Source organism: Panthera onca, chromosome D3 (genome assembly GCF_046562875.1).
Source record: "Panthera onca isolate mPanOnc1 chromosome D3, mPanOnc1 haplotype 2, whole genome shotgun sequence".
Taxonomy (NCBI): domain Eukaryota; kingdom Metazoa; phylum Chordata; class Mammalia; order Carnivora; family Felidae; genus Panthera; species Panthera onca.
Window position 1 is genome coordinate 84825136 of NC_138350.1, and position 72089 is coordinate 84897224.

Genomic DNA, 72089 nt, shown 5'->3' on the forward strand with positions numbered 1-72089 from the left:
GTATACAGACTCACTTACGTGAATATCTTAATAAATTTTGAGTAAAAATGTGAAAAGGTGTAGGTAGTGACGAAAACTATCTTCAAGTATGGTGATTTTGGTAAAAGGGAAGTACAGCCATCATTTTCTGGAAGCCCAGATCAATACTCCTCACCTGTCGCACTATTTCTGGCCGATTTTGGGGGTGCGGACTCACACATCGGTTTGTCTGAAAGAACCTGCAGCTAGGGGGTCAGAGGGTCGAAATATAGGACTGCATTGAGCCTTTATTTAGGCCCTACAAGCACATTTCCGATTCCTAAAATTAAAAGGCTAGGAGGTGCCTAATTAATGTCATTAGGTCTAGTTCTTGGAGCTGTTAAAACAAAAGCTACTTGTGTGTTTGTAAAGAGAACAAATTATGTTCTGCTATGAACTGAATTATGAACTGAAAAAGGTAACAGTAATTTTTTTTAAAGGTTGAGAGAGTCTTAAAGAAAATCACTTGTTTCAAACAGACACCTAAATACCAACTGTACTTCAAAAGGCAGGGGGAGCCCCAAAGGTACATTCCTTGTCCAGTCTGAAAAGAGTTGTAATCGGGGGGGTGGTGGTGGGAAAAATGGGTGATGGGCATTGAGGAGGGCACCTGTTGGGATGAGCAGTGGGTGTTGTATGTAAGCGATGAACCACGGGAATCTACCCTCAAAACCAAGAGCACACTGTATACACTATATGTTAGCTAACTTGACATAAATTATATTAAATAAGTAAAAAATAAAAATGAAAATAGTTGTAACCAAGGGGATTCCAATGCATAGTATTATCATTTAAAAAACTTTTTTCGCTAATGAAATGAATTTGGCTCCTGCTTTTCTGTCAGATGCTGTGTTCCGTGTTTTCCTGACAACTCCATTTATAAGGCTGAATATGAATAAAGAGCCCCAATATTCAAAACCTATGGAAACAGTCCTGACATCTGACTACAGATTAAAACAAACTTTGGTGAAAACACTTTGGAAAAAGACTCGATAATGGAATGTACCATGTAAGGACTGAAACGACAAAGCTTCTCTTTTTTCTTTTTCAAAATAGATTTTTTTTCTGCAACTATTGGCATATCATAGAAGGCTTTGATTATTCTTTACGTGAAAGTGGTTTTTGTTTTTACTCTGAGAACTCCTCTCTCAGTTGTTTCACTGACTTTTACCATTAAGTTGAAATTTCCGAGGTTCTTCTAGAAGAGCTGAAACTATTTTTAGTTCAGAAAAGAGACAATGAAAGATAATTATACCTTACTCTGAAAATGGCTAATGCAGGCAAGGTAGTTTTCATGGGTAGATTTCTATTCCTAGGGTGGAACACATGTAGGATGAGCCTGAGCACAAGTTTATAAAAATGTGAGTTACAGAGACATATGGGGGGCCCACACTCCCTATCATGGTGGCATTTCTCTATTTAGAGGCATGATATCAGATGAAAAGGAATACCATTCCCTCAATGACAACAAACTTCTGCATCACATTTAATCTAAACATGATCATTAGTTATAAAGAAAAAAAGTGATCTTCTTTCATATATAAGAATTTCATCTGCACATGTCATCAGACTTAGTCATTTTTAATGAGAAATGGAAATAAATACATTTTACACACTTTTAACTAGTTTTTGGTGTACGTTTGTGCACCCCTATACATTATTCATGGTAGAAGTGCTTTCCCCCAGGTTTTATCCGAGGATCGAACTGACCGGATAGACAAGCAGCTTCTTTAATCTCTAATCAGAAGCAATGCCAAGATGAAGAGTTTTCATGGGCCTCATGATGCCCTCCCCAAGTGTGGAAGAAAACAAAATAAAACAAGGGCAGAGATGCAGCCTCAGTAGAAAGGCATAGGGGCTCTCTGCAAACTAGCCACTGCTCTTCAGCACCAAAGATCTCCCTGTGACAGACCGTGTCTGTCAGGAGAAAAGTGAGACAGGAGGGGAATAACTACCCAGAGCCAACAGCGTCAGTAACAAATAATGGCAGAAAGGAGCGGAGAGATGTGATTAGAGAAGGAAATTATTTTACGTCTAAAATACTAAGCAAACCAAACAACAGAGTCAGAAAGCAACTCATCTCAGTGCCAAAAAAAAAAAAAAAAAGAGAGAGAGAGAGAAAAAAGTGTGCTATGCATACGCCTATAGAAATTGACAGGTACATTAAAGCCATACATTTGAAATTACATTACAGTTAGGATTTGAAAAGGTGGTGCTAGCAGGTGGGGAGGCAAGGGACATGAAAAGGTACCCATGCATCCTGTTTATCAATTATTTAACAATCCCATAGGTAGTCCTTACGATGTACCAAGGACTACTTTAAGTGCCCTGCAAATATGAACTCATTTTAATGTACACGGCAAAATCTGTGAGCAAACTACTATTTTTTAAAAAAAATTTTTTAATGTTTATTTATTTTTGAGACAGAGACAGAGCACCAGCAGGGGAGGGGCAGAGTGAGGGAGGCACAGAATCTGAAACAGGCTCCAGGCTCTGAGCTGTCAACACAGAGCCCGATGCGGGGCCCGAACCCACGAACTATGAGATCATGACCTGAGCCGAAGTCAGACGCTTAACCGACCGAGCCACCCAGGCGCCCCAGCAAGCTACTATTATCTTGCATGCTTTGCAAGTAAGCAAACTGAGGCATATAGATATATATAATAAGCACCACGAGACCACAAGCTAGTAAGCAGCACAGATAAGGTTTGAAATTAGACGCTGGTGAGACTGTCCATGGTCTTATCTCCTGCCAGGCTACTTCTACCCAGTCACTTGATAAAATGTGCCAGGTTATAGCTTTACTTGCTCTTTTAAGAATGAACAAATAAAAAAGAAAAGCTGATGGGGAATTTTAACTATGTTTTCTTACTTCGTTATCAGAAGACACCCATACCTACAATAGGCTAGTATGTTAATGTCAGAAGTTTACAGAGCTAGAAAATAGCAAATCTAAGATTTATATTTAGTGAGTTAGGTTGCTTTTTTCTCCCCTTTTTTACAATGTAGACTTAACTGATTTCATTGCCTTAAAAACAAAAATATTCCACGTGGGAAAATAAGTTACTTTCTTAAAATATAAAAGAAAAGCTCTCTGGAGCAAAGAATTTTAAATAGAACATTTAAATAAATCTGAGCGAAAGCAATGCCATACACAAACACACAGAAAAGTATTGACGAATTTCAAAATAACAGATGCAAATCTACTAAACATTAGGAAATTGTATCTAGCTATACACTGAAATAATGTGGCTTGGACATAGAGGGCTTATTCAAGGAACACATGCATAATTCAATTAAAAAGTACCAGACTACACTGAGGGGCACCTGGGTGGCTCAGTAGGGTCAGCATCTGATTCTCGGTTTGGCTCAAGTCATGATCTCATGGTTTCGTGAGTCTGAGCCCAGATCCTGCTTGGGATTCTCTCTTTCCCTCTCTCTTCGCCCTTCCCCCACTAGTGCTATCTCTGTCTCTCTCAAATAAATAAGAAATAAAGATATAACTTTAAAAAATACCAGACTACATTGAGAATGAAGGAGAAAAACATAACCAACTCAACAGATGCTCTAGCCACACAAAATTGGTAAAGTTCATGTTTTCGGAAGGGAGGGCACTTAACAATGTAGGGATAGGCCAGAATTATCAAGGACAGACAAAGGTGTAGGTCTGTCAAGGGATTTTCCCGAAACATAAATGTTTTCTACCAAATCAACTAAAAATAGACAAACCTGTACAACTTCAGACAAAAACATGAAAAGGCTTTTTACAGGTGAAAAAAACGGAAATGGCGCACTTACGTAAAAAACAAATGTCCAACCCCACTAGCAACTAAAGGAAATACAAACCAAAACAGCAAGTAAATGCCGTAACTCATTTACCAGCTGACAAAATTTTTAAAACTGGATAATATAAAATTTCAGAGGAAATGTAAAACAGAAACACTCACCCACTGCAGCTGGAGACGGAAAATGGAACATAACCGCCGTGAAAAACATTTTTGGCATCACGTAGTGTAGTTGAATAAACTTTCAGCACAGTGGGTCTCAAAGTGGTGCAAGTTGGAGTCACCTGGCGATATTTAAAGCGAAGGCCTGGCTCCACCCCCAGCCAGTCTAATTTAATTGATACCGAGTGAGAGCTGGGTGTTGGGAGTTTTAGGAGCTCCCCAGGTGATTCTATAGTGCACTTATGGGGGCGCCTGGGTGGCTTCAGCTCAGGTCATGATCTCGCGGTTTGTGAGTTCAAGCCCCACGTGGGGCTCTGTGCCGACAGCTCAGAGCCTGGAGCCTGTTTCAGATTATGCATCTCTGTCTCTCTGTCTCTCTGTCTCTCTGTCTCTCTCTCTCCCCCTCCCCCACTTGCGCTTTCTCTCTCTCTCGCTCAAAAAATGAATGAACATTAAAAAAATTTTAAGTATCAACCTCCACTGATTTCATAATTTTAACTTATTGCCCTAAACTCAGTTTTCCTCTTTGTATACAGACTGATCTCTTAGTGAAAATAATTTGTGTAGCTTATCCAAAAGCTGTCTACCATTTTATTCATAGAATGAGCATGAATTCCTTTGTGTAATATTTTGTATTATTCATTCATGATATTAGAGCTCACTTCTGTACAAACAATGAATCGTGGATTGCAATTTTGAAACAATATTAATCATTAATGGGATCTAAATCTGTCTACTTTATGGGCATGCACAGATTTCTACAAGATAAAAATGTCACATGCAGCAAAAATAAGCCAAATAAATCTATTTCAGAAACATAAAATGTGTTCTTTATTCTTTAGAAATTATATCAGATTTTAATTATGATTACTTTCATAATCAGTGTTATTAACAACTGCATAGAAGCTTATATATTTATTTATTTCCTAAATAATAGAGCCCCATCTCTTTCCTAAGAACATTCAAAGCCCTTTCCCAACTTAGCCTGAATTCTCTTTCATAGTATTCTCTTCTATTCCCCTTCTCCATTTATTTTGTGCTCTGGATATGTTGGCCTCATCTGGAGTCCTTAAGGATTAACGTATTTTTAGGCCTTTGTTTTTTTTGTGGCAGTGATCTCTACCGTGAACCACCTAATATTGAAATTCCTCCTTCTTTCTCCACCTCAATACCATTTTTGTCTACCAGACAAATTGTCATATTTATTCTCCCACGTCCGGCTCAGAAATGCAGTCTTTCTTAAAGACCTTCTTCAAACTTCCGTGGCCCACGCTTCCGCTTGAATTAAATACTCCTTACTCAGTACTTCTAAATAAAGAGATGCAAAGACATTCAAACTCAGTCATCAGGTAAGTTAAATTAATAATGTAATACCCCTATGCAACCAGAGGAATGACTAAATTAAAAAGACTGAATATCTATGTCATCTAAGGCAAGGAGCGACTGGAAATTTTACGCACTGCTGTTGAAATGTAAATTGCACTACTCATGTTCAGAAGGTGTTAGCAATATCTACTAAATCTGAACTAACATATACCCTGGGACCCAGCAATTGTGCTCCTGGTTATATATGCACAGAAGTATACAGTAGATGTACCAAAAGACATGCATGAATGAGGAGATTATAAAGTAAGAACTAAGAGTACAATAGACAACCAAGGTCTAACAAGGTAGAATGGGTGGCTACATTTTGGTGTTCTTCATACAACAAAATAACTACAATAAAAATGGAATTAAAAGCTTCTGCTATGAGCTACAACATGATGTCTCAAGTCGCATTCTGTTTAGGACGGTGGATAGGAGAAAGATGCATATATGACATATACACAAAATTAAAAAATCAGCAAATTCCATCTCTGACGTTGGAAATCAGAGAGTAGGTAGCTTTGTGGAGACAGAAAAAGAGAAAAATGAAGCCTGGGTGAAGTTCTGGGGGATGGTCTATGGTGCTGAAAATATTCTATTCCTTGATCCAGATGGTGTTTCTGTGGTTAAAATTCTTGAGCTATACAGCTACGACGTCGGCTCTGTCTATATATATCACACTTCCAAAAAAAGACTATTAAAATATGAAGCTATAAAATGCTTGGCATTCTGTATCTCAGAGGAATATAGAATTGGTCTCCAGGATTTATATACGAGCTCTTTTAAAATTCTTTTAAATCAAGTATCTGGAAAAGACAATCACACTAATGGTATCGATAAGTCAAACTATTATTTATTTCAAAGTTGTAGAAGTCAGTTTGAAACTTCAAACAATACAGTTGTTACAGTTGTAGGTGGTCCTCTTTTGGTATACTTTACTAAATTTCCATAGAGTTAGTCTCAGTTATAATGAAGTGAGCTATTATTAGATGGAATTTGATTGTTTAGAGTGTTAGTTTTTTTATATCAAGGATAGACTTGACCTGTCAACCCCTCATCTATGTTTACCTTTCTTTGAGGGGGCAAAGCCCACAACTTCAGTATGTGTATTTTTCACATGTATTTTCTCTGTGTTTGAGAAATGATCATATTACTACGAACTCATAAAACTACCATAAAACAGAATGGAAATTCATGGATCAAGTGTTAACAGAGCCAGCATGTACAAGCACATTAGGTTGAACCCTACTGTGACTCACCACAGTTTGCGTTACCAGGGACTAATAATCATGAAGGAATAATTGTCCATATTTTATTTCCCTTGAACAGTGAGGTCACCAATTTATAATGTAATTTAATATGGGGAAGTCCTGAAAACAAATTGTCATTAAACTTCCTATCATCTCTAGGATTTGATAAATGAAGTGTGCACTAATATTCCCTTTTTTAACCTTCAGAGAATTACTTCTACTTTGATAGCCTGTCTTGTAGAGTGCGTAAACGGCAGTGCAGCTTTTGCCCCGAGGTGGGGATTGCCCCTCAATTTCACATGCTTGAAAACTCTGACAAAAGGGATGATGTGAGTTTTACATGATGAGACAAGCGGAACATTGAAAAATCTAGCCTCAATTACAGGTGAGTCTTTTGTCTGCATGCGTTGTTCTCGAATAGAAAACAAAAGCACCCTGTGCATATTGGCAATGCTTTTCTCTTCACATTAACATTTACAGTAATCCTTACATATTTGGGGTTTTTAATCAGCAACTTCAGAAATGTCTGTTTCTGGAAATCCTTCTACTGATGTGTCACGTGTAGTCCTCAAAACCGACAGTTTCACAGTAAGACATGCTCGGGATGAGAGGCTTTCTATTGAGCCCTTACAAACTTGTTGCAAAGAAGAGGAGAACGAGGTTGATCTAGCTGCTTGACGCTTGATTTCAGTTTGTTACTGAGTCAGTCCTTCGTCTTCCTGAGTCTCACCTGGTCTGTAGGCACAGCAAAGGGAGGAAGACCTACTACCCACTGATGCACAGAACAACTGTGTTATTTTCTATTGCTGCCATAAAGAATCACCATGTAACAAATGGCCACAAACTTAGCATCTTAACACAAAAATTTATCTCATCGTTCTGGAGGGTAGAAGTTCGATGGGTCCTACTGGACTTCGTTCAAGGTTTTTGGCAAGGCTGCTTTCTTTCCTGGAGCCTCTAGGGAGAATCCTTTTTCTTGCTTTTTTTTTTTGACTTCTAGAGACTGCCTCCCATTCCTTGGCTTGTGGCTACCTCTCTCTGTCTTCCCAGCCAGTAAGTCTGCTTTCGTCATCACCACTGCTCTCTGACTACAGCTGGTTCCCTGCTTTAGGAGGATTGATCGGATTAGATTGGACCCATCCAAACAATCCAAGGCTGTCTCCCCATATCCACATTCTTAACGTTAATCCCATCTATAAAATCCCTTTTGCAGATAAAGTAAAATAGCCACTGGTTACAGAGATTAGGGCCATTCTATTAGCATATTCTTCCTACTACAGCAATAAAGCATTTTAACGTGTTGTTTTAGGTTGAGTTTTTTTTTTTAAATGTTTATTTATTTTTGAGAAAGAGAAAGACGGAGTGTGAGCAGGGGAAGGGCAGAGAGAGGGAGACACAGAATCGGAAGCAAGGTCCAGGCTCTGAGCTGTCAGCCCAGAGCCAGAGGTGAGGCTCGAACTCACGAACTGTGAGAGCTGAAGTCGGACGCTTAGCCAACTGAGCCATCCAGGAGCCCCTTAGGTTGAGTTTTTTGAAGATGAATGAGCAAAACCATTATGCAGAGATTTTTAACAAAAACGGTATCTAAGAAATCATATTGTGAAGTGTCATGAACAATGACCAGTCCCCTCTTAACTTGGTGTATAATAGACAGGACAACACATGGTTCATGTTATCATTTGCTAGAGAACAAAGACGCTAAGGTTTTCTAGTGTTTGGTATATGCTCACTGGTTGTGATTTGTTTTGTTTGTCTCCCATGATCTAAGTTTCTTTCATACATGTGGGTGTTTGACATCAGGCAGACTATTGAATGAAGGGTTTTCCACTTACCATTATGGACTGTAACTTCCTCTCTCTACCCTGACAGCCAGCCTAGGCCCATATAATCTACCCTCTGCCAGTCAGATGCACTTATGCCCAGTTCCCATGGACTGTGTTTAACCAGCAGTGTGACTGGGTCCACGAGCCAGCATTAATGCCTTCAGATGTTACCTGAAGCATGAGTTCAGTGTGGTTTCTGTAGTCCAGTGGTCTTTGTTTGCTTGCTTTCTCCCCCTTTTCTGAACTTTTTCAGCTTTATGTTCATTCCGTCAGCATCCTGATATCCTTAACATAAATTCCATCTCTGCTCACAGTAGCCAAAATAGGGATCTGATATTTACAACCAAGAATGCATAGCTGAGTCTGTTTATTACCTCAAAATCCAAAGAAATAAATAATCTATCGGGGGGGGCGGGGAGAGACTTGGATCTACTAACATGTTTTAGCCAATCTTGAATATATATTCTATGATGTAAATAGCCAAAAATCTGGTAAGGAAATTTTCTCTAATACAGAATGGGAACTGAAAAAAAAAAAAAAAAAAAACCAAAAACTGGGATTTTTGAGGTCATGTAAGCATGATTTTTAAAAAGACAAAATCATAAGTCTATATATTAAAACACTTTGTATCACGGTGAATTTAATTAAAGGAAAGCATGTGTGCTGGTTTCACTTTCATATATATTAATGAACTAACTACATCTGAAAGTCAGATTGCTATATTTTAGGCGGCCAGAAGAATGGAGTCACTGGTAATACTGATTTTCTGAGCACCGTGTAGCATAGAAATCCTCTTGGTGAGGGATTACATTCGCACAATAGAATTTTAAATATTCTAGAAAGACATCATAGAAGGGTGCTCTTTTTATTCACTTGCGCTAAGAAAGGTTTTTTTTTTTTACCACCCCCCAAATTGTGCCTCTTAAATGCTTCCCCACAGCTGACTGTCTGAACCCACCCTCACCATCACCTCATCTAGGGGCTGTGATTCCCTGTTGCAGCAGGCCTCTTACTCTAAAAACAAAGGGGGGGGGGATTTTTTTCACAAAATGGTGAGAAAGGGGACAGGGGTGTAGGAGAACAACACGTTTGGAACTATAAAATATGACAAGTGTGGCAAAGGAAAGCTTTATTTTTGTGTTTACGTTTTTTATGCACATGAGAACCACATCTCCAGTGAGAGCCCCCAGTAGTGGTCATACCAATGCAAGGCGAGTTTCTTCTTCAGGCTTAGTTAGATGTGCAGCCAAATGGTTGAAGCCAAAAGCCAGAATAACAGACTGTGAATCAAAATGTGGTTCTGCTGCGTGGGTATGCCAACAAATGAAGTGCCGGAAGGGAATGGACGTGCAAGGGTGGAGAGGAGTCAAACTAGGAAGATGAAGAGGGTTGTCTGTCCAACAGGGCGGTGCACAGGAGCTCTGGCAGGGAGAGGTACCCATGTGAGAGTAGAGTGCACAAGGGGGTTGGCTTAAAAATATAGAGGAATTAATATCTAAAACACTGATGGAATGGGCAATAATCAGGAAGTCTCTAATTTTAGAGGTAAACGTTAAAAGAAGCCTTCTATTTAAAAGGTGGGAAGGAGGCAATTGACCATTGAGTGGTCAATAGTACAAATAGAAGTTGGCTTGTTTTCAATGAGTTTTCCCATTATGTTTGATCATTAACCCATTTAAAAGTGGGTCATTTTCTGCATCACAGTACAATGACTCTCCAGCTGTCACCAGCCACTTAATGGAAAGCAAGTTTCATTAGGCCAGACATCCAACCAGACAGTTGAGACAGCATCAATTGAAATACAGAATGAGAAGGGTAATCTGACTTTTAAAGAATAGATTTGTCTATATAGTTTTATGAGTTTAATGACACCACAGTATCCCTCAGAGACATCATCTCTGTGAAGTCTCCAAAAACTTAGAATGCCCCAAGTTTCTTCTTGAAAAACCAACAAAAACAGGTCAATTTGGTGCCTAGTCCCTATACCTAATGAAGACCATTATTTGTCTTTTTAATATGAAGAACAAGGATATTTTAGAATGCTTGCACACATAAGTAGTACTTCAAATAGTTATTGATTACTAGCATTTCATCAGGACTAGCCTTAGTTGCCTTTCTTTTTAAAGATATTGCTCAAATGCTCTTAGTCCTGAAAGGTTCCATCAGTGAATTTCATTCCAATATTGCTAGGTTATCATGACTATGATATGTCGTAGAACTGTTCTTGACCACACATAAGTTGAGATATTGATGGAAATCTGATCAGATCCAGTAACTTCCTCTGCTTATGGGTTGGACTATACCTAACAGACCCATGCTCCTTAAGACCAGTTCTGAAAAGTGCATCCAGGCTTCTTCTCCACTTCATTTTGCCCCAAAATTCGTGAGGTGGCATTTGATAGTGTAGTCATCGTTTCTCAAAATAAGTCAAGACAATGGACTCTGTTGGAGTCCAGCTTACTTTAAAGTGAATCCAAGGTATACTTTGCAAAGGTGATGCTTGACTCTGGCCTTCCAATGCTTGTGGACTTCCAGCTAGTGTAGGTTTGCTTTTCTTAGATCGAGTTCATCTTAGTGGAGGGGCGCTCATTCCTTCAGAAACTACATAATTCAATATTGAAGTACCTAATGACTAGGAACTCATCAAAAATAGCCTATGATCCACATACAAGCTTATATGTCACTTACCACCTTGATATTCCCACTTACAAGTGTCTGTAAAGTGCCTTTAGTCCCAACCAAGCCATTCAGCTACATTATTTAGACTTCTTGCATTACCAAGGGCCTTTCATTACTATTCGTTGTTTATACCAGAATTCGGATTTTTTATTATGTCACCATTCTTTGAATGTTTTTACTAGATACTGATGAGCTGAAAGGTTCTTGTACACTTTTGTTTTTAACCATTGTTCTCCATTTCGTTTTTAGCTCCATATGCCCTACATCAAAGGACTCTAAAACACTGACACTACATGTCGTTGCTGTTTTTCTATCCTCATGTCTAACTCATTCCCAGTTTATGAAATCTCTACTTAGGCAAACTAAGATGAATGTAAAGATCCTTGGGTTTGATTTTGTCATTAGGAAAAAAAAATAGATCTGCAATTTTCAGTGGATATGCATAGGGGTATATCATTAAGTAAGGTACCTGAAATAGTGAGATAATACGTTGCTAAATAGGCATGCAATTTCCTTGTCAGAAAAACCATATTTTAGTAAAAGATCCAAGATTTTATTTATAATAAAATAGCATGCCGTTGCCCACGCTGAGGAGAGAGAGAGAGGCAATCTCACAGCAAGGAAAACTGTCGGCATTTTTGAGTTCTAATTAAGAAAGGAAGCATGGAGCTGGAGAGATAGCTAAGCCAGGCGGGAGGGTGAGTGGCGCCAGGCCCACGCAGCACATTTCTATGCAAAGAATATGGCAACTGTTGTCTGTCTTGTTCCAATTACCGTGTATCAAATAAAGGGCTTGACTCTGTGGTGAGATGCAGAAGAATGTAAAGAAGTCCTGCTTACCTTTTTCAAAACACAACTACATTTGTCCAAATGTGAGCCTGACCTGCAATTCAGTGGGGTTTTCTAATTAAAAAAAAAAAATTATTTTTTCCCACCAAGTCAGTCCATCTCAGAAGTGCCAAACCCAATGGTGATTCCAAGCCCACAGTCACAAACAGGGCAGGCATTGCCAACGAAACAGATGCTATCCTTGGAAGTCCTTTCTCCTTCTGTCGGGTAGCATCTGAGCCTTCTTCACTACCAAATGATGGCAGACAAAAGACAATAGTATTTGTAGTTCCATGAATATTAAATCGGGAAGGTACGCACAAGAAAAACGTGCATGGCAACACACACCTGTACTCGAGGCCTGCACGCACATTATAAAAATATGAGGTACATTGGTTTTTCTTATATTTCCCCGTAGGCATACTCATTTCCTTGACTGGCTAGCCAGACTAGCATCATTACATCATCTTTACGTCCTGTTCTTAGAGACCGTGCCTCTTCAAATCTTATTGGGTGGCGTATAGACATGAAGTTTGATATTTATTCAGTTAAGTCAGACCCAGGACTGTGTATCCTAAAACACATTACGAGTCATAGTTAATGTCTATGCAAGAGCTTGTGTTCTGTAACACAAGCTTGGACATATCTTGTCTAATGTCAATTTTGAATGTTCCCTCTATGAGGGATTTAGAAGGATCCTTCTAAAGGTCTACATCCTTCTAAAGGTCTCATTGACCTCTTATACAAAGTTGATAGAGAGAAAAGAAAATGTTTAGTTTCCCCAAATATTTCTATGTGTATATGTACCAATGCACATGTTGACGTGAGAAAAAAGTACAAGAGGTCTGCTTGCTCATACCCAGAAATTCAGAGAAGCATCTACAAAATAAATGGAATAGTGTGTGTTTAGAATTTTTCATAATATTAAATTTAAGTAATTGAATTTATTAATTTAATAAAATAACTAATTAATTGAATTTAATAAAAATATCAATGACAGCAAATTACTGGGGAGAAATGTACTAATTATCAGATGAAAAAGCTAAGGAATTAAAGTAGTTGTTTCTGGAAAGTGAGAACTCGAAGTTGGGAGACTGACATAGGGAAGAGGTTCTAAATATGAAAACATGAATTAAAATAAAATTTGAAATTCAGTTAAAGAATAAAAGTAAATACCACCAAATGGAAATAGGTAAATAAATGAATATACAACCGTAAAATGCAAAGCCATTGAAATGAATGAATTAGATCTAGGTTCTGCATTTGAAGATGTTCCAGATACATTAATTCAAAAAGCTGTAATTCAGGCCAAGCATATCCTAAGCAGTGAGGCAATGAACAGACCCAATCTGGATTCTCCCACCTAAATGTTGTGAGGGATGACATAAAATACACACACATAAATATAATATTTCAAATGTTCATCCTTTCTATAAAGAGAGAAAAACAAAACAAAACAAAACAAACTGAGGGGTATAAGGTGTGTGTGATGGTGTGAGGGGAAGCAGTGGGTGTTTTGTGTCCTAAGTCTTTTCTGATAATATTACATATAGGCAGAGATTCACAGGAAGGGAGGGAGCACATCATATGAATTTGTGCTGTTATGGAACCGTATATATCAGCAGCATTGTGGACCTTGGGGGAAAAAAACCTGAGAGAGAGGTTGGGGACATAACGTATTTGACAACTATTATTCTCATGGAATTTCCATTAGTGGGGGAACAGTATATAAAAATAAGAATTATACAAGTATTACTCCTAATTCTATTGCTAATATGAATACTGTTAATAGGAATAATGGGTAATAGCACTCAAATTAACATGTGTCAATAGTTGTGCTTAGAGTATCTTATCTTAGGCTGCCATAACAGAATACCATAGACTGGGTGGCTTGGACAGCAGGAATTTATTCTGTCATGGTTTGGGAGTCTGGAAATCTGAGAACAGGTATCCAGTGTAGTTGGGTTCTGCTGAGAGCTCTTTTCCTGCCTTGGGATGGCCACCTTCTTGTTTTTCACTCTCATGGCTTGGGGGTGGGGATGGTGTTGGGTCAGGGAAGAAAAGAGAGAGAGAGAGAAGATCTTTCTAGTTTCTCTTCTCATAAGAGCGCTAATCCCATCTCTCATGAAAGCCCCACTCTCATGAGTTAATTTAAACCTAATATTCTCCTAAAGGTCCCATCTCTAAATACCATCACACTGGGGGTTTAGGCTCCAACATATAAGTTTTGAGGGGACTGCAATTCAGTCTATAGCATAGAATTTACATGGATTAACTTAATTTACTGGTTTATATCATCAATAAATTAGTCAACTAAGTTACATCATCAGGTTAGTCAGTCATCCTCATTAGTCAAAATTTAATACAGAATAAGAATTTTCCAAATTCCTTCTTGTGTCTTCTGAGATATAAAAATATACCTGGTGCTGGTGTCCGTGACGAATCAACAGATGCTATTTCTTTAAGCAGAATTAAAAGACTGTCTACGTAGCATTTCAGTTTTATTATTTTCAAGTACGTATGATAACAGAAACCATGCTAAGGAGCATAGCTTAGACCTTTGGGATGATCTCACACATATTTAGTACAGACATAGTGAAAATGTTTAAAGTAAAGGTATATAAACAATGTATTCAATTATATATATAAACACGCATATAATTGTTTAACATACTTATAAAGAAAACACATTCTTTATATTAATAATTTAAAAGCTAATTATCTCTGACGATCTGGGCTTTCACTCATTCATTCAATCATGAATCTATGTATTCATGTTGTGGTGAACCTTAAATCTTACACCGAGGTTATTATTGAACACTGATGTGTAAGAGTTGCCTCAAAATCTAGCATCTTAAAGAAACCAAACATTGATTATTTGACTCAGTTTATGAGACTGAGACATGGAGTTGGAGATGGACATAATGTGAGTGACTGACTCAAGAATTCCCATGAGATTGTAGTCAAACAGTGGGTCTGAGCCCCAGGCTCAACACTTCAGAGTTCTGCTAAGGAGGTTCTGCCTCCAAGCTCAATTATGTGGTTGCCAGCCAGATGCTTCAACTCCTTGTCTGCAGATCCTGGGGCCCCCGCCCATGTGGATCTCTCCTGCAGATCCTGGGGCCCCCGCCCATGTGGATCTCTCCTGCAGATCCCGGGGCCCCCGCCCATTGGATCTCTCCTGCAGATCATGGGGCCCCCTCTGAGTTGTGACTGGGAGAGGAGAGAGAGTACACTCAAGATGAAAGCTTGCATCTATTCATGTCCTGATCTCAGAAGTAGCATACTGTCATTTCTGCCATTTCCACTTGATAAAAGTAAGTCACTAAGTATCTATAGTGACTTAAGGATATTTAAGGATAGAGAAATTAAGCTCCAGCCCTGGGAGGGAAAAGTAGAAAACATTTGCCTTCCAAGCCATCTCCAAGAATACTTCATCTTCAACACACTTTTTACTTTAAGTACCAATAATAAATAGCGCGTATTAGTGCATATAATGTGTTCTGTTTCCATAATTGTTACAATTTATAAAAATACCTGTACTATTTAAACTGAGGATGATACAGTGGAAAATGCACAGCCTTTATTAGAATAGTTAAGAATACATGGAATCAAATACCAACTCTTCCACTTATTAAATGTAACCATGGACAAATTGCCTATTTTATTTTTTTACTTGTGCGAATCCAAGATAGTAGCGACACTCACGAAAATTGGTATGTTTATATATTTCAAGAAATTAAAGTGGTGACTAACACTTAGAACAAGTTCGATAAAGATTAGCTGTTATGACTATTTTTAAAGCTTTTTGAAATTTATGAATCTTTATATTCACATCCTTAAAGTAATTTTACTCTGTTGATCAGTAATGAAATAAGCAATAAAGGATTCAATACAATAAGCAATAAAGGATTCATACTGAGGGTTTACTGAAACAACAAATCCATATTTGTACCTTCACAAGTGGCAGTAAAACTGCATTGGTGGGTGATTTTAGCTGACAAGAATGTGGAGATGCACAGTTAGGCAGGAAATGTGCCATATACACCTGGACGCCGTGTGGCTGCCCCTTAATCACACTCCTAATGTCCTCCTAGTACCTGGGTATTGGAAGACGTATGCCCTTTTGCCTCCTTAGTGGTGCTTCTCCATCCTAGACTTGGTTGGCAGTTATTTCCTATTAATCTTCTGCCAGCTGTAAATATGAAGATGTAAACATAAAACCCTTCTCTACGGTAGGACTCATTCCTGGGCAGTTTACAAGCTCTTGCTCGATCGGCATCGACTTGGGTCAGGAATTCTACAGCTGCGCTTTGTATTCCCCTTCTAATTAAACATATAATCTTGTGGTCTGCAAGCAATTAAAAAAAAAAAAAAAAAGAGGGCTATCTAGTTCCTTAGTTTCTGTCCATGTTACGTTATAATAAACAGCTCTCTCTCCAATCTTTGGCTTCCGAGATGTAAAACGGTAAAAGAAGTTCTCAAGTAGAACTAAACTGAATGAACATCCTTTGACAAATTTCCCAGAATCCATATATTAATGGGACTCAGAACGCCGCTGTCCTCTTATTTGAAAAAGAATCCCGAGGAAGTTCCAGACGAGGTCAGACTCTGCTTGAACCTCAGGCTTCACCTCATCAGAAGCAGACCGTGAGCAGGAAGGGGAAGGAGAAACGGCATGTTGCTTATGTGGTCACAGGATTAACAAGTGACAAATGCTGTCATCTTTCTTAATGTACTGCTTGGGAAAAACCTGCCATTTCCACCATTTAGTTTGGGAGTATACTGCCAATGGGATTAGACAAATAAACAAACAAAACACTGGTTCTCAGAATTGCTTCTGGGCGTAAGACCAGCAAGAGGTCCTATTTCCCACCAGGTACAAATATGAACAAGGGAGACTCTGAGAAACTTAAAGGGGGACCTTCCAGGTGGAGATTTAGATGCCCGAATGTCCTCCATTGGGAGGTGCTGTGGCTGCTGTAAGAACATACCAGCCACTGTTGGGATATTGAAGCAATGGCTGTGTCTACCCCCAGAGCAGCCCAATGCCACAGGGACCCTGAGAGACCCCACCACTCAACAACCCTTCCACCAGCAAGGGATAAAGCAAAAACAAAACAAAGCAGGAAGAAGATAAAGCCTTTCCTTCCTCCTCCCGCTCTGCGTTTCCCCAGAGGAACCCCTCCAGGCTGACATTTACAAGGAGCCTGCAGGCGCAGGAAAAATAAAGTTTGCAAAACCCAGGTCTTGTATCACAAAGTGGGACCAAGAAGGGGGTATTTAGAGCTGAGAAGTGACAAATAACCGGCAAGTCAAGTATGTCCAGAAATGAGACGCTCTACTTGGCCATAATGTACTTTGCTGTCACATTCTCATCTTTGGCATCTGTGACTGTTAACACTATTTCGTTGTTCCTTATTCCGTTTCATTTTATCAGTGTAGTACTTTATAATCCATTAAGCCTTTACTACCCATTTCTTTATATATCAAATTTTATTGAATGGAATACTTAAAAATCCCATGCTCCTGACGCAAAGCCGGCTACACTCCACGGCCATAATCATCAATGACAGAGAGCCACCCCATCACGTTAATAAAATGTAAGGCATTTCCCAGAACAATCGGCCACTTAGGGAACAGATTTTAGAAGGTAGAAAGAGCCTTACTTATCTGCCTGATCCTGTCTTAGATGCTGGGAAGTGGTGGATGAAAAAGGTCAAGCAGGTCCATGCCCTCAAGAGCCTCATCCTAGTAAATAAAATAATTTCTGATGGTGTGAAATACTATAAAGAAGTTGAGATAGATAACAAGTTAGAAAGGAGAGGAGTCAGAGAACAAGTAGGTTCATGAGACTTGGAAAGATGTTAAACATCAGGAAAATAAAATTCGGAGGTCAGGCTATGCATAAAAGAAAGAAGTCAAAAAAAAAATTTAAACACGGGCGTATTAAGAAAAAATAATTTTAGAAAGACTAATCACGTGTACAGCTACAGCCTGGCCCAGAATGATGGCATGAGGAAAGGGGCCTGGTATCCAGAAGCATTTTGTTTAGGCATTTCAACAAAACAAAAGAGAAGTCGTGACTTCTGTCCCTCCCACAGCCCTGCTCACCAGATTGTGAACTCCACAAAAGCAGAGAACATGTCTGTTTTTGCTGAGCGACCAACCATAGGCATCAATGGCTGAGGGTCAGCATTCAGTAAATATGTTCTGAATGACTGAATAAGTAAATGAATCATGTATACGCAAGTATATGCATGTATATATGTCAACATCTCTCTGGAAGACATGTGGATGTTTCATGAAGAACATTTATTTAAGATAATGGCCCTGTTTCGTATTGTTAAAAGGGACACAAAACTGACTCTTGCATCTTTAATTTATTATATTAGGAACTCTTTCCCACCCCCAAGAGAAAAAAGAATGGATCGCTCTGAGAACTCTTTTCAAATATAATTCCTAATTTTTATTTATTTGTTTTCATATAACTAAGTTTAAAAGTTTAGTTAGCTAGAACTGCTATACATTTAAAGAATTTCAAGGATCATTGTTTTCAAAATGCAACATATGCCATTTTCATAAGTTTAAGAGTACCATACTGATAATTGACTAAGATTGATTTCTGTCTCTATTAATCAGACACTAAATATATTTTTATCTCCCCTCTGGTCTCCGCCCCCATCCAAGAGAGGGCCCATTAACTACCATAACTGAGAATTTAAAACAAAGCCATAACTCATGTTTAAAATGCTGCATGTTACCATTAAATTAGAATTGCTACAGAGAGAGAAAGAGAGGAAACATGGCAATTATTGTAAAATACGTGGGTGATATACACTTCAAAAAGAACATTGGTCAGGATTTGGGGTATATCATTTTAAGCAGGGTTTCCACTTGGCTGGTTTCCTTTTAACCCCTTAATTTTCTGCATCTCTTGAGACACACAGGGAAAGGATGATGGCTGCTGTGTTTTGGGGGGTTGTTGCCTTAAGGGGTGAGCTCTGATGCCTTGAAATAAATTTTCATACCAGCACCTGCAATTGATTTGTACCAGTTAAAATATTAATAGAATGCAAATTAAAGCATTCATAAAGTTCTCTAGGACACTATTTGATAACTTTGCTAGATGTTTTAATTAAACACTATTAATTATGATTTGTATTGAATTATAGAAAACACGAAGTCCAGTCTTTTAGGGACAGGTAAGTGTATAGTTTACTCTGAAAATCAGCTCTACTCATTTTTTAAAATGTATTACAATAAAACATTGAAATTCTAATAAATCTAGAAGATTTTTCGGGCAACAGTGCATCTATCTTTAAAATTCAAAGAGATATATATATTTTAATTATTAACCAAATGAAGTTATTCATTCTTGTCCTATACATTTTCTGGGCAACTATTACATAGTTTAGTCATTGACTAAATGTTGGGCAACAAAAGCACATGCTGTGGGATAGCTCACAGCCTAGAAGGAAAGATAACTTTACAGAGAGTAGGTACATATCTTTAGCCTACACGCATGCACACATACGCATACACAATGACAATGCAGAAGTGAGGGGTTCTCAAAGGACAAGTTTGGAGACAATATAGTTTGTGGCTTAACATGTCTACACTGGCATGACAGAAAAAACATGGCTGCATTTTAGAATTCATTCACATCCCATGAGAAAACCATTCAGTGGCTAATGGAGCACCAAGACCACAATTCTGAATGCATATTTGTTTGATGACTGAACGAAACCAACAATGACCTCAACAAAAAATGGGTTGAACCTATTGTCCCTGTGTGTGCTTGACTCTGCTTGCTTTTCATGGACAATTTGGGAGTTGGTCGGGTTCCTGTGTTGATAGGGAACACTTCCACAGACTAAAACGTTGGTCTTTCCCATGGCGATCTGAGAAACCTTACCCAAGAGTTGTAAGGGTAGAACATTCCTTGAAAAGCATACAGAGTTCAAGCCATTTGGCAAAAAATGAGGAGTTGGTTATACAATAATTCTGGAGAATTTAAACACTTTAAACCACAAAACTGTCTTATGAGTTTAATAGGATTATCTTTGGTGATCTGCCAGTTCCAGGACATGATTATGGTGAGGGAAGTGTGTAAGCCGGGGGTGATACAAAAATGACCGCCAATCAGCCTGTATAAGCTGAATCCATGCACTATTTTTGATTGTGCAGACATACAGACAGTAACTGAAACCTTCTCAGCAGGAAGAAGCTTTCCAAAGGTCAAATAATCCAATCATATACATGGCTGGAAACATTTACCTGAAACATAATTCTCATTCAAAGAGTATGTACTTCTTTAAGTGCAAAGTGTTCTTAACTATTTGGATTACTTTAGAGCTTTTTGGTTTATTCTAGTTTCAGGTATTTAGTCTGTTAATCACACTTTCCATCCTTCTTTCAGGCTACAAAGGCTACAAAGATCTTTTTGAAGCTAAGTACCAAAAACACTTAGTGAAGATCTCCACAAAAGCAAATAATGAAGAGGAAGAGTAATATCAAATCAGTCCATAGGACATCTGTGGAAGTGTGTGTGTGTGTGTGTGTGTGTGTAGTGGTTTTTGAAGAGAAACCCACACAAGTATCTGAGAAGTACAACACACAATTAATGAAGTCCACCCACAGTCAGGCTGAGAAATTCACAAGGCATTTTTATAGTTAGTTGTATATGAAAACTTGAATTTGATCAAAGTGTGAAATACAGTCCATGTGACTATTATTTTCTTAAACAATTAAACTTAGCACCTTCTTTTATTTCCTCAAAAAAAAAGCTGTAGAAATTAAATGTGTTATTTAGGAGGCAACTAACTGAGCTTTCTAACCTGTGCCTTAGTAAAACAACACTTCAGTGTGCTTTTAACCTTCTTCAAAGTGTTCATGTGACACACATCTGACTCTAAAAGCATCTGCATTTTGACTCTAAAAGGACATCCTAATGTCACAGTGGTGGGTGAATAGAAATATCCTCCAAATTTTCTCAGTCATTAAAATGAAATAAACTTTTAGGTTATCCTAAAAATGAATGCAAACAATACAAAATGTGGTTAAAAGTGAAATTTTGGGACGGTGAAGCATACGAAAGATTTTATGATAGTACAGACAAGAAATCACCCTACAATTGGCTTATGCTGATATTGGCATCATTTTTTTTTTCCTTTCCAATCCAACATATAGATTTTCCTAGTTGCCTACACTCATGATTATAATCATTTGAAAACTCAAGATTAACTGTCCTGTTTGCCACTGAATGCGTGTGGTCTATTTTTTACTAACTAATATGCCTGCTACATAATATTGAAGAGATAAATATTCACAGAGCTCATTCCTTGGCAAAAAAAATTTATTAAATCAACAGCTTTTGCAAGCACAGGATTTTTTTAAAGCATAGCTGCACTTACAAGACTTTAAGGCTAATTACATTTTCTTCTCTTATTGAGTTTGATTAAGTGCTATCTCTAGTCATTCAGCAAAAATCTAGTGAATACCTATTCTTCACGAAGGGCTGTGGCCTCTAGCAGGCCAGCAAATAGCATTCCCCCTCCTTTGTTCCAAACAAATTAAGAAATAAAAAAGTGCATCACGTCATGGCGAAGACATCAGCTCTATAACTTATAAAGGCTCTGTTGGAGATCGGGGTTTAGTGGGATGGCAGAAAGGCTGCCAACAGAACGCTCACATGAGGAGCTTACCCACTAAGTGGCAGAGGAGGACCCCCCCACAGAGGTGGAATGTCCAAGTCCTGGGAACCCCTTGCTCCCCAGAGGAAAATGATGCAAGCATTTCTTGGAGAATTCCTGTTTGGTCTATTCCTCCAATGGCCACTGCATAAAGGAGGAAAATGCGGGCAGATTTTATACTGGAGCTCCCGCCAGGACTGGGGGCAAAATCTCCCCTCTAACACTAGGTTTCATGCAACAAAGGTGAGTAAGGATCTTAGCCTTTGTGCTAGAAGCTCGGAGCCTACACGGAATGTGGACTGAAAGAAAGGAGACCACTACTGCTGGGGAGAGCGGGCTGGAGTCGCCTGGGCTACTGGTATTGCAATAGTGTATTGCCTGGATCTACATTTAGTCAGAAAGATGAGGGAACCTGACTAGAGAGAGACTATTTTAGGTCAAAGACTATTCTCAAGTAATCACAATACAGGTTAAGTAAGTCTCGACGCATGAAGACGCTACCCTTAATCATCAACACCCTCCTATTCCTTCGGTCTGAATGGGGCACCATGCAATATATTTGTAAGATTAGTAGTGGACACTTATTGAATGCTATGTGCTAAGCATTTTGCCTAAGTAATATACATGATCTCATTTACCCTTCCCAACAACTCCCTGATTACACTGAGGTTTATATAGGCTAATTAGCTCGCATGAGATTACACAGATATTAAATGTTAAACATCAGGAAAAAAAAAAAAAAAACCTTTATCACCAAGAGGATGAACATAAAAATATTTCACAAAGCCCTGGAGACCAAACACGATTACATCTCTGCCTACATTTTTAGCTTTGCCTCTCTGTGGTCCGGTCTCGCTGGCTTTCTCTCAGTCATTCAAATGTGTGTGATCTTTCCCATAAGTGCTGATGCAGGCAAGCCGGGTTCGAGAACCCACAGGGCATCCCGAAGGACCAGCTTCACCTGACAGAAATCAAATGGGAGCCAGGAGGAAATAAGAGGGGAGTTTACTGAGTCAGGTAAGTGCCAGACTACAGCAGGCACTGGGAGACTTGGAAAAGGAGAAGTGAGCCTCCTCATGCTTGGGGTCAGAGGTTTATGTTGAAAGGAGTTCAGTGTATGTGTTCCTTCAGGCATCCAGGGTAGGGTCTGATCAAAGGTAAGTGTCAGGTGAACAAGAGGTGTTATTCCAGAAATCACTGAAGGGAAGGGTATTGGCACCAGCGTTGACAGAGATTTGCTCTTAGATGTTATCAGGTGTATGGGGACCAAGGATGTTTTCCCATCAGAGAATGATTAACTTTCTTGTCTCCCCGTTGGAGTAGGAACATAGCTTCTTTAGTTTACTCAGATGCAAGGTGAAATACAGAACATGAGGAAATGGGACCGGCGGAGACATAGCCAAGATGGAGCGTTTCCAAAATGGACTCCCTTCAGTTCCCCTACGTCAATGCCTTGAAGGTATGTGCTGAAAGGAAAATATCTGCAGTTATTTATGCGTTACTTAAAATAAAAGTTCTTTTTTAAATTTTTTGATAGATTTAGGGGTGCCTGGGTAGCTCAGTTGGTTAAGTGCCAGACGCTTGGTAACATCTCAGGTTGTGATCTCGTGGTGGTGAGATTGAGCCCCACCTCGGGCTCTGTGCTGACAGCATGGATGGAGCTTGTTTGGGATTCTCTCTCTCTCCCCCTCTTTCTGTCCCTCCCCTGCTCACCCTCCCTCTTGCTCAAAAAGAACAAAATTTAAATTTTTTTATTTAATTTTATATCTTCAATTTAAATGTATATCTTCAAAATAAAAATCTAGAACACTATTTTATCTTAAAAATCATCAAGTATTTATGAACAACACAATTCTTTTCTAAAATGAAGTCAGATTTCTCTTATATTTTTCAAAAATAAAAATATTCTCAGTTTAACTTAAAAAAATTTAAAAATAAACATATTCTTAGTTTAATTTTAATTTGGTACATGACATATTTAATCTCCATTTTCCAACAAGGTAATCTCTAATTATAATATTATAGGCTGTTGTATAGAGCAGTCATGTATTTAGTATTGTGATCCTATGGTTAAGACATATATTTCTCAGAGTTTACTCAAGAAAATCTTCATATAAACAAATTCAGAAGCGAGCCTGTGCCTAACAATTGGACCAAACCCGAGGACTCTTTATTCTTTTTTTTTTTTAATTTCATACCCTTTATTTTCCACAAATATTACTAGTAAATATTATATTTGAGTCACTGTGTTACATTCTAGGATTACAAAATGATAAATGAAGAAAAAAACATGAAAGCATCCAGACAGTAAGAAACAGAAGTTCAGAGAAAGGTCTAAGGCCATTAGGAAAAGGTAAGTGAAAAAGGCAGGATATACCCTGGATTTTGAGTAAACAACAGAGAAGGCAAAGCAAAAGAGGAAAGTCATCCTGGGCAAGTTAAAATTCAGAGACAGGAGTTTAAATCATCCAGTTCTGTGAGAGCAGACGGATGGATGAAATCCTTCCCTGAAGGCTGCATGAGACATTGATGTTTCAGGAGGACAAGGCAGTGACATTTTCCAAAGACTCCTGCAATCAACACGACATTTCTTAGAACCAGAGCTGATGGAAACGCTAGCTCCGTTTATCTCTTTTCCAATATGTAGCGTCTTTTTGCCATTTAGGAACCTATTTTCAGTCTTTTCTGCCTCTTCTTAGAGAACGATATGCAAGGTTTCTCCTCAATACAGGAGGGGTTTGGGGGATGTGGGGGACTAGGGCAGGAGTGGACAGAAACAGAAACCAGCCTGCATTTCCTGTACTCCAGACACTATCAGATTTCCTGGACTATGAAACTACTTTGAAAAAGAAATTCTCAGTCTGAGAAATAAGTTCCTGGGCTCAGAATATCACCCTCTTCAGTTTACCCTCATTAGAACTGCCAGAATCAGCTTTCTTTTCTCTTTTCTTTTCTTTTCTTTTCTTTTCTTTTTTTTCTTTTCTTTTTCTCTACTTTTTTTAATGTTTATTTATTCTTGAGAGACAGAGAGACAGTGCCTGAGCTGGGGAGGGGCAGAGAGGGAGGGAGACACAGCATCCAAAGCAAGCTCCAGGCTCTGAGCCATCAGCACAGAGCCCGATGCGGGGCTCGAACTCACAGACTGTGAGATCGTGACCTGAGCCGAAATTGGAGGCTCAACCAACTGAGCCGCCCAGGTGCTCCCAGAATCAGCTTTCCGAAACCCAAACCTGATCGAGTAACTGCCCAACTCAGAATCCTTCCACCCCTTTCCAGTTTTCACAGCCTCAACTCCCATCTTTAATATGGCAGCAGCATTTGAAAGGTGTGAGAGGACGCTTGCCGCCGTCTTCCTACCATGTGCCCAGTGTGGGGACATGCACCGTGCTCTTGGAGAACACAGCTGAGGGGACAACGGCCCTGCCAGCTGCCAGCCTTGCCTCCCATTGTCTGTCCCCCTCCTGTGCTGCGTCCCTCACCCCCCTGCTGCTCCTCACCTGCTCGAGTCTCTCCTGCCTTTCTGGCCTCTCTCTTCCTCTGACCCTCCTGTTTTCCATCTTTATCTTCTAACCTACCCTCTGCATCAGTGGTCTCACACTTTGCTAACTGGACCCACCTTTCAAAACTCCTGGAAGGTGGTTTACTCCATGAAGTTTCCTTTGATCTCTACTTGTAGTAAGATGTCCCATAGCCATTTCTACAAACTTTCCTCACTGCTCTTACTGTACTTGGACGTAGCATTGTCTCCCACAAAGGCCGTTAACAGCCTTCAAAGCAGGGAACGTGTTACTCATCGTTGTATTCCCCGCGACTAGCAAGATTCTCGGCATTGAACTACTTTTTTCTACATAAAAGCTTTTAGAAATTGTTAGTAAACCCAACTAAAGGACAATCTTTTCAGAACTCTCCCTGTTGTTTCTGATGGCCAAAGTCCTTTTTCGATCCTCTTCTACGATGATAATTTGACACGAAAACTTCATTTTCTTATTATGTAACAACTACTGTCATTAATAACATAGTTACTGTTCGTTTTTTTAATGGCGCTTTATAGCTGGTTCACTCCATTGACTTGCTTCTTTTTGACATTTTTTAAGGAGAAAAACCGTTCAGGTGGCACCGAATGAACACAAACCTGAGAGTTTTCTGCTCTGGGTGCCCCTTCCAACAGCTGTGACAATGGACGTCTTCGGACCTCAGTTTCCTCAACTACAAATCAAAGACACGGACAGATGGTATCTAAATCTAGTATTCTAGTCTGAAAATTAAAGGAGAGTACATTATAAATATTTTATAGAGGCTATTTGTGATTATGAACTCATGCATAATTTCCTAGAGCTTTTTGACTGAATATTCTAGGACTATAAAAGTATTCTGGAGAAATGTGCCAAAGCAGCTGGAAAAAATTCAATTATTAGTTTAGCGTCAATTTTTCTCCCTCCATTTCTACATTATATTATTCTCATCCAGTGAAGCATTTTGTTGACACAGAAAACACAAATACGTTGTGATTATTAAGTTAACTTTCATTAATAGAGTACTTACGTTAATAGCATTTCCAAGTAATTTTTCTTGTCTACAAACAAAATGCCTTATTTTTTTCCCCAATGATTGCACCTTTTTGATGATAACTTGAGGCTTGCCTACTCTATATGCTAGTGTCAAACAAAAAACCAGCTTTGGGTATGCGTGAACGATTTCACTGCATGTTCTAAATATCTTCTGAAAATGGCACTTTTTTTTTATTATGAGCAGCAGAATTATGCCTCACCATGTGGCCTTATTTGAGATTATATTATTAAATGTGGCGTGAGAGCTGAAATACGAAGTGAAACTTGTATGATTTCTAACTGCCTTTCCAATAAAAGCAGCAGGGTGCTATTAAGAAATCCCATTTTGAAAATATATATTTGCAGAAGAAATAAGGCTTCAGTTCTCATTCTCTATAGGCAACTCTACATAGGCAAGCTGCAAGGTTTCTTCCATGTCATTACCATTGGTTTTTTCTTCCGATTTATAGAATTTCACTATCTCCTAGGGACGCACCAGGCTCTAAATAGCTCTGCTTCATTAGAAACTCTTTCTTTGGACTCTTCTTCTCAAGATTAGAAACAGCCCTTTTTTATAGTTCTGTGAATGGTACCGTTTGAAACATACAATGTTCTTGTTCTTGTGTTTTCTTCTGGAAGCCTATACCTTCCACTATAGTGTTTTTGAAATAACATTACAGCTTTCTAATATATGTGTGACTATTTGAGTTTTAAATGGGGACAAACATTGGATTAAATATTAACTTGCGCCTGAATGTACTATGGAATCGTGGACGCACGCTGACCACAAATTTGTCATTACTATTCAGTGTAGCACATTCACTTTGTGCCATAAAGTATACCAGTTAGACTTTAGGATTTTTGAAGGATCTTATTTACTCTGTAGCATTCATAGCTCTTCTCTTTAGAAAGCTTAAGGAGTCGTGGCAGATAACAAAATGCCTATTTTTCAGGGAGGAAGGCAGAGTTGATTTGAGATAAAATAGAGCTCCCTGATGCTGATTTGCTTTGTGAAAGATGCAATTGGATGCAAATATCTCTAATGAGCAGCTATGTTGTCTCTGCTTATTTCAACCTAATATCACATTTTTTGTTGTTTTCTTAACTGTGATTTTCTATAAAGATAAAAACATATAGATATTAATAGAGCAGAGATCTGTGTAATCATCACCCAGATTTAATTAGTACAATTAGTATTATATTAGTATTCCATCTATTATATTAGTATTATATTAGTATTTCCATCTATTACAAAAAAGCTTTATACATATACTGCAGAAAATCTATTCCCACCCCCATCACATTCCCTCCTATCTGTTGCCAGAGATGCTGAGTGAATGGGTGTCTCTCCATTTATGGTTTTATTTATTTTTTTAATCTTGACTTATTTTTGAGAGAGAGACAGACAGAGTGTGATCAGGGGAAGTGCAGAGAGAGAAGGAGACACAGAATCCAAAGCAGGCTCCAGGCTCCGAGCTGTCAGCACAGAGCCCAAGGCAGGGCTCGAACTCATGGACCGTGAGATCGTGACCTGAGCTGAAGTCAGACGCTCAACCGACTGAGCCACCCAGACACCCCAGCCATTTATGGTTTTATATATAACATATATATAATATGTATTGTCACTATAAACATATTGTCACTAATACAGGAGGAACATAACACTGTCAGGTCACTTTGCAACATGCTTTTTATTCACTTAAAATTATGTATTTTGGGGTGCCTGCGTGGCTCAGTCGCTTGAACACCTGATTCTTTTCAGCTCGGGTCAGGTTCAGATCTCATGGTTGGTGAGATCGAGCCCTGTGTCGAGCTCTGCACTGACAATGCAGAGCCTGCTTGGGATTCTCTCTCTCCCTCTCTCTTTCTGCCCTTCCCTCAGTCTCTTTCTCTCTCTCTCTCTCAAAATAAATACACGTAAAAATATGTATTTGAAGTTTACTGATTTTAATAAATGTACCCTTTACTCATTTTTGTTTAATCCATTGTGTGACCATACTCAATTTATCTACCCATTCTTCAGTAATGAATGTTTTCATTGCTTCCAGAATTTTACTACTAAAAATAATACTGACTGGAGGTTTTTATGTGGCTCTCCTAAAATGGGTAAACCTGATTTCCTCTAGTGTGTATTTTCTCCATTTGAGGAACTCCGGGGTCAGTGGGTCATTACTTTCTGCTTCTAAAGCTTATAAATGCGTGTGATAAACAAAAAGGGGCATGCACAGTTTTGCCTTAACAACATATCGTCTTCTGCGTCATTGCCGAATCAATCAATAAATGAATAATTAATTTTGAATAACTTACTAGTAGGGAGATAGTAAACTTTTCTGAGGCGAATTGTAAAGCATTCCTCTCTGTGGTTGCAATTAAGGTTCTTTCTTTTTGAATAATGTCCTTTCGTCTTGCTTCATAAATGAATAAAAAAGAGTGAGGTTTTGAAGCATCATGGACCTAGCCTGCACTCCAGCTAATGAAAATGTGTTCACTGCTTTAAAAGTTTTTTTTTAATGTTTATTTATTTTTGAGAGAGACAGAGACAGAACATGAGTGGGGGAGGGGCAGAGAAAGAGAGAGACACAGAATCCGAAGCAGGCTCCAGGCTCTGAGCTGTCAGCACAGAGCCCGACGTAGGGCTTGAACTCACTAACCACGAGATCATGACCTGAGCCGAAGTCGGACGCCCAACCGACTGAGCCACCCAGGTGCCCCTCTTCACTGCTTTTTAGAATCACATAGTTCCTAATGCCTCTTCCTAACACATGACTCTTACAAGCAGTTGCCTCATTGTACTTACCTTACATGTGTAGAGGATAAAAAACATGCAGAGAGGAGGAAAAGGACATAGCTTTTTCTAAGGTTAGCATCCTCCCTAACAAGAAACTGTTTAGGACGTTCAGCCTGGACATAAGAAAGGTGGATACCTGAGGAGCCCCTGGGTGGCTCAGTTGATTAAGCATCAGACTCTTGATTTCAGTTCAGGTCATGATCTCACCGTTTGGGAGGTTTGTGAGTTCGAGCCCCCACATCAGGCTCTGTGCTGACAGTGTGGAGCCAGCTTGGGATTCTCTCTCTCTCTCTCTCTCTCTCTCTCTCTCTCTCCCTCCCTCTCTCTCTCTCTCTCTAAAAATAAATTAATAAACTTAAAAAAAAAAAAAAAAAGAAAATTTGTTACCTGAGAGCAAGTACTATCTCTTAGTTTTCTATCAATAAATACTATCCTGATAAACAATACCAGAACAGTGTCTATTAACAGGCAGTTATTCATTTACCCATTCCATTGGTGCATATTGCTTATATTTATATTTAAAAATAAAAGGACAACCATTCGTGATGACTAATTTTATGTGTCAACTTAGCTAGGCCATGGGGCCAGCTGTCTGGTCAAACATATTCTTAATGTTGTTGTGAAGGTATTTTTTAGATGCGATTAACATTTAAGTCCCTAGATTTTGAGCAAAGCCAGCTACCCTCCAAAATGTGGATGGCCTCATCCAATCAGTTAAAGGACTTTGGAGCAAATGTAGGTTCCTGGACCAGAAGCCATTCTGTCACTCTAGAGTAGCATAGAAACCCTGCCTCAAATTTCCCAGTTTCCAGTCCAGAGATTTCTGACACAAGACTGTGACATCAACTCTTTTCTGAATTTCCAACCTGTCTGCCTGCTTGCTCTACAGAGATTGGACTTGACGACCCCCACCCCCCCAACATATGAGATAATGCCTTAAAATAAATCTCTCTCTCCCTCTTTATCTCTCTTTTCTCTCTTTCTATCGTTTCCTTTTCACCTCTGAGTTTTACTCTATTTCCATACTTTATTTATATTTTTCTTTACACACTTTTGCATAATAAATCCCTCTCTCTCTCTCTCTCTTTTCTCTCTATAGTTTCCTTTTCACATCTAAGTTTTCCTTTATTTCCATACTATATTTATATTTATATTTACATGCTCTTGCATAGTTATATATCTGTTGTGAAAACCCATCTGGTAGTTCCAACATCTGGGTCGTCTCATGGGTGGTCATCTCCATCGATTGCCTGTTCTCTTGAGTACGAATCATCGATTCCTAGTCCTCACATAAATAGTGATTTTGGATAATGCGATGCCTCATTTTGTATGGCAGTTTGGGTTAAAGGTAAAACACTATTTCTGGATGTGACTCTGAAGGTGTTTAGGGATGGGATTAGCATTTGAGTCAATAATCTGGATAAAGAAGGTCTACCCTCACCTACGTGGGCAGGCATCATCCAGTCAGTGGAAGGCCCAAATAGAACAGAAAGGAAGAAAGGGGATGCATTCTTTATCTTTTTTCTTGAGCTGGGACATTCATTTTCTCCCACCCTTGGGCATTGGAGCTCCTGGTTCTCAAGCCACTGGACTAGGATCTTACTTACACCAGTGGACCCCTTCTCATGCCTTCCATCTTGAACTGGGAGTTACACTCAGCTCACCTGGTTCTCGGGCCCTTTGGGATGCAGACTGAATTACACCACTGGTTTTCCCAGTTCTCCTGTTTGCAAATGGCCCCGTCATAGAACTTCTCAGCCTCCATAATTGACTGAGTCAATGTCCATAATAAATGTCCCCTTTTTTATCTATACATATCCTATGGGTTTGTATCTCTGGAGAACGCTAATACAGATTGTACCACTGACATTATGAATCATATATTAAAGAGACGCTAGACAGGGTACTTTCTTCTAAAGGAAACATTTTTCAGACCATTTTAAAAATATTAGCCTGCAGTTAACTTTTAACATTTTCTTTGATTTTATTAAAATGTCCATTATCTTCAATGTTAAAATTCTTGATATTTTGATATATCTAGATTTCTTGCATTGATTTTTTTATGCAGGAAAATATGATTTGTCTTGATTGCTGGAGTTATCAACCCTCCTTGAAAGTTTGTGCCAACCTGCGTATTTCATTTGCCTCTCCATTAGTCTCATGGGTTCTCAGGAAGAAAGAGGCGCCTGTCTCCAGCCTGGTTGCTGTCGCCGTGTGCCGCTGTGGCCGCACATTAATGTCCTGCGCAATTGGTCCTGTTGATGCTAAATGACCTCAATATCATGACCCCAGAGGATGAATGTTCCAAATATGGGCTGCATCTCTGTCGGCTTATTATTTCTGCAGCTGCCACTTCCTCTGCTTCTATTATAGGCACAGACACACATAAAAATAAAGTCATAAAGATGCTATCGCTTTTCTCCATACACTAAGAAACAGCTAGATAGCTCATGCATTCTGGTACTCGAGGTACCTGAATTATCGGATTTCTCTCCTTGCCAGTGAACACACTTTGCACTCTTCTTATCCTTACAGAAAAGAACTAATCCCTCCATTCTCATTTCTTTCCTCCAAATAACAAATTTAAAAGGTGGGAAGTCGTATTTTGCATTGACATCATGAAAACGTTCTACTCTAAATAGATAGGCATATTTTCTATGTTCTCAACAAAGAAACCAATAAGCCATAAGGTTATTTACAGTCATATTTTTTTTATTTAAAAATCTTAATTCTTTAGAAAGTATTAAGCTGAGAGACTTTCTCCAAATGAGAGTGAGAGAAATTATATTCTGCCTGTCTCCCTCCCCCCGCCAAAATTACAACTTCATCATTTTTTCCAGGAATGGTTATGTTTTATTTACAAAGAGAGAATTGCTTTTTAAATGGATTTAGTGGAAATTCTTTTTTTTGTAATCTTAGGGAGATATAATTAATTATAACATCGTGCGGGTGTCAAGTGTCCAACATCGTGATTCGAGTCAACATTGCTATATGTAAACCTCAAAGTTGCTAAGAGACTAGGTCTTGATCGTTCCTAGCACAACAAAGAAATGATAATCATGTGACATGACAGAGGTGTTAGCTAATGTTAAGGTGGTGATCCTATTGCAATATATAAATACGTTGAGTCAGGGGCACCTGGGCGGCTCAGTCGGTTAAATGTCCGACTTCGGCCTAGGTCACGATCTCATGGTTTGTGAATCCGAGCCCTGCTGTAGGTTCTGTACTAACAGCTCAGAGCCTGGAGCCTACCTGGGATTCTGTGTCTCCGTCTCTCTGCTCCTTCCCCTCTCTCTCTCCCTCTCTCAAAGATAAACAAACATTAAAACATTTTTTAAATTAAATATACTGAGTCAACATCTAGTCCTCATTTTTAATTAAACCTTCAAAAGAATGCCCAAATGTTCACTTCTCTAACATTAGTTGCAAGACCACAGCATGACCTCATTCCAGCTATTCCACTATTTGCTACTTTTCCCACCTCTATAATTTCCACTCTTTCCAATTTTATACGCACGGAATTGGCAGTCAAATTGTTTGCGAAAAAGTATTTTTGTCTACTTATTCATTAATACATTAATTATTTTGCTCATAAATTCATTGCTTAATCTATGATTTCGGTACTCCCAGACCAGTTCTTGCACCTTCTTTTTAAATTATTTCTTCCCTGCTACAAGGACAGTGCTATTCGGCAGCTGGTAGACCACCAAAAGGGATTGCTTCCCAGGTATTTATTATACATGACATAGGAAGAATGACATTTCTGGACCTCTAATTCCATGGGTAGAACTTGGGCATAATAGAATTCTCTTTTACCTTGCTATAGAAAATGAAATAAGATAATGACATAAGTAATAACACAGGATACACAACAAAAGCTCATTTTCTTCTGACTATATGTAACTTCATTCTATTTGAAATTTTGCCATTGTTGCTTACTGACCTACATGATTCTGCCTCTGTCATTATTTGTATTTTAACAGAGTATTTAGATTCATAAATTTCTCTTTTGAAACGTGCAGGTAAGTTGTTGTATACCATAGACTAATTTTTGACCTTCATAATGTAGCCAGGTTAATTACTAGTTAATGAAAACCATTTATTTTGCCTATAATAAGCTGCTCAGCAGGAATTTTCCACCTAATTAATAGTGACATGTTATATGAACCACATCTGGCATTTTGCACCTATTTCAAGGCAATTTCGAAGACTAATAATCTACAATACACTCGAATATGTCTTTGCCAGTCATGATAACAACTCACGGCGAAGAATATTTCATAAACAAACACTGCACAGTGATCATTCGAAGTGATTTCAGTTTCCTCATAGACAGTAAAAATAAGTTGAAGAATGCTTCTTTGTCTCAAGAGTAGGTATGAAAGTCCTTGGTTAAAAATTAAACCATGTTCTAGCCCTCAGTGGTACCCCTCTCGATATTGTAAATATTACTATTTAATTACTAATCTAATTACTTTCCAAATGAACATATAAAATATGTATTAAGTGGAAGAAAACCCATCTAGGCCACTTCTGCAGAATTAGATCGTCATCAAATATATGCCTGGTTATGATTGTTAAAGGGGTCAAATCAAAGGAGTTTACATACAAAATAATTTCAAACCCTAATGGATTAATACTTTGATGAATTCTAAAACTGTGCATCACGGAGCACTCATCCTTTACACGGGACTATGTACGTTAGGGAAGTCAGATAAAACATGTTTACTATGGAAACATTTCAACCTTTAATTACAGGAACACACAGCTTTGCAACTTCCCTTTGTTATAAATTTCACCAGTCACTAGAGTTAATACGTAAAATATTTTAAACAGTCTGAATGGCCTGACAGCCAGTAATCTTCAGTGCAATTTGTCTACTCGTGTTCATTCTGCCTTCATAATCTCAGGTCAGCCAACCTTTGATGAGGCAAGTAAAGAGGCAAAATGTTGGGATTCTGGCATGCCAACAAATGGACCCTATCACTGGAATAAGAGAAATTTCAGGTAGTCTCATTCATGCTCCTATAGATTATTAAAATTTCTTGAAAACGTCAATGCTCCATTCTCCAGACTATATCTCCCAGATCTGCTAATCAATGTGGAGTTAGGAAAACGAGATTACCGCAATATTAGGCCTATCCGCAGTAATGACAACAGGCCGGATGTGAGGGGGCATTAGAGATTGCCCTGAGGAGATCACTTGGCCATGATTTGAGAAATTAAATCCGATCTTCAATATTTTGCATAAATCCAGCTGTGGTTTTATCTGCATGAAATGTGTTGCCTTAATGTTATATTTTACCTGGTCTATGGGTTGGAGGAACAAAATTACCATAATCCACTGACCTCGCCTGTTTTCATTCGTATTCACTTTAGATTACAGGAGTTAATATGTTTCACAAGATGAGTTTTTCCAGAAAACAATGACAAAACCGGAAAACCTTCATGAAGGCAAAGAGTGAGAAGGGAAGACACAACCACAAGCTAGGGTTTTGAGACAGGAAACCGAAGGCACCCATGAGAGAAAAAGCTGCTTTTTCCCTTTGCTTCTTTTCCGACTTCTATTTGTGCTAAGACCTGCTCCCCCACTCCACTCCACACATGCCTCGGGATGCCAATAGCCCATGTCATCCTTGTAAGGGACAAGGAGTTTGTGATTTCTCTAGAATACCACGCATCGAAGGAAAGACCAGGTGAGAATGATTGAAGCTATCACACGCATACCCTAGACCAAAGGCGCTAGACGTCTCGATGCCGAGACCCCTGGCTTCAGCCAATAAGTGACATATGATGGACACCTGGACCTTGTCCTCTTTCTGACCAGTTCCTGGATGCCTGGGGGTACACGTGCACCAGACCACAACTGTCAACAAAAACCCTAGGCCCCAAGAAAGATGAGACTCCTTCTTTTCCTTTCTGAGTCTCCCAGACGTTCCAAGTGTATCTCCTTCCCCACGTCTTCAATAAAGTAGGATTTCGCCTTCTACTGCCTTTGATTTCCATCTTGAGTGAAGCCAAAGACCGTGTAGGTTGGTCCCGGGGGGCCCCCGTCTGGGTCCTCCGACTCCGCCTGTCTGTGTCAATTTTATCATTGCAACCTATACATTTCTCTTATCCTTCTCACTTGCTTCTGGATAAAACTAAATGATGTAGAGTCTCAAGAAGATTGTTCATACTACAGGAAAAAATAACACGTTACCATAAAAAGTTACTCTAAATAAATGGCTTCCCCTAACCGTACCCTCTGTATAAACATTTCTCTATGGGGCACCTGAGTGGCTCAGTGGGTTAAGCATCGGACTTCGGCTTCAGTTGGTCAAGCTTCTGAATTCAGCTCAGGTCATGGTCTCATGGTTCCTGGGTGTGAGCACTGCGTCGGGCTCTGTGCTGACAGCTCAGAGCCTGGAGCCTGCTTCAGATTCTCTCTCTCTCTCTCTCTCTCTCTCTCTCTCTCTCTGCCCCTCCCCTGTTCGCGCTCTGTCTCTCTCTCAAAAATAAACATTAAAAACAAATCCAAACATAACTCTTCATGTAGTTGTGGTGTAAAGCCTAAAGCCAAGGTGCAGTCTGATGCATTGTCTTCTGGTAAAATCAGGAGGACTTCAAATGGCCTAACTACAAGGTTGTCACCCAATCAGCCCACCAGGATAAGGCCCCCTAGCCAGGCAACAGTCCTCATCAAATGTACCAAGTGTAGCTCCTGCTTTTGGAGGGTGGGCATCAGTTCCCTGGCAGGCCATGGAATTATTCAACAAGCCAATTACGTGATCACATAGAAACCAGAGGGCACCCCACTCTCTTGATTCTGCAGAACTTCCCTCTGACAGCCCCTGCCTGTTCACCGTTCTCAAGTGCAACCCTCTTGGGGCCCCACGTGGTTGGGATTCCCCTCCTCAAAGCTGGGTTTGTCCGTCCCCATAACACTAGGTAGGAATTACTACTTTCTTAACAACAGGCTGAATAGCAAACAATTAAAACTGTACAGAAATGATGATTTCTTTTTGCTTTAATATGAAAAAGTGGGAAATTGCATTAATTAATTTTAATGCATTCCTGCTGAAGGTCCAACTGACCCATGATGAATTATCCTTCGTACATTTTTCACTTTACTATCTAGTATTTTCCTTAGGATTTTTGTATGAATGTTCTTAAAAGTTATTGGCTGTGGGATTCTCTTTTATTTTGCTGTTCTTGTTAAGTTTGGTTTTAAGGGCCTGATTAGCCTCATGAAATAAAAGAAATTCACTCATTTTTATTTTAATTCTGGGAAAGCTTGTGTATGATTGGAATTACTTGTTATGCAGATGTCTGATAGAATTCATCAGTGAATCCAACTTTGCGTGGGTTTTCTATATAGAAAGACTGTTGATTGTTAATTTAATCTATCTGGCTTTAGTTATAATTCAGATTTCTTTTTCGTCGTCCTCATAAGTTTTACTAATATTTTACCAGCGATTTTTAGATGTTTATCTAAATTTTCCTATAGTTTGCTATAAAGTGACTGACTCAAAATATGCTTTCATAAACTTGTCTATTATATGATTTCTCTTGTCTATTATCTCTCTTAGGTTTGTTCATGCTGCTTTGTTTCCTTCTGTGCATGATGTTTTAACTGAGTTGTAGACATTACTGAAGAAAAATTGGAAAAAAAAATTGTCGGGCCCTAAATGATGTTGCATTTCACATTAGAGGCCAGAGATTTTGGCAACACTGAAATCAGTTTAATCTACACAACTATTGAGAATTCTAAGTTGGATGTTAGTCTTTGAACTATGTTTATTCCTATTATTCCTATAATTGTTGGACAAATCATTCCCAGCCAAATTGCTAGGAGTCGTAACAAGATTTCAACTCATGCCCCGGTATGCATGAACTTTGGTTCCTCTTGTCCCATGGATATTCAGATGAATCCTTTTTTATCTGGCTTTTCTTCATCTCTACTGATATTTTGCTGTTGTTGTTTTACAGTCTGTTTTATCTGAGATTAGTACAGCCACTCTAGTTTTCTGTGGTTTCTGTTTGTAGATTTTTTTCTATCATTTTGCTTTCAACTCCTATCTTCAAATCCAGTGTGTCCCCTGAAGACAACACATAATAGGATATTGTTTATTTTAACCATATTGACCAACTCTGCCTTTTGATTGGATTGTTTACTTCATTCACATTTAATGTTCGGATTTATGGCTCATAGTTTTGTTTGTTTTACATAAATTGCCTGTCCTCAATGTTTCTCCATCATTAACTGCTTTCTTTTGCATTAAGTGAATATTTTTCAGTATAACATTTTCATTTCTTTAATAAATAAGAAGAAAGAAGAAAGGAAGAAGAGGAGGAAGAGGAAGAGGAGAACAACAAGAACAACGATGATGATCACAACTCCATGTGCTTGGGCTTTAGATTTATTTTATTTTTCAATTAATTTTGCTCCAGGTCTGATTATCCAATCTGTTTGCGTGTTTAGGTCTAAAGGATTCAATATTAATATATTTTATCCTTAAAAAAAAATATGAATCATATGCCCAAAGTGATCTGGAGTCAGTTCCTTCGAAAACCCTGCAATTGTTGAGGGGCGCGTGGGTTGCTCAGTGGGTTGGGCGTCCCACTTCGGCTCAGGTCATGGTCTCACAGTCGTGAGTTCGAGCCCCACGTCGGGCTCTGTGCTGACATGTCAGAGCCTGGAGGCTGCTTCAGAATCTGTCTCCCCTCTCTCTCTGCCTCTGTCCCTTTCTCTCTCTCTCTCTCTGTCTCTCAAAACTGAATAAACGTTAAAAAAGTATCGAAAACCTTGGAATGTTCAAAGCACACAGTTTTGCTGGCTTCATGTTTTTCTAAGAAATAAGTCTAAGCAGGCTCATAGAGGAATTTTCTGGAGGAGACACTGAATGTGTTTCAACTTGGTCAATCTTCAAAGGCCCAAGAAAGCAGGAAAATCAAATAGTTCATAGTTTGTGCCAAATATTTTGTTAATGACCAGCGATCCAAGTGGTGATTGCATTTGGTTGTTAAGAAGCCTCTTTTGGTCTCCCAGAGACAGGTACTGGATCTGAGGTTATCACCACATTGGCTCAAATGCTCAGTTAGTAATGGCTTTAGTCAAAAGATCAACTTAAAAGAAGCAAGCTCTTACCCATTGAATATTTCAAGCAAGTATTGATTGTGTTGCATTTTTTCTTAGATGTTTGCTATTTTTTATTTCAACTCACTTTCAAGTGGAAATACTGTCAAAATTCCATAATTCATAGTTAAACTAAAGCTTGTTTGAAGCCCTTATAAAACGGATCACAGCCTTGATTTAAAAATCAAATAAATATATTTAGAGAAAATAAATAAATATAGCTAGAGAAAATGTATTAAAGGAAATATAGAAAAAATCCTTAGACATACACAGTAGTCAGATCTTGTAGGTCTCATATTACTCCGTTACTTTGCAGTTATAATCTGAATAGAATACTAAGGATTAGAAAGTAAAAAAGAAAATTGGCAAAAAACAAACTGATCTTTGCTTGGCTTAATATTATTACATACCTCAGAATCTTAAAAATCACTCTTATAATGAATCAGCCATAAGGTTGGCCTTAATTAATTCAGTCTCCTGTGCAAGACCATAAGTGAAACATAATTCATTGTAATTTTCATTTACCCTCCTCTACCCTTTAAAAAAGAAGAAACTTCTATTTTAACCTTCTTGGCTTAGTGTTTTAATTCAATGACATAATGAAAATGTATGGAATCGACTTAAATACCTTTTTAGATTTTTTCAGTGAGCATTGGCTCTAACCTGAGTATTTCCTTGTTGACATTAATGCAGTTTATTCAATCAAAAGCTACATTAAATTCTATATCTTCACTGCATTTATCAATTACACTCCTTTCCAGGTCACTAACCTCTCCTGAATTTTTTATTACTAAATTACTTTGATGAAGTGATGCTTAAATTTCTCTTTAGTACTTCCTAAAGTTATGAAACTGATTTTCATTCAGGCTCACATCGTCATCTGTCAGACTATTTCTTGAGAAACTGGTCTAGCAAATAGACGCACGTGCTTGCACACACATACAAAGCGCCTCAGGCTTTGCAATATTTCACGTACGGATCCTTAGAGACAGAAATAGTTGGCAATAAGGAAAATGGGGGAGACATTTCTCACTAAAGTAACTAAGGACATTTAAAAATAAATAAGCAAAAACAGTGCTCCCAAGATACAGTTCAAATACAGTGAAGAGTAATACCAACACACAATTCCAGTATCTGTAAGAAATTTACACTGAAAAGAAGGCACATGATTGAAATAACTTTACCCAGAACTTATATAAAAGCATTTTTCAGATTTGTTTCATAGGACTCAGGCAGTTTACAGCACAATATTAAAATTCTTTGTGCCTTTCCAATTCTTGACTTAAAGACCTGGAATCTTTAGGTCTTTAAAGATTAAAAAAAAAACAGTATAATCATCTGTCTACTCTGTAAGAGCTTATTTCCAAGCTGATAATAATGTCAAACTCCTCTCACACTCTCCTCATTTCCATTGTTCGTATAATTTTACAGTATTAATTATAATAAGCAACTTGTGAAAACACGAGGCTAAAAATAAAAGGTAGGATGAACAAAAGTGATTCATTTACTGCTTCGGAAGTTTCCTCCAATTGTTACCATGCTCTGGGAGACTGAGAATGTAGACCCAGGTTCAGGGGGAAGAAACTCAGTGACATGATGCCTGTCATGGTATGTGGGCTCCATCCTTATGCCTTCATCCAAGCTCAATTACTTCCTAAAAGTCCCACCTCCAAATACCATCATATGAGAAATTAGGGCTTCAGGGGCGCCTGGGTTTCTCAGTCAGTTAAGCATCTGACTCTTGATTTTGGCTCAGGTCATGATCTCACATGTTGTGAGATCGAGCCCCATGTCTGCATGGAGCCTGCTTGGGATTCTCTCTCCCCCCAACCCCCCTCTCTCTCTGCCCCCTGCCCTTACACACTTTCTCTCATGAAATAAGTAAATGAAGTTTAAAAAAAAGCAATTAGGACTTCAGCATGTCCATTTTGAGGGACACAAACATTCAGTCTGTGGCAAATACGTTCATATAATGAAATACTACACCATAATGAGAATAAATGAAGTGTACCTTCATGCAGCATCTCATGACTATAATTTTGAGCAAAGGAAGCCAGATATGTGAATATATTAAAATATTCCGGGGCGCCTGGGTGGCGCAGTCGGTTAAGCGTCCGACTTCAGCCAGGTCACGATCTCGCGGTCTGTGAGTTCGAGCCCCGCGTCAGGCTCTGGGCTGATGGCTCGGAGCCTGGAGCCTGTTTCCGATTCTGTGTCTCCCTCTCTCTCTGCCCCTCCCCCGTTCATGCTCTGTCTCTCTCTGTCCCAAAAATAAATAAAAAACGTTGAAAAAAAAAAATATTCCATTTATGTAAAGTTGAAACAGAGACAAATATTAACTACGGTATTACAAGTCAGGTGTTTTCTATTGGGGAGTAAGTATTAATAGTATTAGTAAACCCTAGAAGGTCACAAAGAAAGGCTTCTAGGGTTTATTAATACTATTATTTTATTCCCTGTTACATTTTAGGTACCTTTACTTTGAAAATTCTTTAAGCTTTACATCTATAATCTGCAAAACTTTTAAGGGTTTGTTATACTACAGTGAAAAATGACATTTAAAGTCTTTAGGAAACATAATTGTTGTGAAAGAGAAGTGTCCTTGGTTAAGCTTAAAATAACTTGATATTAGACTGTAAACTGTGTGTTTAAAGTTCAAGACCTTTCTTTAAGTAGTAAGAATGAAACAAGGTTATTGTCTGTTAACAAACAATAGTCTTAGCATATCTCAATTTTTCAATTGGAAATGAAAAAATATATTAACATTGGCCTCTGGATAAAACAACACTGCATATAAGTGAAAGCAAATGATTATCTCTAAGAATTAAAGGAAAATTTCTCCAAAAATAGTGTTCTGAAAAATCAGGAAGACAATTTCAGGAATTTATTTGGAATCTTTAAAAAAGCATACAAGGATGTGTTCTCTTTACATTTAGTAGAAAAGCCAAGTGAGCACAGATTGATATAAAAAGGTATGGGACTGAAAAAAAAAAGACAACAGGGTGGAATAAGAAAATATATACAAATTTATAGTCCTGATGGTGTGACTAGATTTAATAAACAATCTCAATTTAATCTCTTAATTTAATAAATTAAATTTATTATAAAATTTATATATAATAAATTTAATTTATTATAAAATTTATAAATTATAAATAATATAATTTAATATTATATTTAATAAAATACAATAAATTATATTTTGTAAATTTATTATAAAATTTATACAGGGTGCCTGGGTGGCTCAGTTGGTTGAGCATACGACTTCAGCTTAGGTCACGATCTCATAGTTCATGGGTTTGAGCCCTGCATCAGGCTCTGTGCTGACAGCTCAGAGTCTGGAGCCTGCTTTGGATTCAGTGTCTCCTTTTCTCTCCCCTGCTCGCTCTCTGCCTCTCTCACTCTCAAAAATAAACATTAAAAAAAATTAAGTTTTATGCTAATGAATGCCATTTCTAAGCATAAATGAATGATCCTTCACTGATCAAAATTAGATATAAAAGTTATATCTGAAAATATCAATAATTATGAATTTTATGTGAGTTGTTGGCCTTGAAAACAAAGCCAGTTATATGACAAACAAAATAGGTTCATTCAGGAATAGCACAGGAATTGCAATTTTAGGACATGAAAGTTATGGCAAAACTACAGGCAAATCCAGAGAAGAAAGAAGAAAAATGTTACTTTATGGAGAAAAAGGAGGAACTTGGGGAGGGCTTTTCTGAATGAAAGTCCCTTGGAGGAGAGTGAGAATTCAGGATGGTGATCATCTCTCATTGGCTGAGGTTTGTCAGCTTCTCATTGGCTGGGCTGTTGCTGGGCAAGGACAGAATTTTCTTTTTCTTGCTGGGATAGTAAATTAGGCTTCTTCTTGTTGGAAAATGCAAGGTACCCTTGTTCTTCCAATTGACAGTGACTTGGTAGGGCGTGAGAGTTCTTCCTTCTGGCCTCCCAACTCTATTTGAAATGGGGTTTCCTTTGTTCAGTTTCACAGAGTTTAAAAGAATCCTATGAACATTCTGAAAGGCATTAGTTACCAAAACCGAGAAGGAGGTTTTAGTATACTAATTTCAAAGTTCTCCATACAAAACTAAATGTCAGAAAACAATAGATCAATGTATTCAGTACTGAAGAGGAAAAATATTATGAATAAAGAATATAAAATTAGGCAAACTTGCACAGATGTTGGTGACAAAGAGACAGTTTTAGTTGTAATAATCAAAAAGTAGAACAACATACCAACTTCAAGGGGAAAAGAACCACTAAAACTTACGAAAGCAGTGAGGAGAAAAAACAATATTTATCAAAATAGGGAAATAGTAGTGTAAAAGAACTAATTTTGAACACAGAAAACACTTTAAATATTAAAAAGTCTGAATAATTGATGTGAAACTAGTCTTGACAATAGCTACAAAAGTTACAAATTCTTGAGTGAAAAAACAAGTAAAAAATAATATTGAAACCAATAAACTAAGCTAAAAACAAAAGTTTCATCGTATTGAGAAAATAAAGGAAAATCATGTGGAGTGGAGTTGACACAAGGATTCTAACTTCCCATATGCTCTTGTGGGATTTCTTTATAGGATGCATAAAATTGATAAATGAGGAAATGGTGCAGGACAACATTCTTTAGAAATACGTGATTAGACGTAATCACATGTATATGATTAACATACAGAGACTTTACATTCTCATTGATGCGACCATACCAAATCTAGGACAATGAATAACCTAAGATATGTCTGAAGAAAAGTTCTTATGCAAAAAAAAAAAAAAAAAAAATCTCTAAGCAAAATGAAAGGATGGCCCTTCTCTGATCAAAATTACATAGAAAAGTTGCATCTGAAGGCTCAAAGATTTGCCTGTGTAAAAAAAATCTCACTACTTGTTCCTATTAAATTCTACTTTATGGATTAAGATATTCCTTTCATCATAAATATGTGGTAAAGTTGGAAGGGTCCATTACCTACATATGTCTTTTCCTGAAAGGAATCTGATGACTGATGATATCAATTGGCATATTCGTGTAAAGAAGCTGTCACTTGGGGCGCCTGGGTGGCGCAGTCGGTTAAGCGTCCGACTTCAGCCAGGTCATGATCTCACGGTCCGTGAGTTCGAGCCCCGCGTCAGGCTCTGAGCCCCGCGTCAGGCGCTGGGCTGATGGCTCGGAGCCTGGAGCCTGTTTCCGATTCTGTGTCTCCCTCTCTCTCTTTGCCCCTCCCCCGTTCATGCTCTGTCTCTCTCTGTCCCAAAAATAAATAAAAAACGTTGGAAAAAAAAATTAAAAAAAAAAAAAAAAAAAAAGAAGCTGTCACTTAAGAACAACAGCCGGTAGGAAGGAGAGGTATCCATGATTTCTGCGAGTATGTGTGTGCTTCGTGGGTACATGCGTATGTACGTGACCTTGTTCTTGTGTATATATAAGTGCATGTGACATGGGGAACAAAATTGTCATCTCCTTAATTTGGCCTAGAACAGGTATTTTGTCATGCATGCCTTTATTTTCTGTCTTTTCTCTATAGATGAAGGATGAAGGAAGAAAGAATATTCACCTTGTATGTAATGTAAGATGTAATAAAATGTGAGTCCTATGCTAAAACTCTTCACGGGCTCCTGAGCCAATATTCAACCCTAAATTCATTATTTACAAGATGTACATACACTCTGTTGTTTTGTTTTGCAACATTATTTTTTCAAAACTTTCCTAAATAAAACATAATACATAATTATTATATACAATTATATATCATATTATCTTATATGCTTATAGAACTAATATATTAACATTTAACATTTCATTATAAATTAAAAATTTATTTTTTTACACTTAAAGATGCTTTGTGGGGTGCCTGGGTGTCTCAGTCGGTTAAGCTTAAGCGTTTGACCAGCTCAGGTCATGACTTCACATTCTGTGAGTGAGTTCAAGCCACGCATCAGGCTCTGTGTTGACAGCTCAGATCCTGGAGCCTACATCAAATTCTACGTCTCCCTCTCTCTGTCCCTCCCCCACTCACACTCTGTTTGTCTGTCTGTCTCTCTCTCTCTCAAAAATAAACATTAAAAAAATTTTTTTAAAGATGCTTTGTAGACTTTAAAAGGGAGAAGCCACTTTTCTCAACCAAAATGCCACTTTTAGCATCCAAAATGCTGAAAAAGAGGTACGCCTGGGTGGCTCCATTGGTTACATGTCCGATTTTGGCTCAGGCCATGATCTCATGGTTTACGGGTTCGAGCCCCACGTGTGGCTCTCTGCTCTTAGCACAGAGCCTGCTTCAGAGCCTCTGCTTCCCTCTCTGTCTAGCCCTCCCCCATTCATTCTCTCTCTCACTCTCTCTCCCTCTCTCTCAAAAAGAAACATTTAAAAAAATTAAAATGCTGAAAAAGAAATTCATATAACTGACTTCTCTGACTTCTCTGACTCCTAAAACTGAAGAATCTACTCCCAAGAAAATGAACAAAGCTCTAACTAAGAAACAAAAGTATAATGAAATCTATTCTTCTCCAAGCTTTGCATATGTTCAAATTTCACTCACTGTTTGGAACTGTGCAGTACAGAACGTTTTTGAATGGTGTTATTGCACGAGATCAGTTGTGGCATCATTTTGAGGTCAATCATTAAAGAAAAAGAGCTAAATTTTCCTAACATAAACGTGATAAGCTCTTTAAAATCCAAACACTATTTGTCAGAACTTTCCAACTGGAACTGAAGAAGCCACCGAAGCGTCTTACAAGGTAACTTATCACCGTGGCTGGAGAAGCACACACAAGAGCTGAGACGATAATAAAGCCGTGTACAGTGGGCACCGGTGATTGCCTGCAGTATAAACAGGAAGTGAAATAAATCATGGCACTGACACTTTCCACCATGAAGGAGTTCACTGTATTAAAGATTTAGATACAGACGTGAAGCCTGGGTTAACATCCCATATGTACAATTGCGCTTCTGCCTTACAAATGGTCAGATCTACAGACGCGAATTAACTTGCTCTTTTTCTTTATTTTCGGGTTCTGCACCAACTCTCCCATGAAGGAAGGCTCCTTTTATGTGACTGCTAAGCCACAGACACAATGGAGGCGATATCTTAGAAATGTCAAGTACACGTTTTGCGTCTCCGCATTTATCTTGGAACAATTAAGTTGACATCAGCTCTAATGACCAAGGAGCAATGGGGGACAAAACTGCGGATGCCCGACTCTCCTCTTCCATGCCATGTTGACAACTGTAAAGAAAATGCCAGTCCTGTGTAAGATTGCCTTTGATGAAGGAGAAAGAGGTGATATTTTATTAAAGCTAAGCCATTGTCTACATATCTTTTTTTAACATTCTGTGGCAAAATGTGAAGCACACGTAAAATATTTTTGCAGCATTCCAAACATCAGTAGCTGTCTAGAAGATAAAAAGGTTTGAAATTGTTTACATTGCAATCTGAACAAGCTACTCTTTTCATGAAATTCCATTATTCTTTGATATCACGAGTGAAAAGGAAAAAAAAAACAGTGGTTGTTCAGACTTGGATGCCTGGTAGACATTTTTTCCATTTAGTTGAAGTACATTTGCATTGATTCCAGTTTGAGGCATCGCAAATAAGGCCTCCGTACACAGCCATGTGCAGGTTTTTGCATAAACATGTTTTCAGTCCTGCTGGGAAATGCCTAGAAGTGAGTTCACTGGTCACATAATGTATGTTTAGCTTTATAAGATACCACCAAACCATATGTAATATTAATCATATCATGTCTTTCTTCCTGACTGTGCTTTGGCGTTTTACATCTTTCAAATAATTTGTCTACTTCATGTACATTATCACATTTAAGGACATAGAGTTGTTTATAACAGCCCCTTATTATCTTGTTAATGTCTGTATGAGGGATGTCCTTTCATTTCCGACGATGATAATACGTAACTTCTTTTTCTTTTTTAACTGATCAATCTAGCTAGAGGTTTATCAATTTTCTTGATTAATTTCAAAGATCAGAGCTTTCTCACCTCTACCATTTTTCCATTTTCAATCTTATGAGTTTTACTCTTATCTTTATTATTTCTGTCCTTTTACCTGATGTGGGTTTAAGTTCTTCATCTCCAAGTTTTTCTAATTGAATATTTAGATGATTGAGCCCTTTATCTTTTACAAGAAGCATTTAATTCCATAAATTTCACTTAAAGCACTGTGTTAGCTGTATCTCACAAATTATGTCATGTTTTTACTTTTGTTCAGTTCAAAAAATTTTCTAATTTCTCTTTCACCTTCTTTCACCCATAAGTTATTTAGTAGTGTCTTGTTTAATTGTCAAATATTCGGACATTTTTAAGATAACTTTCTATTATTGCATCTTAGTTTAATTTCTTTGTGGCTACAGAACATATTTTGCGTAATTTTACTTCTTTTAAAATTTGTTCAGGCTACTTTTATGGCCCAGAACATGGTCTAACTATAAAATATTCCCTGTGCATTTGAAACAAATTGATGTTTTGTTCATGTTAGATGGGGTTTCCTATTAATAATAGTTACATAAAGTTTGCTGATAATGTTTTATAGGTTCCACATGTTTTTTTGATTTTTCTCTCTGCCTGTTCTACTGGTTACTTTTATTCCTACTTCACAATTATGGTAGTTATGACATTTAAATCATGACATTTAAGCTATTAATAATAACATAAATAGTATTCTAGTGTAAATTTTTCATATGTTGATAATTCCATTCACACATGAGTGTTATTTGTAATACAAACATTTTTTTGCTATGAATATCTTAAACTTCAAATGGACATAGAAAGATTAATAATTCCTGAGCTTGATTAATGAACAGATAATCTCCATTTGTTCTACTGCTTTTAAACAACTAAGCTCATAAACAATGGGCTTTTTAAAAGTAAGATATAGTCCTAATTTTTAGTATCATAGCCAAAAAGAGACAGCCCAAGATGATCCCTACTTTTCCATCAAGATACGATTCAGACATTCCCCAATAAGGGACATGACTTACAGCAGATGCCATGAGTAGGATTTTCTAGCCACTCATGTAGCCTTCCAGATAGTTCCAAGAGGCCACCCCGATGGAAAACAATTCCAGTGCCCATACAGCAGTCCTTCTTGTAATTCCGTCATTATAGTCTCTCAGTGCTATGCTTATATGTATGACATATATTTTGAAATCATATATAAACATATATGTTTAAATATATATAAACTTTCATATACTTTTAAGGCTGTATGTATTTACATACATAAACTATATATATACACTTTTAAACTATAAATATGATTTGAAATATGTGTGTATAGTTTTTAAACATTGTTTCCTTGATGTTGACATAATCTAATTTGACATTTATCCTCAAGTTCAAAAGACTTTCAGGTTTAATCAATTCAATAATTTGTCATCATATATAACTTCACTTGTCTAAATTTTTGCTATTCCCATAAATAGCACTACTATTCTTCCAGTAAACCCAGGTAAGAAATTTCAGTTACCTTTAACTTACTTCTCTTCTGCAATTTCCCGGAATAAATCCACCATGGCTGATACTTACTAATATGTTTTTAGTTGGAAAGTGATTCAAATGAATAATTTATTTTAAAAGAATTTATTGCTTCTTTAAGTCAATTCAGGAAAAACTGTTTTAAACTCATGACACATTAAAAAAATATTGGGATGATCATCTAATTTCCGTTACCTGGGATTACATGGTATCATATTGCTTCTAGAAATTTTAGAAAAAATACATCATTACAAAGGAAGCCAATTTTCCCTTCAATCAACAGTGAGAGCCCTTTTCCCTTTTCACTCTATAATGTGTCTGGATCATTACTCTTGTAATCATTACACTCACTGTATTACTCACAGTTATTAGTATGTGTTTTTAAAAATTTACATAAATTCTATTATTCCATAAGATGTTTTAAAACTTACAATTTTCATGTGAATGAGATAATCCTCATTATATATTTGTACAGTTATAACTTATTATTTATCTTTGTGTATGCATATTTCACTTTAACCTGCATAAAACTAAATCCATATCTACACGTAGGCATAAAAAAAAGTCAAACAAGAAATTGAATAACCAAATTTGTTATACTCGCTGCTACAGTTATGTAGTTGCACACAAACAGCTATCTCAAAATTTTGGAGATTAAAGCAGCACACCCTTATTATCTCACACTTTCCGTGGTTCAGGGTTTAGGAGGCAGGTTAGTGAGATGGCTGTGTTCTAGGGTGTCTCAAGAGGTTACAATCAAGATCTTGGCCAGAGACCCTCTAAATTACTAGTATAAGGTAAAATTTTTAAGCTGTAGAAAAAGAGAAAACACAAGACAGTATAACATAAGAATAATATTGGAATAACAAAATACATAAACTATTAAATATGACTGAGCTGGAATGTTATTCAACCATAGACATTTAAAGATCACTTTAAAAAATAAAATATGGCCATATCCTTTATAAAAGATCACTTCTAAAAATAATTTCTAAGAAGGACTAAATATATGGATGAACAAGAATGCATAAAGCAAGTGCCAGGAAGAGAATAATGGCATTATTAACATAGGATAATATGAAATCTAAAGTAAAAAATATTAAAATGAAAAATGAAAACATGCTGGGGCACCTGCGTGGTTCAGTCAGTTAAGCGCCCAACTTTGCTCAGGTCATAATCTCACAGTTTGTGGGTTCGAGACCTGCGTCGGGCTCTGTGCTGACATCTCAGAGCCTGGAGCCTACTTCGGATTCTGTGTCTCCCTCTCTCTGCCCCTCACCCACTCATGTTCTCTCTCTCTCTCTCTCTCTCTCTCTCAAAAATAAAAAACAACCATTAAAATAAATAAATAAATAAATAAGTAAGTAAGTAAATAAATAAATAAATAAATGAAAAATGCAGTGGAATAGTTTATAATAATTAAAGGATAAACCCTGTTACATTTTTCAAGATGAAAGAAAAATTATTTTGTAATTTAAAAAGAGGAAAATCTTACTGTGAAAAGATAGAAAATTCATGAACCTTACTTTATATCTAGCACAGGTGGAAATACATAAAGTAAAACTTTTATAAATAAAGGAAACATGATTAATCCAAGAATGCTGACAGAATTTAAGACACCTTGCTCAGATGTACACAAGGAAAATTAATAATAACTGAAGATTTAGGAAGATTTGAATAACCGAAATCACCACATACTGTAATCAATTCACAAATAATATTTATCATTTTCAAACGCTAATGGAACCTTTTAAAAACTGGACCAGGCATTAGGCCACAAAGAAAGAAAACAATTACACAAAGAAGGAAAGTATATGGTCCGTCTCTTGCCCCAAATGCATCAAAAATTGTTGCACTATATGCTAACTAACTTGAATGTAAATTTTAAAAAATTAAAAATAAAGCAAGTTAAAAAAATTTTTTAAAAATAGAGGCTAATCACAAAAACTTGTCTTTCCTATCTTGCCCCCCATCCCCAAGAAATATCCATCCTTCAAATCATACAAATGCTAACATTCTTTGAACATTTTTTTAATAATGAAAGTAAAACTAAAATTGCAGTTACTTAGGAATAAACAAAATGAAGGTAAAAAATGTTAGTGCAATTAATGCCTTTATTGGAACGTAATAAATATTTAAAACAAATGAAAGATAAATACAACCCAAGAATCAAGACATATAATTAAATAAAATCCTGAAATTTTCAAGAACTCAATACAGATGAAAGGAGAAATCAATGAAACACAAAACGTGGAAAAAATGAAAACTGGATCCTATGAAAAACCAAGAGTCTTTGAGAAGTCTGATCATAAGGAAAGTCTGATCATAATGTCTACAACATTAGGGGTGAACCTGGTATGTGAAAAAAATAGAAAAAAAAAGAAAACAATAGAAAAATAGAAAAAAAAGGTGGGGAGACTTCAGCCTCAAAATAGATTCGAATAAACAGTTTGAGGATGGGCAATCCTAATGTTAAGATTTCCTAAACGATATAAAAAAGGAAAGAAGCTCAGGGGTTGCCACTGTCTCCTAACAAGTAATGAAGCTGAAACTGACTGAAAAATCGACAAACTTCCTGAGATCTGGAGAAGTCAGGTCACAGGGCACACGGCTGTCCCTAAAACTGGAGAGTCAGACAGGCAGATTCAGAGAATCACTACAGACCAGAGCAGAAATTGCTGTGGGAACCAGTGCCTGGAAAGGAAAACCGGAATGGTAATTGATGAGTCCATACAATTAAAGAGGCTCAGTGTGGACAGGTCTGAGTTAAAAACTCAATGGGGAATCTAGTCACTAGGGGACCCTAGTACTTTTGTGAGTTTTACCTCCTCGAGTTCTACCATATTCTCACAATGTATATTGAAGAAAAATATATTGAGAGGCACAAATAATTAATAAACTATAAAAATTTGGTAACTGGACTTAACGGGGGATAATTTCATAGTATATGGAAATGTAAAATCACTGTGATATTCATCTGAAAATAATAGGACATTGAATGTCAGTTATACTTCAATTAAACCCACGTGCATGCGTGCACACACACACACACACACACACACACACACATAAGTTTAAAGTGGTGTGTCGGGGCGCCTGGGTGGCTCAGTCAGTTAAGCGTCTGACTTCGGCTCAGGTCACGATCTCGCCGTCCGTGGGTTCGAGCCCCGCGTCGGGCTCTGTGCTGACAGCTCAGAGCCTGGAGCCTGTTTCAGACTCTGTGTCTCCTTCTCTCTGTGACCCTCCCCCGTTCATGCTCTGTCTCTCTCTGTCTCAAAAATAAATAAACGTTAAAAAAAATTAAAAAAAAAATAAAGTGGTGTGTCAAGACAAGAGGGGCAAATCATCAATATTTTTCTTTATACCTACAACACACAGGCAGGAGCTTTAAAAATGAAGCTTGCATTTAGCAAAACAAAAATTTTAAACTCCAAAATAAATACGTAAAAGTATAAAGATGAGCAATAAAACTTGACAAAACATCAACAAGGGCAAGAGCCGATCTGGGTTCACCTCCCTCACTATCTAATCTTTTAGCACGTTCTCAACTTTCCCTTCCGAAGGATTCTGGGCTCCAGTCTTTCTGAATCTCCATCACCCCTCCCCTAGGCCCAGCCAGTCTTCTCTGCCATCTGAGCCTCAGCAATAGTGAAGGAGGATGGACTGAGGCACTCTTCCCTCTTCCTCCCTCCATTTTCCACGCAGAGATTTTGGATCCCCCAAACTGTGTACAATAAAAAGTAGTCCCTACTTTTTTTCCCAGTCGCTGGAGGTTTGGTTTCTCAGATCTGCCCTTTAAATTATTTGCTTGCGTTTGTTAATCTGTGCTATGAGAGAAGGTTCTACATTTATCATTTCCATTTTCATATCCAACTGCCATCATTGGAACAGTCCATCTTTGCCTACTGATTTGGGATGCCTTTTCATTCTGGAATCTGTTTTCTGTTCCATAATGATCTATCCCTCCATTCTCATGCAGCAGGCACTGCACTGTGTGTGTGTGTGTGTGTGTGTGTGTGTGCATTATAGCTATGGTATTTTGGATAACAGATTGGGCAACTGCTTCTCATTGACAAAGAGATATGGTGAGACAAGAGATTGTTTGGAAAACAAGCAACTTCTTTTGGGTTTTAGAGATTTAGAAAGAAAACTCAGTGGGCTTCAGGAAGCTGTTAGAATGCTATAGCGTCAGCTCATACAAAAAAAATTACTAATTAAATCTTAAGTGCCTTGAAACCATAATTTAAAAGACTTATTTCGACTCATTTAAATTCCCAGGACAGCCAAATTTAAATTTTTATCCTTAGGTGATTGTCAAGGTAAGAGTATCATTCGTTAATCCAAAATATTTTCAGCAAGGATCCCAAACAAACCAACAGGTAAATACACAGTACATAGTTATACCTGGTTCGGAGCTGTTTTGTGGCATTATTACCTATAATTCCCTCCTGTTTCTACTAGTGAATTAATTAGCATTCTCCCATAGATATTCATCAAATCTTGAGTTGGGGCAAGCAGTAAGCATTAAAAAAAAAAACAACAGAAGACAAATATTTGCATGTAAAACATCTGCTTTGTCAGCACTAGGATTCTAGCTGTGTTAATTTAGCAATAACAATATAGCCTACAGAAGCTTTATCAGTATGGTTTGTATATTGAGGTTAATGCCCTTGCAAATGAGTTTATATTTACATATTCTATGCTGTGGGAGTTTTAGACCATTCTTCAAAAAATATTAGGTATTGGTAGCTAAAGTGATTTTGTGATACTTGAATTAAAATAACATGAAATGTTATACCAATCATTATGCTAAATTTGTATTCCATTCAATACAGTAGAACAGTGAGTTAAAGACTGGATAATAGAAGTATAATGAATAACACACCTAGCTAGGATTTATTTTATTTGGACAGAATTCCGTAAAGGGCACTGCTTGTCTATTCTTATTCATGACTGATATAGGAAACCTGGCCATAATGTTAAAACAAATTCTACCTCAGTATGCCTTCATGGCCACGTTCAAAATTACAGAGGTAGGATTTATTTAACCTGTGACTGTATCACGATTACAGTGAGATGATTTCCAATAAATGAAGCCAAATTTTGGGAAGAGTTCTATATACAATTTAGTTCATGCTACAGCAGCCTAAATATAAATAAATATAATCAATACTGTAACAGAAGAATAAGGTCAAACGTTTCCAATTAACCATCCCTAACAGAACTGGTGTTACTATTATGTTTTGTGATCAAGACAATTGTTATTTTATGTTCCTAGCTGGAACTATTCAATTTTTTTCTGGTCTGCCAACCCCTGATATATTTTTCACTAAAATGTTTATCCTTGGGGCGCCTGGGTGGCGCAGTCGGTTAAGCGTCCGACTTCAGCCAGGTCACGATCTCGCGGTCCGTGAGTTCGAGCCCCGCGTCAGGCTCTGGGCTGATGGCTCGGAGCCTGGAGCCTGTTTCCGATTCTGTGTCTCCCTCTCTCTCTGCCCCTCCCCCGTTCATGCTCTGTCTCTCTCTGTCCCAAAAATAAAAAAAATTAAAAAAAATAAAAAAAAATAAAATAAAATGTTTATCCTTAATCCAAGACCTTTACTATTGTTTAATTACATGTTATTGTTTGGTGATAGACTTATTAAAAGTACAGTCATTAATACTATTTTTTTTGTTTTCTGCTGAAGGCTTTCCTTCCCTCCAAGTACTCTGCTTAATGTCCACTATTGGTTTTTTAACAGAAATGGCTTTTTTTTTTTTAAAATAGAAATATGCCCATGTTCTTTGTTGTATCTTTCTCTGTCACTTAGTGTTGCTTTCTATTGTACATGATGCTGGGGAGAGTTTATAGAATCTGCTTTCTTCACAGGAAGAGTCATTTTCTCACTGAACTGACAGTGAACTCATATCAGGTATTTTGTGTGACACGGCTCCACAATTCCTGCCTGTGGGTGACAAACCTTCATGCGCACCAGGGGCCCACAACCTGTTTCCTACCATGACGACAATAAAGAAATAGCAAAGCACTGACCCCAGCACATGTCCATCCAGTCTGGTAGTAATGAAACGCTCCCCTGGCAGAATTTTTGGAGTGCTATTCTCTAGATACTTTGGTAACACATCCCAGAGATTAAAGAAAGGTCTTGACTGTGGGCAAAGCACAATTTTAAATTATGGAACTAGACTGTGTACTCCAAATTCATGCTTGACATTATGAACATGAATACCATATTTATGGATTCAAAGGAGAATCAAATTCCTCCTCTGAATCATTGCCAAATATTTTTCAGAACCCCAAAAGCAAAAGACCTGGTGGCTCAGGTGGTTAAGCATCTGACTTTGGCTCAGGTCATGATCTTCCAGTTTGTGGTTTGAGCCCCGAGTCAGGCTCTATGCTGACAGCTCAGAGCCTGGATCCTGCTTCAGATTCTGTGTCTCCCTTTCCCTTTGCCCCTTCCCCACTGGCGCTCTGTCTCTCTCTGTCTCTCTCTGTCAAAAATAAACATTAAAAATTTTTTTAAAAAAAGATGTGATATAAAAATCATGTTTTTATCAGTCTCTGTAAGGGATTTCACTCCAGTGCCAACCGAATATTCCACATATTCATTCTTCCTCTATGAAATGTCCACATACATCGGACTTCTCTAGGCTTTTTTTTTCTCCTTTTCATTCTATGGACCACTAGGGAGGAGAACTCCTGTGTTCAATTCTTTCATTGTGTGTTTGCCTGAGGAATCTCAGAAAGAGTTTTATATTGTTTTCTCTGAATAGGTCAAAGGATTAGGTCACAATGTGGAACTCCAAGGTCTAGAATAAAAGCCACGAAGTTCAGTTCACGCAGCAAAGATGATCTGGATAAAAAGTCTTTTCCTTATACTCATCCTGAATTGTTTTTGGCTATTTTTCTCCATAAAAATATTTCCATTTGTTGACCTGTGCGACTTAAACTCTTTTCCTTCATACTTATAATTACAGATGCTGTAATGTTACATTTGCAAATGTTGGCTGACACCTTTAAATTAATTTAAGGAGCACACCTGTCATTTTATTTTTAATCCTTTCTCCAGAAGCTCCGTGTGTGGCTAAATCTGATGGTGTTAATGTCTGCTGTGTGCAAAAGGTTAAAAGAGTCCTCCAAAGTAAATGGCTGTTCTTAAAATAAGATTATGTTATTTCCATATACCGTTCCTTTTTTTAAAAGAGGCTGCAGAGATTGTGTTTGGATTTTAATAAACAAGTGGACTTCACTGTAATCAGTTTGAACAACTTAGAGCAATTGTTCTATGACAATTTCATGTATTTTATTGATTTTGTACAAACAGCAATTCGAGTGACTCCTATATTCAATACTGTGTTAGAGAAGATACAATGTTTACTTGGCACCTCCAACTTCATATTAATATCCGCTGATAAGAGAGTAGATAACTTTTACTAAGAGATAACATAGCTATATGAAAGTGAGAATTAATGCTGAAACTCTCCTTGGCAAACATGTTGATAAAAAAGCGAATATCCGATATATAACAGATGGGAAAAAATCAAGATGATTCAGAATCTCAAATGCAGAAAGAGTTGGGAAGGTTGTAGGCATTGTCTAGAAAGTTTAGTGCCAAATGGGCTTTACTGGATAAAAATTGAGAGAAATACTTGATTTCACATCAAACTATAATCTTCCTGTGAATTAGAAACTAAATGTGTATTTCTCTTACTCATAGATATAAACAGTCATGGAGTAGTTAGTTACCATTCTCAAATGCTACCAAAGCGAACCACCTAAGATAGGTTTTCTTTTGCTACCTGGGGCGTTGGTGTCTAGAAGGTATGACAGGTAGATAAGAAAGTTGACAAGGGGAAAATCCTGTATCAAAAAATATTGAGTAATAAGTATTTCCAAAGCGATGAGAAAGGGAATCTTTTCAAGAAATTTCTAATCCAATAAAAAAATCTACAGATACGACGAGATACATATAATTATAAATGAATAGGTTAAGTGATGGCTATGAATTGTCATGATGGGAGGGAATGGGACATGATATGAGCTAGAAACCAGAAAGGGTTAACAGAGGAAGGTGAGTGCAAATGGCCCTGGATGAGGCAACAATCAAGTGTGCAAAAATCAGAGAGCCTGAGGCAATCACACCAGATGAGCCCTGGAAAGTAAGAATATGGGGGTGTTGTAGGAAGCAGTACAGTTGAGATAAAATGGACAGTCTTTAAAGAGGAATAATAGAGTATAAATCTGAAATTAAGAAATCAAACACCCAGGACAAAACATGGAATGGTTAAACTAACAACCAGGTTAAAAGTTTGTACTTTGTTAAACACACACACACACACACACACACACACACACACACACGATTCAGGATACTTGAAAAGATTTTCAAGTGAGAGTAGTAGAGTATTAAATGGATTGACATGGGGAAAAGACCAGAATACAAGAGGCCTGTTAGGAAAAAGTTAACTTAGAAGGAGATTTCAGCCCTCCCGTCCTCTTTCCGGCATCTTTCCGTGCCACCATAATGGTGGGGATGAATATCCTGACAGATGCTCTCAAGACCATTAACAATGCTGAGAAGAGAGGCAAATGCCAGGTTCTTATTAGGCCATGCTCCAAAGTCATCATCAGATTTCTGACTGTGATGATTAAGCATGGTTACATTGGTGAAGTTGAAATCATCGATGATCACAGAGCTTGGAAAATTGTTGTGAACCTCACAGGCAGGTTAAACAAGTGTGGAGTGATCAGCCCCAGGTTTGATGTACAACTCAAAGATCTAGAAAAATGGCAGAATGATCTGCTCCCGTCCTGCCAGTTTGGTTTCATTGTACTGACAACCTCAGCTGGCATCGTGGACCATGAAGAAGCAAGATGAGAACACACAGGAGGGAAAATCCTGGGATTCTTTTTCTAGGGATATAATACATTCGTACAAACAAAATGCCTCACTGGGGGAAAAAAAAGAAGGAGTTTGAAAGATAAGTTGTTCTTTAGTATCTAAATACTTTTCCTACATACTTCATACATACTTCCCATACATACAGGGAACAGAAAAGTTAAAGGAAATATGGTATCAGCCATAGTCTTAGAATGTAGAGTGTCGTAAAAATTGATGTCATTTATTTACAAATAGAAAACTTTAAACCTGTGCTTTTTTTCATATATAAAACTAATAAGCAAAAGAAATCAGCCTACTCTGAATGGATTCATATTTTCTATAATCATCTTATTCCAATGAAGCCATTGAGCAACTGGAAATGCTCTCTGTAATCCAAAGACTAAAAGTATGTTTAAATTAACCAAAACAGATTATGATTCTTCAATGCAAGAGAATATGTGCAATCTAAATATTTTCTTTGCAATTTTTGTCTAATTTATTTGCCTATTTATTAGTTTTGAGGGGAGAAGTTTTGAACGACACTAGCATATGCATGTTTCTGAAAATTTAGTAACTTGTGCAGTTTGAGAATGGAAACCAATAAAAAAATGATAGGTTCCAACAGCAGCAACTTTTATTAACTCTGAAGCTAGATCATGTTTTTTTTTTTTTTTAACATAGCTCCAAAATTAAAGATACTTTCTTGGCAAGTTCTAGTTTCAGATTGATGTTTAATTAGTCTTAATCATTCAAACAGCTTAAACCAAATGCAATCTACTCACTTATTAGGTGAATTACAGCAGTATACTACAGGGCATTTTTGTCATATTTGACACATGTACAGATGTGACTGATTTGGCATGAGTCAGATAAATATTTTTTTTTAATAATTATTTTCACCCAGTGGGAAATTGCTTCAAAAATTTGAAACTATTGGGAACATGTAAGTGTACTACCTAGGCTGAAATCAGCTGACACAGGCAAGAGACCATATGCCTTTGTGTTCACACAGTATTTAAAACTTTACAAAGCCAGCTGGCTTTATCTCATAATTTAATTACATATAAAAATGTTGAGCTAAATACTGCGATGCTTGCCAAAAATTGCTTTAAATATCTTTACCCCCCTTAGCTCCATGTTATTGAATTTACATGTTTCATAACTCCTACCCTTAAAATTACTTCTTTTTTTTCAATATTAGTCTTTTAATAAAATATTACTTTGCCTAATATATTTTATTCTGCCAGGTAAATTAGTGTGGATGTTCTTTGCCTGATAAAGCAAAATGATTTTCTGAGGGTTAGGAGGTTAGGGTGCCAACCCCCTACACAATCGAAATCTATATATAAATTTGACCCCCCAAAACTTAACTACTAATAGCCTGTTGACCAGAAGCCTTACCAATATAATAAACAATCAATTAACACATATTTTTATGTTATGTGTATTATATACTGTATTCTTACAAAGGAAATGTTAAAAAAAATCATGATAAAGAGAAGATACATTTACAGTACTGTGCGGTGTTTGTTTCAAAAATCCATGTATGCCTGGACCCAGGCAGTTCAAACCAATGTTGTTCAAGGTCAGCTGTATGAATACATATGTGAAGCAAGGAAAGAAAGGGGGTTCCATATTCCAACAAAAGCCATTACAATTTAAAGATATAATATTTGACAACAACAACAAAAACTCCTATTCGATAATAAGGGAGATATATGTTAATGGAATGCATATCTCAGAATTTCTATCGTATTAATGCCTATTTTCTTCTCAGTACTTCAAAAGTATGGCTGAATTTTGAATGAAGAGAGATGTCTTTGTTTGATAGATGCACCTCTGTTACCTAGTCTTTTCTTTTTAGTTACCTTTTTTCCAGTAAGATATTATGCCACACTTTTTAAAATTTTTAAAAATCAATATTTTCTGCCCCAGATGCTATGATTCTATAAGTTTCTTTAAAAATGACCTTTGGGGGCGCCTGGGTGGCTCAGTCGGTTAAGCGTCCGCCTTCAGCTCAGGTCACGATCTCGCGGTCCTTGAGTTCGAGCCCCGCGTTGGGCTCTGGGCTGACGGCTCAGAGCCTGGAGCCTGCTTCCGATTCTGTGTCTCCCTCTCTCTCTGCCCCTCCCCCGTTCATGCTCTGTCTCTCTCTGTCTCAAAACTAAATAAAACGTTAAAAAAAAAAAATTTAAAAATGACCTTTGGCCATGGAAGACAAATGTACTATTAATAGCAAAATGAATGATTTTCTTTGTTTTATTCTCTTAAATATTTGAAAACATTTTCATTTTCTCACAAAATTATATTTTAAAAGAACTCTGGATCCTTAATATCTTCACACCATGGGAAGAAAACTACTTTCATACACTAAAGTCATGCATAATTCATTTATGCTAGAGAAAATGATCATGAACAGCATTTACAAAATAAATGGAAAATGTTTTAATGAGCACATAAAAATGTTTACTTTATAAAAACAAAGTTATAATTTTATATTTGCATGATTTTAGGAGTGCTTAATTTAAATGAATCAATTATGGAGACTTGAGTAGGAAACTCCCTTTGGATAGATGTATTGTCCATATTATTTTATCTAAAATCGTATATTTAATTTATGGGGGAGATACTACAATTTCAGAATTCAAAGAAAAATGCTCACTCTGTTTTTCTAGAACACTCTTTTTTTTTTAAGTCTTCCCTCTACTTTCACTGCCTGGATACTTAAAACCAAACATTGCTCTATTACCAAAAGTACTACTCTGCAGTCAGTCAATTAAAATACGTTCATGGATTGAAAACTGGCTCTTACACTGTTTCTTTATTATTCAGCTTTCCCAACTTCCAGTCATCGCCCAACCGGGCTATTCACTATTTTTATATTTCTGTGCTTTTCCATCTACAGTTTTCTTTCAGGCATGGAAAGTTCTTTCCGCCCCCCCTTCCCCCCAAGACATTGTGCAGCATCCATTTCAACCGATTTCAAGCCATTTCTCTTTGAAAAAAGTATTCTCAATGCCATTTTCCCTTGAATAATCTCTCCTCATTGAATCCAGCTCTTTTTGTCTCCACTGCTCATTTGGGAATTTGTTTTTCTCTGTTATTGTTGGAACTAGATGCTCTTTACCTGACTGTATGTCCTAGAACAGAGGAGCCATGTCTCTTGCTGTCTTCTATTGGCCACTCTTGATATAGGCTTATGTGGTAAAATTTTCTTACTTAATTGCTGGATCTAAATTTCAGTGAATAGTTTTACTGTTCCAGTTATGCTTCAGTGGATATTCCCCTACCTAGATGTCAGAGTCATTACATATGGAGAGAGGGATTTACCTTTGCCATGTTACCTGCAAATGCAATGTTCTTGGGATGGCCTTTCAAAAACTGGGCACCCATGTGTTATCCCAGAGAACTGTTCATGGAAACTTGACCTTATTCTCCATAACCAATTTTGTAAAGTGATGATTATTTTATAAAATGATTATCTGATACACTGAGACATAACACATTACTAACATATATAGAATACAAAAATATCTGTATCTATAGATATATAGACTTATACATCTATGTATAATACATATGTATCTGTATTTACAGACCCCTATGTATAGGGAGAGACAGAGATAGTGTATGCATATAAATATACATTTTAGGTGAGAAATGGACTTGGATGAGAAAGCAAACTAACTTAGTGAGATTTCAGACCTGCAATAAAATGTTTCATTCTTTTCTGAATGTTAAACAGCATTACTCCTTGAGATATCGTAAAACAAAACAAAAACCCAAATAAACTTAACTAGAATAAAGCATGTAATGCCATTTTCCACTGTAAAGCACTATAAAATGTTGGTGATTATTATTTTATCTTTTGCCTGAGGTTTAAGTTGGATACAATGATGACATTACTACTACTACGTAAGTTAGGGACAATGTTCTGTAACTAAAAGGAGACTCAAAATGCTTGTAATATCTAGTGTCTTCTTACAAATCACTTTATCCCCGCATGATTCAGTTATGGCTGAGAGGTTTAGGGAGACATTCTCAGGATCAGAGAAAATGAGTGATAGTTTCAAATTCTAATGCTACTACTTAAGTTTAATAAACCATCTGAATCTCCATCTCTTCATCTAGAAAATGTAAGTAAAACCAGCTGGCATGCTTGTGAGACCAAAGATAAGGTATAAAAACACCTGGCAGAGTGTGTGTGTGTTTAAGAGACATTTAACAATTGGGAACTATTGATAGTGTTAGCATCATCTTTTGAGAATAAATATATTAGTTTACACCTCTATGCTTTAGCACGCCAAATATTATATACCATATAATTTTTTCTCTTATTTTATCCAATATCTATGATGAAATCTAATTCATCAACATGTCGATTTGATTTCTAGAGGTCTTTAACATGGTGGTATTTCAAACTTTATATTCTGCAAATTACATCCTTCTAAATTAAATGCACTTTATGCTGATTTAGCATATTGAAATTTTATGTTTAAGTGATAAACCAAAATAGTCTGTTCAGGAGTTATAGGATAATGACTGATTTTATGATTTCATTCAGCTTCCAAATGCCTACGTTCATTACATGTCAGGCACTCTGCTAGGTAATGGGGACACAGGCATGAAAACCACTAAACTCTTGCCTTTAGGTGTATCTCAGTCTTTGGGGAAAGAAAGGGAAAAGAAAACAGTGCATTTATGAATAACATCTTAAAAGTCTGGACAGTGTATCATGAGGGCCCAGAGAAAGGAAGAGGCACATAGTCCTATAGGTATAGTTTGGGTGGAGGACCCCGTATAGTAGTTGATGCCTAAGGACCACATATTGTCAATTGGACAAGAAGTAGAAACATCCCAGCGCAGTTATATACCAGCACCAGTAGGATGGGAGGCCTTTCAACCAGATGTTATAGCAAAGAAATTTAAATGACAATATTAAAAACAATCTAAAAATAAGAAGGCAATCTGAAAACAGATATCTTTCTCTTGGAGCCTCTCATCCAGGGTAATTGGAACTTAGGCTGAGTAAGAGTTGATAAAATACTGTCTTTGTTTTTATTTCCCCAACATGATGTAAGAAAACAATTATAAATCTATATTAACTCCTTTTACAACTAATGTGACATTATTACCCATTTGTGAAGTTTCAGCCCTTGATAAGTAATCGAAACATCTTTTTGAGACATAAGCTTTTATAGTTTATGCATGTGAGTATGCAAATGTATTTTATATGTATGTATGAAAGTAATTCAAGTCATCCTGAAAGCAAATTTTCTCTATACAAATTTATCTTCACAGAGGGAACAGTGCCCTCCCCTGCACAACATATTTGCTTCTTCAAGCCATCTTTCCTCTTATCTGAATGCGTGCACACCATGAATTCCCCTTTTTCTGTTCTGTTAACATGGCCAACCACTTGTACCATTTTGCATCTATTCATCAGATATTTGTGTTTGTCAATGACCTACTAATTAATGTGTAAAACATTCCGTTAGAGGTTGGGGCGGTGGGGGAAATGGATGGCTCAGTACGGAAGGGTGAAAAGGCAGTTGCCTAAAAATCATGTAGCAAATTACAAAGTTATAGGTAGAATAAAGGAAGTCAGGTTGGGTTTAGAGAAGTGAAGTGAAGGGGTGAAGAGGCATTTTCTGCCTGATCTTTTAATTTTTATTGCTAAGATTTTATCTATGTAAATGAAAAACAAGAAGAAATCATTTTAAATCTAAAGTTTTTCCTCCCTTTAGAATTCTGCACAATGTGTTTCAGTAAGGGAATGAGTTATTAGTTGCTACATCTTCTCATGTTACAGGTTTGCATGGAAGTCCTAGGTTTGGTTCCACCCTATTAGGGATGCGGAAATCAGACAGGTGTATAGGGTTCTCCTTTCTTATGAACTAGTAGCTGCCATCATCAAAGCGAGAAGTGCCCTTCCTCAGCTAAGTCGAGGCAAAAACCTTCCTCAGCTAAGCAGATGGCAAAGCTCAGCCACTATGCTAACAGTCTGCAGATAAATGGCAGTCTTACTTGGCCAATCCATGCACTGCTGAAAATCAGGATCAGAAAAAATGGGCAAAGGACCTAGATAGACATTTTTCCAAAGAAGACCTACAGATAGCCAACAGGCCATGACATGACATGAAAAGATGTTTAACATCACCAACAATCAGGGAAATGCAAATCAAAACCACAATGAGATATCACTTCACACCTGTCAGAATGGCTAATGTCAGAAAGACAATAAATGAGCATTGGCAAGGATGTGGAGAAAAGGGAACACTTGTGCACTGTTGATGGGAATGGAAATCGGTGCGGCCACAATGGAAAACAGTATGGAGTCTCCTCAAAAAATTAAAAACACAACCACAAGAATACTGAACACTTCTACATATTTATCCAAAGAAAATAAAAACATTAACACAAAAAGGCACAAGATCATTTATAAGAGCCAAGATATGAAAGCAACCTAAGTGTCCATCGATAGATGAATAAAGAAAATGTCACACACACACACACACACACACACACACACACACACACACACACCAGAGTATTACTCAGCCATAAAAAAAATCAAAACTTGTCATTTGCAACAACATGGGTGGACCTACAGGGTATCATTCTAAGTGAAATAAATCAAATATATGTGGAGGATAAAAAACAAGACAAACAAACAAAACAAAATGGAAACAAACTCATAAAAACAAACCAGTGGCTGCTGGAAGGGAAGGGAGTTGAGGGGGATGGACGAAACAGATGGAGGGATTAAGAGGTTCAATCTTCCAGTTATAAAATAAATAAGACACAGAGATGTAATGTACAGCGTAGGGAATATAGTCAATAGTATTGTACCAATGTTGAATGGTGACAGATGGTAACTAGACTTATTGTGGTGACCAACCATCTCCTAACATGTATAAATATCAAATCACTATGCTGTACAACTAAAACTAACCCAATATTCCTTCTCACTGTTAACAATTTTAAAGGTGTCAGCACTGTTCAATTATTTTCAGAATGTCCACTTCTTTTGAGATATACAAATTCCCTGAAAGCATCAGATAGCTAATAAAATTTTTTAGAAGGCTACACTCAGCAGAATGTTGACTCCATGAGAGCTGGGAGTGCAGCCCTTTTCCTAGCTCCTGGCAAGGTCTTACAGGTGTAGATATTTTCCTGCTCTCTGTCCTGCTTGAAATGAAGTAAGGTATTAATATCAAGCTATGTCTACAGTGTTTCAGTGAATCTGCATATTCATGCTAAATCTAATTCCAAATTCTGCCTCCACATATTTATCTATAAAGTGCCTGTGTGAGATGCCTGCATGTCTCTTCTCTTTTAAATTTTGCAGGCAAGAAAGGATTAATGAACCTAACACTTCTCTCTCATACAGGGGTGAAATGGACTTTATAAAATCTTAGTGGGAGCCTCTCTGATTTATGAGAGCGAGGAAAACGTCCTCCATTAATGGCACAAGCCTTCTGAGTGTTCTGTCCAAAACCATTTAACCTCTGGCCTATCCCTGACATGCAGACTTGGGAGGAGCCGTGGGACCTGCAAGAGGACATTATTCCGAGCTAATTGAGAGAGGAACTGACTGGATTCTCCCCTGGCCTCATTATGAACAGGAACAGAGAGCCACTGTCAACGTGGTAAAGGTGAAGGGAGTCAAAAGGTCCTCTTGACCAAAAATCACTATCAAAATCCTCCTTTTGTTTTCACAAATTCCAACATCATTGGCCCTTTTAGGGACCTTGCGTACTATTTAGCTAGCTTAAGACACTGTTTAAAAAGATAATGGATTTTCTCTCAAATTAGCTGAGATTGGTTTATCCAATTATTTATTGCTACAATCTGTAGGAGATCCTTGGAGAAATAAAATAAATGACAAGATAGTTTAGGTGATAGCATAGATAGCAAGTTCCCAAGAATACTGAACTTCATTGGAAAGGGTAAATGGTACAATTGCTAACCAGGGGAAAGCTTAGGGGAGAAAGTGAGTGAATTGGGAAGTATTTATGAGAGATGGATGAATTGTATGGAGAGGGTTGCATGTGTCAGTCATCGAGTGATAAGTCAGGGGTTTATCCCTTTTTAAAAAAGAGGTGGGTGAATACCACTGTCTCTACCACAGCTCATACTTCTTGGAAGAAGGAAAATGATTTCATAGGTGCTTAAAATGAGAAAACCTTAAATCCTTTCTGCACACCCCCCGCCCCAACCCTACCCTCCTTAGTTTTTGGATCACCTGTATATGGCAAATATCACCTGTATATGGCAATGGGAAGTTACATTCCACTGTGACTGGTCTTCCTTAAACCAGCAGACGTGGGGTGGGCAGAAGAAAGCAGAGTTCGGGGCACCTGGGTGTCTCAGTCGGTTGAGCGTCCGACTTTACTCAGGTCATGATCTCACAGCTCGTGAGCTCAAGCCCCGCGTCGGGCTCTGTGCTGATGGCTCAGAGCCTGGAGCCTGCTTTGGATTCTGTGTCTCCCTCTCTCTCTCTGCCCCTAACCCACTTGCATTCTTTCTCTCTCTCAAAAATGAACATAAACATTAAAATTTTTTTTTTAAAAAAGAAGAAAGCAGAAGTGCCAAGAGTAGGGGGCTGAGCCATAAGATCACCTTTTAGAAGCATAAAGGCCAACACTTCGTAAACACAGAACTTCAACCTTTTTTCTAACCCATAGCTTCTAAGGAGGAAACTACCTTCTAGAGGAATTACATCCTGTTCTTTATTCTGTATGCAGTGATTGTTTATTTAGTGTTAAATCATGTAAGATAGCGCAATAATACATTTACTTTAGTGAGAACTGAAAGGAATTACTTGTTAAACCAAGGGAATGATTTCTAGGGAAAAATGATAGTGGTTTTCTTAAATTAGATTTTTCTATTTGCTGAGCAGAACTTTAATTATGTATTTTTTAGTCGATAGTCAGCATCCTTTTCCATCCAGATTTTTAAGCACAGTTTAAAGATAACAGGATACTTATCTCCTGGCAGTGGCACTTTGAGAAGCTTAGCTTTTGTGCAGTTAGATTTTAAACCAGATATAAACATAGGGCAGTTTCCAGGGGAAAACGTGAGTATTCATAGTTCAAATATGAAATATTGATTCAAATGGCATTGGTCATGCGTGGAAGTTTTACCTTGACCTGAAGAGCTTCTATTAAGCTCCCCTTCCTGTGTGAAGTGCTCCATAAACATGTGGTTATACATGCAAAGTGTGACCCTTAGATTATTATTATTATTATTTGAATTTTAACTAAAATAAACCTTGTGGTAGGGGTTGGAAGGATAAAAAGAGATAAGAGGGCCTCTGCCCTTGGATAGCCTCACATTCTACAAGGAAAAATGGACACGAAAATATGTAATTTTAAACCAATAATGTAAATGAATTATCTGCAAAATGATAGAATCGCTAAGAAACTGAAAAGGCTAATCCTACCTAAGAGGGATAACAGGAAAGGCAGACAGTGTCTATTTCCTGGGCCTATTGGAGAGACACTTCTTAGACACAGACAGAGACAAAAGTGTTAAAAGGTGTTCAACAGAAAAGCCTATGACTAAATTAGAAAATAACTGTTTAGTGAAATGCACACTGTGGGAAAAATGTGACAGAATCAGTGCAGTAGTTTCCTCGATAAAACAGTAGGAGAGATGGACACTGTAGCAGATGCCCCGGGAAATTTAAGGAAAGCAGATTTAGGGGCGCCTGGGTGGCTCAGTCGGTTGAGCATCTGACTTCGGCTCAGGTCATGATCTCACGGTTCATGGGTTTGAGCCCCGCGTCGGGCTCTGTGCTCACAGCTTGGAGCCTGGAGCCCGCTTCGGATTCTGTGTCTCCCTCTCTCTCTGCCCCTCCCCCCACTCATGCTCGCTCTCTCTCTCTCTCTCTCTCTCTCAAAAATAAAATAAACATTAAGGAAATTTAAAGATAGCAGATTTAACATGACTGGAGAAAAACAAATTTCACATAGAGTCCTCAGTTACATCTTATTGGCTGGGTTGGCCGTGGGAACGGTCCTGTCTGCAGGCCATCACACCCCTGCAGAGGAATCCGGTGTGGAGGTGGCAGACAGCAGAGGGTGTTGAGTCTGATTAGCGGGTTAGGAACCCAGAAGCGTCAAGTGAAGTCAAGAAATGCAGGAGGGTCCTGGTTTGAGAAGTCATGAACTACCTTTACACTCTGCCCCAGAACTTGCACTCTATCTAGGAGTGCAGCAAGGAGCCATGGACCAGATTTAAGCAGGCCGTAACAAATCAGACGTGATCTGTTGATCACTCTAAGAAAAGTATGCTTTGAAATGGGTTCTAAGCAAAAAAAAAAAAAAAAAGCATCTGAAAAGAAAGTGTGTTGCTGAGGTTTGATTTTAAAAACATTGTTAAAGTTTTTTTCCCGGGAAAGCTTAACCTTAAGGAATATTCGCCTTCCCAGGAGGGCCTCAACACTTGGGGTATTTGTTTTTATGATACTAAAAAAAGAGCAGAGATCTCAGGGGTAGGGACATTTGCACACTGGCATGTTGCTGTGGAGAAAGAGGAAATCAATGGAGACGTAAGAGCTTCTGCTGATACCCTGGTTTTGAACTAGAATGAATGGTTAGATCACAATGGGATTAAAGCTAATATTAACAGTATATGATATTAATGTTATGATTATCATTGCTATAAATAATACCAATAACTTCATTAGTGACTCCTGCTATTGACAGGGAGTATGGCGTTTGCAGCACTAGAGGACCAGGACAGGGTCACGTGGAGGAGAAAGCTGACTGTAAGAGATCAAAGCCCAGTTGCAAAGCGTTTCTCCCTGACTTTAAGTTCCAGCACCACTGAAGTGTTTGTTCTTACTGGATGGCTTGCTGTCATCTGGCTGTGCCTTTGATCGTGTTGCGCCCTCCACATTTTCATTCCCTATGGCCCATCCCCATCTAGTGCATTCTGACGCCTTGGTGACTCGTGAGAGGCTTTGCTTCTTGACATCACTTCTTCATGGAGTCTCCACCATTCCTCAGGCTGGCCGGTGCTCCCAGTCTATGGAGTGAGTATACTCACTTTCCCACACTGGAATTACGTTGTTTGCTTATGTGTTTGTCTGCCTTTCTCGGTGGGCTTCTTGAGGGCAGAAAATCAGTCTTTGGTATTTGTGATGCTCGAGGATGAGCCTCTTTCCAGGTATCTGGTAGAACTCAACTAAATTTTTCATGAAAGAAAAGATGAAGCCAAGTTAACTATGTTGTAAAGATGATTTACATGATTTATGACAGAGGCTAGATAAGATCCCTATTGTAGGATTATAAATTACTAACAGGCAAACTTTAATTCTTGTAAGAAAAATATACTGATATTAAGGATATATATTACATATGTAATATATAATACATATATACATGCACAAATAGGAGTCTGTATAGATGTAGATATATCCATCGTAATGAAGTGGAATATTGTTAGATATATTTAAGGAAATGCTTAATGACCAATTGTCACCGATATTGAGGAAGAGATTACTTCACTTTAATGGGTATAAAATAGCTAGATTATATGACCTCTACTGTATTCTTCTATCTCAAAAATATTCTGTAATTCTGTGCTGGTTTGAATGAATGAAGAGTTGAGAATAGGCCTCTTAAGATGTACATTTCTCAGAATACCTTGAGGTGACAATTCCACAGAGACATGGCCTCTTGCCATCTCAGTTAAACCATGGAGCCTGGCATGACACAAGGATTTGTGGTCAGTCATATGGTGTCCTGGCTCTGTGGAGGATGATGATCGAATACAGGACAAAAATGGCAGGAGAGAGGACATGTTTATCTTTAGGAAGGTGTCCAACCTTGGATATGGTAAGCAAAGTCCGAAATACTCTATACTACATCAACAAGACAGGATAGAACCGAAAGATTTCTGTAACAATAAGCTTTTCCTGAAAGGAAATTTGCCAAAAATACTTTAGTGGAAGAGTTGATCACTAACATAATGGAAAGGTTAGTTCCCAGGAAATTCTACCAATTCCAGGCAGCTTTGCTGCTTGTAAAGCATCAATAACTTGGATAACGGAGAAACTAAAGACCCAGACCAAAAGCTAATCTTTGAGGAACCCCAGAAATAAAACACATGGGTATGTGGAAAGGACTTGCACTGGAATTGAAACTTGATGTAGACGCCCTGGCCTTGCCCCCACATCACATCCTAGCCAAAATCCTGGGTGCAGGCAGGATCACACCCTCACCCCCCACGCCGTACATGGCACCTAAGTCTGTATAATCGGAGCAACCATGATGCTGCCAACTACAACAGCAACGACTGAACTTGGGCGGTACCCTCCAGACTCCGCTCCTCATTTTGTGGGCCACCACACTCCCTCCTCCCAACAGCCTTGAGTCAATCGATAACATTACTCCCATATAATGAGTGAAGAGAGTGAACACTCAAAGGGCTAAGTAACCAGGCTGAGGATAGACAACCACAATGAATGTAGCTAATTTAAAAACGGGAAATCTGACCCCAAAGCCCACACTCTTGATCACAACTGTCACATGCTTCTCTACAATCTGAATCGAGAAAGGCATATTTAAATCGCCGTTACAGCAGACATAGCAGGAATTGCAAGGAAAATACTCAACAATAGGTAATGATGACCTTCGGTTCAACAGGACCTCACCAGTCCTGCCAAAGGCCTCGTCTCCGCCCAAGAATTCCTCCAGGACTACAAGGGGTCTGGGGGTGGGCAGTGATGGGCTCTGCTCCACAGAAGGAAGCGCTGGTCGTATCTTGGTGAGTTTTGGGAAGTGCCTTCTAGAAGCTCCCAGGGCTGGAAAGGGGAGGTACGTGGGGCACAGACAGGTGTTCCTCCAATGTCCTCGGGGAAAGCCAACGGTCGGTGCCCAAGAAGGGGGATTTCCCTGGGTCTGACTGACATAGGCAATGCCCAGACGGAACAGCCGCCATCTAGGAGTCGGTCCTACCAACCGGTGGATATCGGCTGCCCCTCAAGCATGTAGGTACACAGTACAGATCTCATGGGAAGGTCTAGACTTCCTCACCACAGAACATGTTGAATCCCTCAATTGGGCTCTTTTCTGATAGAGTCAAGACTTCCTTTCTCCTAGGTTTGGCTGAGCTTCAGTTTTCTCCCCTGGGACAGACTGACATCCGATTCTCTTGGTGCCCCGGTTCTTGAGTTCTGCCTTTACCCTTACCCCACAGTGTTGATGTGATCACACAGAGCTAAGGACGCTTTCCGGTAACTAAGCCGTACTCCCTGCTGGCTTCCTTCTATCCTGATTGCTGAGGAATGGCTCCACTCTCTTCCTGTTGAACCTGTACTTTTCTATTTATACACGCTTAGCCGGCCTCCTCTTGGCTGCAGATGTAGGGAGACTTAAATTCTGCTTCTTTGGCGGGCGGGGGTAGAATTAGGTTGGGGGAAGGGTGGCTTCTTATTTACAGTACAATCTAAAAACAGATTTCCTTATTACACAGAAACGTGGCCAGCTGGACACTTCCTATATCACAGTGTTAACACAGCGCCTGCCCCCCATTTCCAGTAGCTCAGGGATTTTCAAGTGAATCACTGCACTCATGCTGTGCCCTTGTGCCACAAGTATTTTATAGGATGAGTACCTTCTACCTTCTCTCCTTCTCTCCCGGGAGTCCGGAGAATATCTGACTGTGTTCCTTCTGAGCCACCCGCCATAACTCCACCGTCTCTCTCTGCAGTGAACTATTTCTAATCCTCATTGGACTGATAGGATTTAATTTTCTTGCTTTAATAAGAAAAAATGCTCTTTCCTGCCTCTGATACAAATAGGCAGTTTGTTTGGGTTTTGAGTCCCCCTGCCTGCTTGTCCTCCCCCTAACTTCATCATGCATGTTCTCTTGAGACCCTCTTTTTATTCTCCTTTCTCTCTTTCTCTTTGATTTTATTACTTTTTGTTTGTTTGTTTTTTTGCTTTTAAGATTTCTCTTTCAGGATCTGTGCCTGCTGCATTTCAGGGCAATCTTCCTTTCCAGGAATTCACAATACTGATTTATCAACTCTATCGTACTTAAGAATATACTTAAAATCCTCTGTTGATATTTTGACCCAGATACATCCTGTGTTTTAATCTGGGATTAGGCCACACAACTCATCAGCCTGTCTTATAGACAGGGATGTGTTTTTATCAGGAATTAGTAAACAGGGATTTGGTCCGACTGGGGACACGAGGCCAGCCTCCAGGAGGAACAGTGGACAGAAGGTATTTCTTACCATATCCACCTCCCTGCCCTGCCCAGATTCAGGCTACTTCAGAAGGATGGCTGTGTTTTATGTCATGTGACAGCTTCAGGAAGCTTTAGGAACTACTTGCAGATTGAGGGTATATGTCCTTTGATCCTTGGAAGCTAGTTTATTCCCAGTAACTACTGACTGATGCATGTACGGCTCGGAGAGGCTGTGTGGGCAACAGCAGTTTCTACAGTGTCTTTAATGTCCCTTTCACAAAGCTTCCTGCATGGCCATATCTTAGTGCCAGAGAGGAAGTCCAAATGCTTTCCTATCAGTGAGTCTATGATTGAACCCCCCACGTGACCACACACACACACACACACACTAGACCCTTACATGTGAAAAGGCTTTTTTCTAAAGTTTTAGAAAACTTTCCATTTTTCTAGAATGCTCACAGAGTCAGCAAGTTATAAAATACTTATTGTGACATCTGGCCTTCAATTTGACCAAAGGGAAAAGAAAAGGACAAGTTGCTCTCAAAGACACAGCTCTTTGGCCAGCAGGACAGAAATCTCATTCCCGCTCCTGTTTTGCTGACTATAATAAACGTTATATTAGTCCGCAGCCTCCCAAGTGGTCGTGTGACAGATGAGAATCTAAGTAGCAGGAAAGAGAACAAAGCCTCCTCGTCCAGCTCCCACTGCCCCAGCGCATCATCCAGATACTCGCAGCCAGGGGGGGATGAATCAGGACACACTGCAGTGACAGTGGAGTGAAATGAGGTGCACTAAATTACGATCACCTTGCAGCTTTGGAATCCTAGCCCATTTCTCCTCAAGCAGCTGGGGTTTATAACCAAGCGCCACAGTGATGTCTAATAAAGTCCTTCTCCCCCAGGGAATTGTGTGTGACCCAAGACAGCCGTGTTCCTAGGAATGGCACTCGGGAGATGGCTATTTTGAGAACGTGTTCTTCAAAATACCTGTGGAACTTGGGAGAGATTAGTACCCCCCAGATGCCATTGAAACAAAATCTGCAGAAATGAACACTGCTCTAGAATATGGGCTCCAGTGTCTGTCTAGATCTCCTTGGACCTGTGGTTAACAACTCCCAGGAATGCTTCCTTCCCTCTGAAGAGTCAGACAACCAAACACCATCTAGGGTGTAGGATTTATCAACTTGGTCTGATGTAATTATCTTGAGGAAATTTAATAAACACTAGTTAAAATTAAAACTAGGCAAAGTTTGAATCTAATAAATCCAATTCCAGGTAACCCTGTAACTAGAACCCCCAAATTTTATGGAATTCGATTTAGCCTGACCTCAAAAGAGGATGTATAATAGGAAGCGATAAAAAATAGAAAAATTTCTCAATTTATAGCCCCCTTTAATGATTTTCTCTTTGTGAGCAGTGGGATATTCCAATTATTGAAAGCTCTTATAAAAATTAAACGTA

The 72089-nt window shown here is 38.1% G+C and overlaps 1 long non-coding RNA gene and 1 pseudogene across 5 annotated transcripts; both read left to right on the forward strand.

Moving 5' to 3' along the window:
* Positions 1 to 22684: 22684 nt before the first annotated feature.
* On the forward strand, positions 22685 to 39456 carry LOC132666105 (uncharacterized). Of its 5 annotated transcripts, none has more exons than XR_009604485.3 (4): positions 22685 to 22762; positions 22929 to 23064; positions 23866 to 23958; positions 36512 to 39454. It is a non-coding gene; the product is annotated as an uncharacterized LOC132666105 (long non-coding RNA). The 5 variants fall into 5 exon arrangements; XR_009604483.3 differs by lacking the exon at positions 22685 to 22762 and adding an exon at positions 33851 to 33947 and having other exon boundaries at positions 22953 to 23064; positions 36512 to 39456; XR_009604484.1 differs by lacking the exons at positions 22685 to 22762; positions 36512 to 39454 and adding exons at positions 33851 to 33947; positions 34320 to 34647 and having other exon boundaries at positions 22953 to 23064.
* Positions 39457 to 56047: 16591 nt separating this feature from the next.
* LOC132665134 (small ribosomal subunit protein uS8 pseudogene) lies at positions 56048 to 56470 on the forward strand (annotated as a pseudogene).
* The last annotated feature ends 15619 nt before the right edge of the window (positions 56471 to 72089 follow it).